The sequence below is a fragment of the Armigeres subalbatus genome, chromosome 2 (assembly GCF_024139115.2).
Source record: "Armigeres subalbatus isolate Guangzhou_Male chromosome 2, GZ_Asu_2, whole genome shotgun sequence".
In the NCBI taxonomy this organism is placed as follows: Eukaryota; Metazoa; Arthropoda; class Insecta; order Diptera; family Culicidae; genus Armigeres; species Armigeres subalbatus.
This window is the reverse complement of record NC_085140.1, coordinates 196984021-197038321: the sequence shown is the minus strand read 5'-3', so window position 1 is coordinate 197038321 and position 54301 is coordinate 196984021. Positions and strand designations below refer to the sequence as shown.

The following is a 54301-nucleotide window of genomic DNA, read 5'->3' as shown; positions in this document are numbered from 1 at the left end:
CGTGGGAGGGCTATCAGATTGGACAAATCGACGTTTGAATATTTGTTTACAAAATCACATACGTCCTTTTGAATAAGTACCCGAGATATGTTTTGTTCCATATGAATAGGAAATCCAGAAAAGATGGGACTGTTATGTGTTATTAGACGTTAACCCGTTTCGGTCTGACCTAGAAATCAAAATTGAAATAACCCGTGTTGACTCATTTTTCGTCCGATTGCCATGAAATTTTCAGGGAAGAAGCGTCATCATGTCTATTTTTTGGTACATAACTTGATTTGACCATGGTACTAATCCGACCGGATTTATTGAGGGGGGGGGGACCTGGATCAAGTGCTGTCAAAAACGGGTCATTTTTTTGAAAACCATTGATAAATGAACGAAAAAGCCCAGAATGTTGATGCAAACGTGGTCAATCATCATTGACCAGCATCAGCAGTTTGTTTTTAAACAATTGAATCACCAGGACATGGTTCCGCATGTTCCGGGAACCTGGTTCCCTGGGATAGTGGACACTTTTCAAGTGGTGTAAAACCCAGTCTTGCGACATATCAAACTTCATGGTTTTGGAAGACAATCTCAATAGATGAGTTTTTGAGAGGTTTTGGACACATTGGCCACATCCGGAAGTGTTCCCGGGAACCTGGTTCCCTCAAGGAAGTGGGCAAATCTCGCCTAGCACCAAAACCCATCTTGCGACATATCAAGCTCCATGATTTTGAAAGACAAGCTCAATAGATGAGTTTTTGAGAGGTTTTGGACACATTGGCCACGTCCGGATGTGTGCCCGGGAATTTGGTTCCCTCAAGGAAGTGGACAAATTCGATTAGCACCGAAACCCATCCTCGTTTGTCGGGTGAAGATCACTGCGTCCAGATTTTAGGACTATTGTGATATACCCTTTTGCTGTGAAATACGCAAGTTATCTCAGTAACATGTTTGTCACTGAGATACCTTGGTATCGACTGAACTCAAGACCATCCTTTATTGATGAATAGAGATCCTGAGTTACAGTAAGTGACTCCCCCATTCTGGCGAGACTAGCTTTATGAAGCCAACCACGTCCTTGGGGGATAAGATCCATATGTCAGCAGGCCCTAAAAAGGGCTTGCTGAGAACTTTGAACCTACGTTGGGTGAGTGCACTGCAATAGCAGAGGATGTGTTCTGATGTTTCTCTCTCCTCGTCACAGAAGCGGCAATTTGAGGTTTGGATTGCTCCGATCTTTTGTAGATGGTATCTGCAGGGGCAGTGTCCAGTTATTAGACCGGTGTAGATGTTGAGATCCCTTTTGTTGAGACCTAATAGTTGTTGGGTTTTCTTGGGGTTAATCGTTACGAGCCTTTTGGATTGGCTCGTATGGGGAAGTGCATTCCAGTTTGATGTGATTTGACTGACCATATATTTGTTCAGTTCCATTTTTACAGAGCAGTCTGAGATCCCGCAGCAGGGCTCAGGGCCTATGAACCTTTCATTAGATCCATTCCTGGCTAGCTCATCAGCAATCTCGTTTCCCTCTAGACCCGTATGTCCTGGGATCCAATATAGGTAGACTCGATTGCGTATGGATAAGTTTTTCAAAGCCAGAATGCATTCCCACACTAGCTTTGAGTTACAAGTGTAGTTATTAAGCGACTTAAGTGCCGCTTGGCTGTCAGAGAAAATACATATTTTTGCAAATCTATACTTTCTCCTCAGGCATAATAACACGCATTCTAATATTGCATATATTTCAGCCTGAAATACTGTGGGCCACTGTCCTAAGTGGACAGAAATTTTTGTTGTAGGGCCATAGATTCCGGATCCTGTCAGATTATTCATTTTCGAACCATCTGTGAAGAAATTTATAGAGCCTGTTGGAACGCTGGGTCCACCTCCTTCCCACTCCTGGCGGGAAGGAATGAACACATCGTAAGGTAAGTCATGATTGACTACCGTTTCCATCCAGTCACTACAAATTCCTATTGCGGGATTTATGGCAAATTCATTTAATATGCTGAGGTGACCCGTAAGGTCTCCCGACAGCAGTGTTTTTGTTCTCTTTAACCTTAGAGCACTTTTTTCCGCTTCCAGCTTTATGAATTGATCTAACCGGGGCAGGTGAAGCATTGCGTCTAGGGCCAAAGTGGGTGTACTACGAACTGCACCAGTGATGGCTATGCAAGCGGTGCGTTGGATTTTGTTGAGCTTAGCCCTTGCAGCAGCCTCATTAGTTTTAGGCCACCAGACAAGGGAAGCGTAAGTTGTCCTGGGACGGACAATGGTTTTATATTTCCACATGATCATACTTGGTTTTAGGCCCCATCTTTTACCAAGGGTTTTTGAACAAACCCAAAGTGTATTGAGACCTTTCTGCACAACTGATTGGAGATGAGAGTTCCAATTAAGCTTTGCGTCGAGTATGACACCTAGATATTTTACTTCACTTGAATAAACTAATTGTGTTTGATTCAAGAAAAGGGGTTTCAGTTGTACCTTTCTCCGTTTGGTGAAAGGGATAATGGAAGTTTTTGTAGGATTTATGCCTAGTTGATCCTTTTGACACCAGGAAAAAGTGTGATTTAGGGCAGATTGCATTCTTTCCACGATAACACTTTCGAATTTGCCTCGTACAATAATGACAACGTCATCAGCATATCCAACCACTTCGAAGCCTCTTCTCTCTAAGCTGTCCAGAAGCTCATCCACCACCAGTGACCACAACAAAGGAGAAAACACTCCGCCTTGCGGACACCCCCTTGTTGCTTTAACAGTAATGTATGAACCGCTAAGCTCAGAGGAGATTTTCCGATTAGCTAGCATAGCATGTACCCAGGTAACAATGCATTGGTCGAATTTTCTCCTCAACATTGCTGACCCTATAGACGAATAAGAAGCGTTATCGAATGCGCCCTCAATATCAGAAAAGGCTACAAGAGCAATTTCTTTTGCATTAAGTGTTTTTTCGATTTTTTGAACTACCGTATGAAGTGCCGAGATCGTAGATTTTCCACTTTGATAAGCGAATTGGTTTTTTGACAAAGGCATTGCTTTCATAAATTTGTGATTTATGTACTCGCATAGTACCTTTTCCATAATTTTGAGCATTACAGAGGATAAACTTATCGGCCTGAATGCTTTGGGGTTGGTTTTATCTCTCTTGCCTGCCTTCGGAATGAAGACAGTCCGGATTTGACGCCAATCGTTAGGTATGTGCCCCAAAATCAGACTCGCCTTAAAAATCTCAACCAAGGGTGGAACCAGTGTTTTCTCCTCTTTTTGGATCAACGCTGGGAATATTCCATCCATGCCAGGAGACTTAAATGGCTCGAAAGATCTCACAGCCCTCTCAACCCTGGCCCGAGTGAAAGCTTCCTTTGCAACCTTTATTGCGTCTTGTTTAGATCCAGAAACCCATGATTGGATCTCTTGTGGATCTGAGACAGCAATTCCAGTGCCTTGGTCGCCGATGCTCGACTCAGGGATTGAATCAGGGAAGTGGATCTTTAACAATTCGCTCAGTGTATCGCTAGGCTCTACAGTGAGCGAACCATCCGTCTTTCGGAGGCTACCCACACCATTGGAGTGGTCTTTTGAAAGAGCTTTTGGAGTCTGGCCACTACGGGTGTATTCTCTATGCTTTCACACATTAGAATCCACGATTTCCGTTTGGCTGACCTTATTTCTTTGTTGTAGTTCGTCAGGGCCTTTCTGTATAGGCTCCAATCGCCGGTTCGCTTAGCACGGTTGAACTCCCTACGCGCAGTTTTCCTAAGCTTCTCAAGAGTTTTATTCCACCATGGAACGTCTCTACTCGAACTAGTTGATTTAGTTGGACAGCTCTCTTGGTAGGCGTTAAGAATTTTGTTTTTAATGGATTTAGACGCATCTTCCAATTGTGTTATGGACTTGATGTGACTTTCTATGATTTACTCTTCGGATCGTAGGATAGCTGAGTAGGATTCCCAATCAGTTTTCTTAGGATCTTTAAAAGTTTTTTCCATCGTTAGACCCCCTTCCCATTCGAAGATGATGTGTTTATGGTCTGACATTGATATTTCTTCAGAAACATGCCAGTTTTTTATTTTATCAGAGATAGACCGACTACATAGAGTCAAGTCCAAAACTTCCTGACGAATGGAGTTTTCAAACGTGGGCTTGTCACCAACATTACAAATGTCAATGTTCTTGGAAGAGAGAAACTGTAACAGGTACTCACCTCTGGTGTTTATATTGGTACTTCCCCATACGGTGTGATGTGCATTTGCGTCGCACCCTATGACGAAGGGGATGTTGTGTCGGTGGCTGTAGGCTACGAGCGCAGCTATTTCTGGAGGAGGGATTTCGTCCACGTCACCTGGGAAGTATGCCGAGACCACCAAGATCTCTCTACTCTCTCTGGCGGAAGGTACCTCCATCCTGACCGCTACGATGTCCCTTTTTATGAATTCTGAAATTGGAAAGTATTTACAGTTGTTATGTAATAAAATAGCCGCTCTAGGAGAAAGCTGGCTGTCATCATATACCAACTTACATGAGTGTTGTGGAATACCTTGTATTCTGGATTTATTGACCCATGGCTCTTGAATGAGGGCCACGGTTAAATTCTCTTTGGTGAACCTCCGACAGAGCACACCCGTGGCGCTCTCAGCATGGTGGAGGTTCACTTGCAGAACTTTAGTCGCCATTTCCGGGGTTCCCGCTTTTTTCCGGACGACGACTGTCCGGCTTTGGATGTTGCGGATCATCAGAATGTCGTTTGATGTTACAGTTTGAGTTTTCTCTCTTCCCTGTAGTAACCTGGCCCGCCAGTTTCGCCTCTGTGGTCAAACTGTCGCTTTTGGCACCCCCTTTGCCCTGTTTAGATACCTTTGGTTTGGTACCACTAGAGCAGGGGGTCGCATGTAAGCTTCGAGCTTTTCCTTTAGAGGCGGACAGACTAGCCTTTATGGTGCTTTTGGGGTGAGATTTACTAACCTCGCCCGAACCGGAGGCTTCCTCAGATTGCTCTTGGGTCGGCCTTCCAGTCGGATTGGCGGTAGCGGCAGTCGGTTGATCTGTAATCTTCCTTAGTTGGATTTCACCAAATCGGTAGTTGAGGGTGTATTTGGACTTCTTCAACTTTTCCATCGACGCACCCTCTACTGTGAAGATCCATTCAACATGAATATCTTTCAGAATGGATCGTTTCACAATACGCCAATTAGTTGTTGTGATGTCATTTTGGCTTTCTATGAGAGCCTTCATTCGGTCGTCATCATAGCTGGAGCTTTGTGGGAAGAATGCTCGGATCATCTCTGGACGTGGAATCGCCACTTCGTCCATTGCCATCAACTCTGCACCTTCCCAGGGTTTCATGGATGGGGATATTCTCTTTAACCACTCAGCAGTCTCTTGATCCTTACAGATTAGAACCGTGTAACCGGACTTGTAGATGAGGTTGTTGAATTTGGGTTTTATTGGCTCGTTTCGCTGTTGAACTACTCTGAGCAGGAGTGCTTCTTGTAGAAGGTCTAGCTGGGCTGTAGTGAGTTGGACGGTGGGAAAGTCTTTGGGTATTATCCCGACCTTCACGCTTTTGGCCATATCACTGTAGCTGATACCAGCTGTTTTCCTCATGGGTGGGTTTTGTTGTCCAGACACGTTTTTCTGAGGCGCGCGGTTTGAGGACTGTTGGGCGCGCTCTCTCGGATCCAGATGGTGCTTCACCCTTTTTTGTTTGGGGTCCTCTGTGGCGGATTTGTCTAGGTCGTTTCTCGAGCGTTTTGAGGAAGTGGGCTCGCTCTCCTTATTCAGGATTATGGACAAGGCCTCATTCCGGTCATTTCCCTTCTCCCGGAGAGTTCTAAGCTGCTTCCTCTGCGAGCGTGTGAATGTGGGGATTTTCTTGCTCGGAGCACCCTTGGCTTCCGTAGAACCCTTGTTATCTTCGGATCCTTTGCTACTTGCTAAAGATATTTGGGGGTTGATGACGATCCTTATACCATCATCTTCGTTATCTTCCATGTCCAGCAGGTTGGAGTCGGTCGATGAGGGGGGTTGTAGATCTGGATCAGCTTTGTCGAAACATGTGCTGCTCCGGGAGATAGACGTTGAGGGACAGGATATTTCCATCTTCTCCTGCGAACTACTGAGTAGCTGGTCTTCGGTAAGGCCAAGCTGACTCAGAGTATTCTCCACTTCGCTCTCACACGACTGAGAGAGGCAGTCGTCACCTTGAGGGTTGTTTGTAAAATTTGTACTCATTTTGGTCCCACGAGTAGCTAGGGGAATAAATGTCCGCTGCACCAGTGCCCCGCCGTAGTGCAGTAAGGGCTGCTTACTGGGGTGTTCGCCCTGGTGCACCCCAGGCTCCGTTCGCGGTTGAGCATGTTTAGAACCCCCTCAACCATTCAGCCCTCGGCACGGGTCGCATGACACCTTGGCATTGGGGTTTATCCATTTTTGCTTTACACGATGGCCATGAATAACAGCCATCGCAACCTTCCTCCTTTACCAGGGCTTAGGACCTGTAGCTCAAGTTCTCAATAGTTTCACAATCTTTCGGACATGCAACTACGGAGAACCATCATTGCTAGCGGAGTTCCGAACCGAAACCCATCTTGGGACACATAAAACTCCATGATTTTGAAAGACAAACTCAATCGATGAGTTTTTGAAAGCCTTTAAATACATTGGCCACGTCCGGAAGTGTTCTCAGCAGCCTGATTCCCTCAGGGAAGCGGTCAAATTTCAATTATCACCGAAACTCATCTTGTGACATATCAAACTCTATGGTTTTGAAAGACAAACTCAATAGATGAGTTTTTGAAAAGTTTTTGATACATTATTCCAGACTGGAAGTGTTCCCGGATACCTAGTTCCCTCAGGAAAACGGACAAATTTCGATTAGCACCGAAACCTATCTTGCGACATATCAAACTCCATGATTTTGAAAAACAAGCGCAATAGATGAGTTTTTGAAAGGTTTTGGACACCTCCGAATGTATGCCCGGGAACCTGGTTCCCTCAAGGAAGTGGACAAATTCGATTAGCACCGAAACCCATCTTGCGACATGTCCAACTCCATGATTTTGATAGACAAGCACAATACATGAATTTTTGAGAAATTTTGGACACATTGGCCACGTCCGGGAGTGTTCCCGGGAACCTGGTTCTCCCAGGGAAGCGGTCAAATTTCGATTGGCTCCGAAACCCATCTTGTGACATATCAAATTCCATGATTTTGAAAAACAAACTCCATAATTTTGAAAGACAAGCAACAATAACGCTAGCCATAAACTTTATAAGGGGTAATTCATACATGACAGATATGGTGTACAGATTTCTTTAACATTAACATACCAATTCGTTTACGCATAGGTATGTCAATATCATTCACAGTTTGTTTTATTTTCAATTTATGATATTTAACTATATTTATATTTTTCAGAATACCGTTGCAAGCTTTACAAACATCACCATATGGCAAAACATATCTCAGTTTAGCATTCGAAAGCGTTTTAGGACTTTGACGGCTTGACAATATATAATATTGCCCGCCAGAAAAAAAGCAATGTCTGTTAGCCATTCAGGACATTCCTTGAATGCAGATGTTTTCCAGGGATAATATGGACTTCATGCCTCATGCCTCTCTTAATACCGCTAAATAAATAACTCACCAACAGTCCTGGTACCTGACTGCAAACGTTAACACCCTAAGATATCAAGTCCACAATGTTGAGAATCGTTTCTAGAGCATTTTACAGGATTCAACGGGTCGGTTTTGAAGCTTTTACATTTACAGTAAGTGATTGGGTTCATATCTGTCTATATTCTCATCTAGGAAAATCATCCTTCACATGTGGGTGATTCTAGAATTTAACTCGGATTTTCTCAAGCCACGTCTGTATGGATAACGGAAGTATTCTAGTGTGGGTCTATTAGGACAGTCCCCAAAAATATTGCTAAATAGATCATCTAAGCCGTCCTCAAACTTAACCCCTTAGCTACTCTTATTATTCCGTTCGCAGAGTCACAACTGAACAACGAATCCTTTATCCAGGTATACGCAAGCTGATTTCATATCCATAGAACTGGTGCTGAGAATAATTCTATTACTCTTTCCAAATATGGAATAGATGAGCTTAGGAAGACATCTAAGCTTGACTGTTTCAAAAGAATCTGGAAAAATGAGCAAATAGTGTAATTAAACGGTAGAAAAATATCGTTCAGCGATACAAAAAATCAACATTGAAAATTCCTGACGTTTCTTTGAAAACAACATTTTTCCCAAAAGAAAAGGCATTCTTTGATCCAATTATAAAAAACTTATAGCGTACAACGAAAACGTCAAAAGGGGTGACTCAAAGTTTATGGCATATAGGCTGTGTAAAAAGCTGGATTATTCTATTAGTTTTTCTTAAAGATGAAGCCATTTTAAGCTTATTTCTGGAAAAACAAAATCGTCAAAAATCGACATGGGACTCTTATGCGAATCGCGGCAGTATAGGTAATGCAGGTTTGAAGTGAAAAATTATTTGACTGGATATTTTCGCCTGAGCCGCCTTGAGGTTCATTTTTTCGGCAAATATTATGCTACCGCGGTGCCCACCGTTATTATAAAATGAAAATGTCCATCAAAACAAGTACTGGGCTCGACTCCTGTGGTAATTCTGCACCTCTGGACGCAATTTTACCCTAGGCCTCGAAAAATCTTGATTTGAAGTTTTTGGTCACGAAATTTCAAAAGAATCCATTAAAATATCTTCAAATTCAGATCAAAGTTTGTATTATATAAACTTTTCATTATTTAAGTTGGAAAATAAGTATTCGAGCATCGGAAGTAAAGATCAAACCTGGAGTACGGAAGAAATTGGTGGAAAGAAAGCGACATTATACAACAACCGTGATTATACAACAAAGTCACAAGTCGGCCATCTTGGAAATCACGTGCTTTTTCCAGAAGTTTTTCAAGAGCACGAATTGAGAGAACCACAACGCATCACACCATCAGATTTGGACCTTTTCACAATTTAATGGAGAACATGTGGTGAATTTGAAATTCACCTCGCGATTCATTGTATAATCACCTTTAAGATTTGTTTGCAGTAGTGCAGTTGTTTAGCGTTATATCGTTATATAAGGCTATCTGACGTTTATCATTTTTCTCTTGCACGCGCACAGACGGGATAGGGTTTGTTTTCATACGGAAACGCTTCCGAAGGTTGAAAGGTTGGATTTTCGCATAAGCATAAGCTAAGCATAAGCTATGTCAAGACATAGCTATATAGGGGTCCTTCACCATAAGTCTGGTCTTACGTTTTGTCTTGAACGTTCCGAACGAACGACCGGAATTTTGTTCAGAATCACGAACGAGTTCTTATCAGAATCTCAAATGAATTATGTTTAGAATCCCAATTTCAGACGAACTCCTGAGTGGATGCTTCTTAGAATTTCGACCGGATGCTGCTTAGAATCCCAAAATGTTTTTTTTTGGACCCCCTATCGTTATTTTCTACGACAACTTATAGTGAACACTGAAAAGTAAAATTCGAGCGTAATAGACATAAGATCAAAATCGAGGCGACAATGTCCCAGTGGGGGATGTTATGCCAAAGAAGACGAAAATGATTCAACATGAACTGAAAAACAAATGTTGCAAAAATACTGCGGTTCGCTTCAACAGCTCAAAATGTCTGTGTGGCCCCTGATAGTAAGCATGCTGGGGACCACTGCCCTAAGGCGTTTTGCCTCGCCGATATGTTAGATGTTTCAACAAAATGTGAAACATTTCGGTTTTTCCAAACTTCCTATCTTTTATTTTTACTGTTTTTTTGGCTATCCTACATAATTTTTGGTCTAGTTTTATTACGGCCATGCCAAAGGATGTAAATATAAAGGAATACTTAAAAGGCGTTTTGCACGGGGCGGGGCGTTTTGGGGCCTCTTCCCCTATGTTGATGCTAATTGCGCCATTTTAGCCATTTATCTCTGTCAATAAAACCGTTAAATCAACTCAAAACTAAAGAGGGAACCACAGGCTTAATTTATAAAGATTTCAAAACCGGTGGTTGAGGTTGTAAATTTGAATTCATAACAATTTGAAAGGTGTACATGATTTCGAACATATTTCAATTTTCTTCCATATAAAAATAAATTGCCTTTGCGCCACCCCTAAATAATCTCCAAATTGTCTGATATTCTGCCAGGACTCCTAAATTACCAAAAAATAAGCTTATAGACACATAGGAGTTGGAATTTTCTAATATTTTGGCATTTGAACTGCCCTACACACAAAGTCATCATCACTATTTGTGGATCCGTGTCCAAGGGTATACAAAACATCTTGTAAAAAGTATTTTTTTAGGGAATGTATTCGACAAGTGTATATTTTATATTCAAATTGTATGTACCTTTCAGATAATTAAAGAATATTATTTCTCTTAGCCACTATCAAGTGCCATCGTGTTCCAGTTTTTTTTCCTGAGGTACATCAGGCGCGCATCGAGTGGCTTGCCCTCCTAATTTAAACTGCAACTGTACACACATTCAACAAACCGCGTGCGTGCGCCCTGGAGAATATTCTCTCCGCTCTCCGTAGGTGGGTAGGTACCTAGCTACGTTCGCGCTTAGCTTAGTAGATAGACTGAGCGGCCGGACCGACTCGACGACGGTCTAAGCCGCAATGCGCGGCCGCTTGGTTGATTGTAGCGTGGACCGCGCGCGCACACGAAAGTGATGATGTCTTTCCGTTCAATTTAAAAATTAGACTGATTTAGTATCACTCGGACAACGGAATCGGTCGGAACTGGGAATAGTAGTCGTAGCCCGGCGTTCATCTTCGCAGCTTTCGGTCGTATACTTAGGAAACAAGGAATCATCAAGTACGGAGGAAAATAACACCGAGATAAGGTGCACTCTGTCGGAGGCGATAATTAGCTCTGTAATGCTGACGGATTAATGGACGTGAAGTGTAAATTGGAAAAACAAACGAAGGAAGGGCTCTGAAGGATGCTTCAATTGTGATTGTGTTCTTTTATCAAAGTGAAAATTAGGCGCACAATGCAGTGATCGAAAAATGAAGGTTGACGAATATGCCCAATTGATTACTAAGAGGCACGAAAAGGCATCCAAAAAATAGTGATAAGAAATGTATAGAAGCATCAAGTGTTATCTTAAAATAAAGGTGATATCAACGGAAGTTTTGTGCAAGAATTCGACTTCAATGTCTTAATGAGGCGCGGTGTTATCATCCATCACATGTGAATGTTGGCTTTTCTACGAAATACTGAAATCACGAGACAGGAGAACTTCGTGTTCACGTTGAAACAAATGTGAGTAATTAGGCAAGCTTCCTTATGATTTCAACAACCAATACGAAAAAAAATGTCATTAAACACAACCTCGATTGGAATATAATTGTTTTATTTCCCTTGCAATAAAAACTGTAGTAGTGTTTCCATTGAAAACAATCTCAAATAAAATCAATGTGACTAGCATCGAATGCGGTAGCTTAAAGCAGTGCTACTATCAAGAAGCTTCTACAATATTAGTACAAACGATTATAAATAAAAATGACCATAAAGACAGATTCCACTAAAAGAAATTTGTTTTTTTACATTCCTATTAGAAAATGAATTTTAAGGTTGTATTTTATATTATTTAGTCAAATTTGAATGTTCTTGTATTGTTCGAGAAGCATGTTACAAAAAGATAACTGGTATTTTACGTAAGTCAGTTACAATCAAGTTGCTTTAACAGAATGCAACTGAATTGTGTTTATTAGCCAGTTTTGAGAAAATCGAACATTCTCAAATTATAATCAAACGCGAGTTGAATCTCACCAGACACATGTCCTAGAGAATCGTTCATAATTTGACTGATGTAATTATTACATGTTCTTATTTGTTGATGACATTGAATTAACTTTCTTCGCTTAAAACAGTGGATGCTAAATCAATATGTAGAATATAAAATAGGCCTCGAATGGGTTTTGACGTTTTGGAGCGAAACCACTTTTCTTGTGTTAACAAAATCATCAGATGGTTACAATAAATTGTAATTACCGAAAGATGGTTTGACAGTTGGTATGTATTGATAAAACTAACGAGAATTTTCAAAACTTCCTTAATTGAAAGACAAATGGAAAATGTTTACAATCATAACTGTATAGACAGACAATATTAACTCAAGATTGTGAGTTGTCGAGCAACCTGTTCTTTCTAGCTGCTCCTTATCAGTTATAGACCTAACTGAAAGACCGGGAAGCTGTTGATGCTGTCTAACAAGATCAACTGCAGAACGAAATGAAACTTGATCGATCACTTCTCAGACAAATTCACTAGGGTGGGACCAATGAATTAGAGTTAATAAGATGTCAATTTCAAAATCTATCTTAAAGTGTTCAGGTGACGTTTTACTCGCTGATATTGAAATAAATAAAATTAAAGAAATAGATAGATAGATAGAATAAGAAATTCAGCAAAGCTCTAAATCAGAAATTCAGCAAAACTCTAAATCAGAAATTCAGCAAAACTCTAAATCAGAAATTCAGCAAAGCTCTAAATCAGAAAAACATAAAAGCTCTAAATCAGAAATTCAACAAAGCTCGAAATCAGGAATTCAGCAAAACTTCAAATCAGAAATTCATCAAAGCTCTAAATCATAAATTCAGTTAAGCTCCAAATCTGAAATTCAGCAAGAATCTGAATCAGAAAATCGGAAAATCAAATAATCTCTGAATCAGAAATTTAGCAAAGCTCTAAATCAGAAATTCAGCAAAGCTCTAAATCAGGAATTCAGCAAAACTTCAAATCAGAAATTCATCAAAGCTCTAAATCAGAAATTCAGCTAAACTTCAAATCAGAAATTCATCAAAGCTTTTAATCAGAAATTCATCTAAGCTCTAAATCAGAAATCCAGCAAGGATCTAAATCAGAAAATCGAAAAATCGAATAATCTCTAAATCAGAAATTATGCAAAGCTCTATGAGCATGAGCATTATGACCGCACAATTAGAAGTTGCTACTCCGTGACTTGCGAAATTGCACAGAGAACACAATAAATGGGGCTTGGGACCATTCTCAATGTACAGGTTTTGGTAGCTCAACTAAAGTCAATATCGGCGCCGGCTACATCCTTGCGGTCATATCGGAAGGGAAGGATTGTTAGTCCGACTCTCGTTGTTACTAGAGACCGAGTATACCTCTGCATCTGCACGATTGTCTTGGGATAGGATATCATTTTAGTTAAAAAGGATAATTTATCTGGATTTACTTCGGTAAGTGATGCCATCTATGGGATGGTAAATAACACTAATTCGCTGTCTCGCCACGAAAAAAATGTTTAACGATCGAACGGGTGCGCAGTACTCTGTACTTACTTCCCCGATAGCTACTGCAAACTACTTCCACAAAATCAGAAATGTAGCAAAGCTCTAAATAAGAATTTCAGCCAAGCTTAAAATCAGAAATTTAGCAAAGCTTAAAATCAGAAATTCAGCAAAGCTCTAAATCAGAAATTTAGCAAAGCTCTAAATCAGAAATTCAGCAACACTCAAAATCAGAAATTTATCAAGCTCTGAATCAGAAATTCAGCAAAGCTCAGAAATATCAGAAATTTAGCAAAGCTCGGCATCAGAAATTCAGCAAAGCTCAAAATCAGAAATTCAGCAAAACTCTAAATCAGAAATTCAGTAAAGCTCTAAATTAGAAATTCAGCAAAGCTCTTAATCATAAATTCAGCAAAGCTCTAAATCAGAACCCAAGTAGCACAAATTGTTTCACTACTGAACATTTCACTGTGTTGCAACTATTCGGAAAGAAACAATCTTTGCGTATGTGCCATCAAATATAACTCTCTTGCAATCTAAAAAGCGCAAGAGGTGGAGCCTACGGAAACATCCTTCGATTGCAGTAAAATTGCAATAATGTTGCAAAATACTATAGCGTAAAAAGAATAAAATAAAAATATAAAACTGGATTCGATTTATGGATCTTGTGATTGATAGTCCATCACTCTACCACAACACCACTCAACACTTCGAAGGGACTCAGTTGACTCACAATAAAAACCATACGATTATTAGGTTTTGTACTCGGGTTTCCTGTTACTTGATTGTATCATCACAGGAAAAAAATGTGAGTTGTCAAAACGTTGAACGATGCTAAATTAAACATTAAGACACATTCAACTTATTTGCAACTTAATTTAAACAAGCAATTAAATTTTGAAAGACGCATTGAAGTTACATGGTAAAGAATATGCAACTTAATGATTTTGTTTCGTGTTTGCAACATGAAGTGCAGTATTCTTTGCTTGTTTGTTTTCAAATGTCAAACACGTACTGCATTACCATTTTAATGAAACATTGATCACAATTCGAACGTTTTTGACATCTTGATGCAACTTTTTCGGGCTTTGATGTTTTTCCAATGCCTTGAATGAAACGGAATAGAAACAAGGTGCTTTCAAGAAGATGTTGCGTGTGCTACTTGGAAATTCAGCAAGGATCTTAATCATAAAATCGGCAAATCGAATAATATCTCAATCAGAAATTCAGCAAAGCTCTAAATCAGAAATTCAGCAAAGCTCTAAATCAGAAATTTGGCAAAGCTCTTAACCAGAAATTCAGCAATGCTCAAAAATATCAGAAATTCAGCAAAGCTTTAAATCAGAAATTCAGCAAAGCTCTAAATCAAAAAATCAGCAAAGCCCTTAATCAGAAATTCAGCAACTAAATCAGAAATGCAGCAACGCTCTAAATCAGAAATTCATCAAAGCTCTAAATCAGAAATTTATCAAAGCTCTAAAGCACAACTTCAGCAAAGCTCTAAATCATAAATTCAGCAACGCTCTAAATCAGAAATTCATCAAAACTCTAAATTAGAAATTCAGCAAAGATCTAAGTCAGAAATTCAGCAAAACTCTAAATCAAAAATTCAGCAAAGGTCTACATCAGAAATTCGGCAAAGCTCTAAATCATAAATTCAGCAAGGATCTAAATCAGAAAATAGGAAAATCGAATAATCGAGAGATCAAAAAATCAAAATATCGGAAAATTGGAAAGACAAAAAACCGAATCATCAGAAAAACAGAAAATCAGGAAACAAATAAAAAATCTGAAAATCTGGAGTTGAAAAATATAAAAGATGCAAATCAGAGAATCAAATAGGGTAAATCACTACTTGGGCCTATGGACCCGATTCCCGGCTCACTGCACAGCATACCCGGCATACTGTTTGGAAGCCGTAGGTTCATGATTGATAATTTTAGAAAAGTCTCACATTGATCTCGCACAATATTTAATATTTTTTAATCAGTTATTTTAATTCTAATTGTGTTACGGTATCCAATTACAGAAAATAAAAATGTAGATATCGAACATTCGCTCTTCGTTGCAAAAATATTATAAATAATACCAACTGGCATCATGTTGTCGTAGAACGTGCATATTTTTGTTTACGTCGCATTTTCTACCGTCCCGTTCTACATTTTCTACCGTTTAATAATGCAGTCGTAGGCCGGGAATGTGGTGAAACCCTAATCGGCCAATTGGAAAACCGGATAACCTGAAAAACAAAACGCCGGATAATTGACAAATCAGAAATCAGAAAGTATAAAAATCGGAAAATGCAGGATCCTCAAAATTTTAAAATCAGAAAATCAAAAATCAGATATTGGGAAAATTGGAAAACCGGAAAATCCAGAAATCTTTTAATTCAAAAACAAGAACATCAGAAAAATGGAACATTTTAAAATTGGAAAATAGAAATATCGGATAATCGCAAAATAATAAATTTTGAAAAATCGTAAAAAAAAATATTAAGAAATTAAAAAAATGGAAGATTAGAAATCATAAAACAAGGAACAAAAAAAATAGAAAATCTAAAAACCAGAAATTCGAAAATCGGAAAATCCGATTTGACAATAATCATTAGGTAGGAAGGTCGGAAATTCATAAAATCGGAAAATTAGGAAACTTTAAATCAGATGTTGGAAAAATGGAAAATGAGAAATTTTGAAAAGCTTAAATTTGAAAACCGGAAATTCGACAAAGTTTAAAATCAAGTAATTAAAAAAAACGGAAAATTTGAAAATTGGAAAATTTGAAAAATCGGGAAATTTGAGAAATCGGGGAAAATCGAAAAATCAAAAACTCAGATATTTGGCAATTTGGAAACGCAGAAAAATGAAAAATCAGAAAATTAAAATGAAAAAAAAAAGAAAATCGTAAAATTAAAAAATCAGTAAATCGGAACATTAGAAAATTAAGAGTGCGCGTTCAATCGTGTTTCCTTCAGCACGCAGAACGCTCGCGCGATCATTAAAATATTTCGTTCTGCTTTGTGCGGTCGGTAAGTGTGTGTGCTCTCGTGTGTTTTTGTTTCATCACTGTTGCCAACAGGGTTTGGAGCCGTGATTGGGTGCTGAACTTCTTTCAGCAGGGTAGAAATCTACTGAATTGACCATCTACAAAACTCTCATCGGTAGTTCGCTACGGGCACGAGAACTCGACAATGCACTGGGACTATTTGAAAATGAAGTGCTGCAAACCATCTAAAATAGGGTACACCTGTCCATAAATTCATAACAGTCCCATGCTTGCTTGATTTCCAATCTACATGGGACTGTAAAGAAGTAAAGGAGTGGAATGAACAATGACGCACAGTGGCTGTTGGGGTAACCATCCACCGTTAACACCGTGAAAATCGATTGATTGTGGTGGGCCGGACACGTAGACATAATGTTGGACCATAATCCGGTAAAAATTCAGTTCAATCAAAGTTAATTGCCTATTTCCGGGGATTAAACCACCCGACTTGGACGTTAATTTACAATGTTATGGAAACTCATATGTGAATATGTACGTTATGTGGAAGATATTGATTTGAAAAATGTATTGGAGGTAACCACTTTCCCTTCGATGGGACTCGAACCCATGACCCTACTGTAGGGTCATGGGTTCGAGTCCCATCGAAGGGAAAGTGGTTACCTCCAATACATTTTTCAAATCAATATCTTCCACATAACGTACATATTCACATATGAGTTTCCATAACACGGTGAAAACTGTTTTCGGTGGCGATTCGACGGGCACAAGAAGGCGAGGTGCGAGCGAGCAAAAAAGGTAGATCGAAGATTATTATTTTATTCATTTTTTTAGCTTACATCTTAACAGATAACACTGAATCAACTATATGACGTCATAATACACGGTTCGAGGCCGCATCTCTGCATCCTCGCCAAGTCGTTCTGTACCTGGTCAGCCCACCTCGCTCGCTGCGCTTCACGTCGTCTCGTACCTGCCGGATCGGAAGCGAACACCATCTTTGCACTTTGCAGGGTTGCTGTCCGGCATTCTTGCAACATATTCCCGAACATTTCGTAGACTGCGTAGGTGGCAACATGCAATGTTTCATGCATGCATGTTTCTGTACCACACAGACTTGAATAAATAATGAGATTATTAATTAGAAAAAATCCATTTTTTTAAGTTAGAAGTATAGATTATTTAAGTGATAAAAAGCAATATGATTTTCAAGTATTCACGCATTGACCTATTGCGCAGATGATTCCTTACCGTTACAAAGTGAATAGAATATCATGAACGCCGTTAAGAGTGTTCCAAAACTGTAAGTAGAGGGTATTAGAATACAAATCAACACAAACCAATAGAAGATTACATCATTGCTCAATGAAATCAATAATGTAACAGGCAGTAGAATGCAGTCTCAAATACAGTAATCTAGTGGTTATAACAATTAACACCGTAATACATATTATGGTTAGTAAATCATCCACGCTCCTTACATGACAAGCCTGATTGGCCAGTTAGAAAAATCCATTGTAAGACTGTGTTATCTGCCCTTCTCTATTATCTTCAGAAAAACAAAATACAAAAACCGACGGAAGGTGTTCTCATACATTCTCAAAACGTATCTTAAAATACCTTTGTTGTATGCTTTCATAATCATTAACGAACACAAACTAATCCTACCTTGCCTGTATTTTTAAAATTTACGACCAAGGCTTAGTACTAACTCTTGCTCAAGTTTATGGCATGCTGACTGATTCCATATCAAAACATCAATCTCATCAATTGACATGAAAATACGAAATCGTCTCTACCTACATACATAATCGTATCAAACAAACCTAGCCCCCAGTGCAGCGCACAATCAAATGATCCAACAATAGATCGTTCAATTCTCCTCTCGTACAAAGATGCACCGGTTCCACCCACACTGACCGGTAACAAAAATGCTCGATCAACGGGTTGCCGTTCTCATTGATTCTATAGTAAGAATGCTTCCCAAAAGATCATGACTCGCGGTTTACTAACTCGAGCATGTATAGCAAACTCAACCTATATAGCAACATCAGAATATTCGACTCAATTAAGCAGAATTAAACCAATTAAAGCTGTCTCACATGTAACAAGTGTGTCCAACTTGGTTGCACAGGAAGATGCTGCGCTCGAAACAATACATTCATGTTGGGGCTGGCTAACATACTCATAACTCAACACACAGCGAACACCAAAGCACTTGGCCCCATTTTTTTCCTGGACCATGCTCAGTATCCACATCCAACGTACAGTCAAATTGAAAAATTGACGTTTCCTGTAGAAAGTACAGGAGAAGTTCTGAAAAGGTGCAAGAACCGAATCGCATCATGCTCTTCCGAGAAAAGATAATATGATTCATGTGTAGCAATGAATAGCGTGAAAAACTATTTATTGACCATTGAAAGAGGTGACTGATGGCACATGACAATAGCGATTAAGTCGACCGTTAAACAGCATAAGCGAAAAAAAGACCCATGACATATTGTTTGGCACTTGGGCGTGTGAAATGTGACTACACAGAAGTAAAAATATAAAGCACTCCTATCAATTGCACTCCGCGTAGTGCACGCTGACTGTACGCCAACAAACGGATCGGATAGCATAGATTGATAACATCAACGTCTCTGATCATACAAATCAGTCTGGAAATATGATGCCACGCGGATTGCTAATTACAACGATTGTCGATTTTAATTTGTCGGAATTGTTTTCACATAGATTCGCAGTGGGAGATTGTTCAGCTTGTAATTGCTGGTAGATTCAATTAGTAATTTGTTCACGTGTGAAACTCGACTGGGTAAATAATACAAATCGGAAATGGAAATAGATTGCACCGGGGTATTGTGATAATTGTTGCTGGAACAGTAGCCACAGTCTACCTAATGAATTGATGGGACTGCCTGTGTGAAAAGGAACTCGAATTGACATAAGCGCTGCGTCACTGTTTACCTAGAAGTTAGTACTAATATCTAATCACGGACTACATGCCCTATATTCGCATCTCATATTGAAACATCGAACATTTCTTTCCAATTGAACGTGCGTTCAACCAAACGAGTATGCAACACGCTAAGAATTTTTCGCCCTGTTGTTTATTAGAGATAACGTAAATTAGATGTAATTCGCAATATTTATGGGAACTAAAACTATGTGACTATGAGACTAATTTTGACATCTCGGTCTATTCTGCAGATAGATAGACCAAAACATCATGGAAAGATTAAAAACATAGTTTCAATTCCCATTACGACTATGAAACGTTAATTTCTCAAAAAAAAAATTTGTCATGAATTTGCTACCCAAAAAAAAGTGAACAATCCCAAGTGTGTTCCATTTATCGACTTCAATCAATATTCTCATCAAGGTAGCTCACGTTCTAATCGAATCATCCATTGTCATCGGGTGGGTACCCTTTTGGGCAGCATACATGCATGATTAATTCCGTTAATGTGCAGTGAACCGCGACACGATTTTCGGTAAACACTGTTACGATGTCGTATTGATTGTCGGATACATTACATTTCATTATGCTCCAATGGACTTTAGTTTATGCGCTAAGGGAATTAACTGACATTAGCACATCGTTATGGCATTATGGGTAGAAAGCAGTGATTTTTGGGGATTTTTATATCGAACTCAAAAATGATCTGCTGTATTATGATTAGCAAACAAATCAGCTGCAAATTCAAACGAAGTTGAAACAAATTTTCCGTTGTATTTTGGACTTTTGCTCACTAAATGTTTACTTTTTTTCCTGTTCGGGTGTGCCACTGCGACCAGTTATTAGATTTAGAGGTTCGAAATGCTCACTCAATCTCAGGAGCACATGATTTTCCCTCACGAAAGTTTTCGGGGAGAAATCCCTTTTCGGGAAAGAAAAACAGCCTGCGGAGTGCTAACAAATTTTCGCTCACTTCGATTGCCGCTTTGCTCTTTTTCTTTAATATTCGAGTCTTTTCGTGGCATCATCAATGCAAATGGTAGTAGCTTATGTGGAACAAATAACTTAACGCTTTCACACAGATAGCGTGGTAGTGTGGCTAAAGTAAGCGCATCCCCACAGCTATTATTGTTACTATTCTGGGTTCAAATCCCGGCGCAATTATAAAATTTTGTGATTGTTCTGCGATAATTCTCGCGAAAAGTGAGTGAGAGGTGAAAGTAATGAAACGAAAAAGGATTTTCATCTAATAGGCAAGATTTTCGTTCATCTTCGAATGCTAATTGGAAAAGATTGGTGGGTGAAATATGATCCTCAACACAAACAACGAAACAAGATTTTCCCTTGGTCCGAAAAACGCTTGCTTTGGTCTTATTGAGACGAAAAGTCGAAACCCTGATTGTAGCATTCTTCGTATCCTTAGTGTATAAGTGCATGTCGAATTACTTTATTACTATTGAGAAGCAATGCAGTATCTGTTTCGATACAGTTTTTGTTTTGTTTTTAAGAGTATCTTGACAAGGTTATGCTATTTAGAGTATTTAGGCCCTTCACAAAGAACAATCTCATTGAAGGCGCGCCTTTTATTAATACTTTATTGAGAAAACAGAACAGTAATACTGTTATTCGGCCATGCATCGGAGCCCTAGCCACATCTTTGTCTTGGTTCTAGAATATGATCAGTAAAGCTAAAAACCCGGGATTCATCTCTATCTACAAAACCAGCTAAAGAATTTGTTCAGTAGCAAGAATTTTTGCGTGTGCCTCTCACTACCATTGTTCACCAGTTCACGAAGAGTTAGTACGTATTTGAACCCCTAACTCGATTTTTTCCAGTAATCAGTCCAGCCTAGGACGATGGGCACCGAGGTTTTTTAACTAGTTGCTTGAAAAGTTCTTCCGCTACATACAGTCTTAGCATCTGCAGTTATAATTCAGAGACTGCAATTGGTAGCGAGGACTAAATACGATGAATCCTTACTACCACAAATTTTTGCCCTAGCTCGAAAAATGGATTAAGCTAGGGCTCGGTTTGGTAGATCTTACTCCAATACACTACGTAAAAGTGATCTACCAGCGTTACGGAAATGTTTACTTATTCTAACGCAAGATAAAAGCACAATCACTCCTAGCTGAAGTAATTTTTGACTTTTTCCAATGGAAACAATTTTATTTTATATAAGCAATTCAAATCTTATCATCTTCTTGTTTGGTAGCGTTATTTCAGTACGAAAAGCAAGCAAATTTACCAAAATTAATGTACCTTTGCCGAAGTTATTGCATTTTATTATGTTGTCGATTTTACGACATTTCGTCATCGGTGAGAATGGATCATCACTCTCACCGACAGTCAAATAACAAGCTGATGAACGACCGATGAAAAATCATACTACAAAAGAGTACTTGAGTACCTCAACCAACACCAAGCGGTATCAATATTACGCGCACGATTACCCATGTCAACATCCCAATAATTAACCATCTCCATGCTTCCTTGACTTATTCAACAGCGGAATTATGATAGCAAGATGCATAACTATAACATATGAAAGCTGAAAACTTCAAACGATAAATTCCTATTCAGCTTATGAACAGTCTTCTATCTGATCGAGCCACCAAAAACTCCAAATGCGCGTTGGTCCTCCATGAGCATCGTTAAGGTCTCGTATTTGTTGACTGGTCTAATGAGCGTTTTGGTGATATTCAGTAAGTACAGCAGCGATTTCGTCACACCTATACAACCACGTGGTGCGTGGCTCACGTTGTCTTCTCTTGAAACTTCTCCTGCCATGTACCCGGGCATCACACACGTCCCACATAGAACAACGTTACATAATTTAGTTAAAAAGTAGTTCCTCCAGTAACTCATCCGGGAGTTCTTCCAAGTGTCCCTCAAAGGAATTCCTCCGGAAGTTCTACAAAGAAATTCGTCCGGAAGTTCATCAAAGGAATTCCTCCGAAAGTTCCGCAAATGAATTCCTCCGGAAGTTCCCCAAATTCCTGTGAGGAAGTTCCAGAGGAACTCCTTGAAGGAACTTCCGGAGGAATTGCTTTGAAGAACTTTCAGAGAAATTCCTTTGTAGAACTTCCGGATGAATTCCTTCGAGGTACTTCCGAAGGAATTCCTTCGAGGAAATCCGGATGGATTCCTATGCAGAACTTCCGGATGAATTCCTTCGAGGAACTTCTGGATGAATTTCTTCGAGGAACACCTGGAGGAATTTTCAGAGGAATTCCTGGAGAAAATTACGGATAAACTTACGGATCAATTTCCGGAGTAATTCATTTGATGAACTTTCGGGAAATTTTATAGATGACCATCCGGAGGAATTCTGGGAGGAACATTCCTTTGGGGAGCTTTCGGTGGAACTTCTGGAGAAATTTCTGCGAAGAACACTTGGAAGAACTCCCGGAGGAATTCTTGGAATGTTTTCCGGTCGTTGATATTGAAATGGTTTCCGGTCATTTTAACTAACCGGAAGTCGGTCAACTTGAATTTAAAAATGGCATGGCGGTATTTTCTCTCGTTTAAAATGATCTTAGCTGGTACAAATCGATTCAAGATACTTAGTATTTTGAATAGATTTGTACTAGCAAGATCATTTTAAACGTAAGAAATTACTTTCCAGAAACTTTTCGTTAACTAAATCATGAGCTTATGTGAGAATCGGCCAAAATTTGAGATATGTCACGTACAGCACTCAATGCAGTCCATTTAATATTCTATCAACACTTGAGTGATATTTGGTACCTCTCCGAGAGAGGCAAATAAAATTTTCCGTTGATTAATTCTCTTTTTTATATTTTGGGGAAATATATGCTGTCTTCATGTATCTTGGATAGATGTGTACCAGCAAACATCGTTTTAAACGCGAGCAGCTTATTTAACTAAATCATGAGATTAGGGGAGAATCGAACAAAATTGACTAAGTTATGTCACGCACAGAATTCAATACAATCCATTTCATCCACTTTCTGGCAAAATGATCAACTCAACCGAAAGACTCTTTTCGCAGAAAATGTTATTTGGCCGAAATGGTTGTTTTGCAGAAAATTTTTTTTTTTGGCCAAATGACTGTTTCTGCCAAATGACCATTCTTACCAAATTGCATTTTTGGTCAAATGATCTATTCGGTCAAACGACTTTTTCGGCCGATCGGCATTTTCAGTCAAACGACCTGTTAGGGCAAACAACTGTTAGCATTAGCATTGAGCAATTCGCACAATCTCGTAGGTGGTACAAGCCAAGACTATTGTATGAGAGTAGCAGCACTTTCATCCGTTACCACAGATATTGATTTGGGACTAATCACTATCTCTTAGATGGAAGCAATGCACTCTCCAATAGTCGAGATCTGTCCTGGCCACGTCCTTGCGAATGCTGAGGAAGGGGAAGGATGGTTAGTTTGACACCTACTTAAGAAAGATGCAGAGAACTCTACGACCTCTCATAGGTGCCACGGGAGGTTTTGGGATTGTGTGGAAAGTTATAACAGTAGGAATCGTTTTGGTAGAACGTGAAACACAGAAAGAACCAAGATAGAAATACAAAGTAGGAAACGGACGAGCCTGGACTTGAACCCACGACCTCCTTCTTATAAGGCAGAAGCGCAAGCCACTAGACCACCGAGCTCGTCTACCTGTTAGGGCAAACAACTGTTTCGGTCAAATTACCAGTTCGACCGAATGTTCCTTTCGGCTGTATGTCGCTTTCGGCCAAACTACATTTTCGGTCAAACCATTTTCGACCTGATAATAGTTTCAGATAAACGTTCAATTTATTTGTGTTTTGTGGAAAATTCTCAGTTGTTCATGCAAATTTTGCATTATTTATGGACTTTTTATCTTGCTGCTTACCATCCGTTCAGTAATTGACAATTTGCCATACGGCCAAATTTTAGGCCAAATGGCCAAACGTCATTTTCGGTCTAATGACTTCTTCGGACGAACGATCGTTTCGGCCAGACGACCTGTTAGGGCAAATGGCATTTCGGTCGTCTGTCGCTTCCGGCCAATGGAATTTCCCAAGAACTTCTTATGGAAAATATAAAGAATTTTCTGTAGAAATCCAAGAAAATTCCTTTAAAATCGGAAGTGTTTCCCGATGAAAACAAATCCTTTCTTTTCGGTGTGCGTGTAAGAGACAGATAATCAAACGTTAGCAGGCTAGTTTTGCGTTTGTTTGTTTGAAATCATATTATACCCAATTAATCTAGATTGAGAAAGTCAAAGTTGAAGCATCAATGCTCAACAGAAATTTAACAGGAACGTTTAGCGGATATTCCGAATATTTTTCTGCAGAAATTTGGAACAACTTCACGTGAAAATTCGAAGAGATCCTCGTGTAAAATCCGACGAATATTCCGCTGAAAATCAAAACAGCTTTCCTTGGAAAATCCGTGGTAAGACGCCCGACTACAAAGCAAGACCTTGCTGAGGGTGGCTAGGTTCGATTCCCGGTGCCGGTCTAGGTAATTTCCGGGTTGGAAATTGTCTCGACTTCCCTGGGCATAAAAGTATCATCGTGTTAGCCTCATGATATACGAATGCAAAAATGGTAACATGGCTTACAAACCTCGCAGTTAATAACCGTGGAAATGCTTAATGAACACTAAGCTGCGAGGCGGCTCTGCCGCAGTGTGGGGATGTAACGCCAATAAAAATAATAAGAAGAAGATACTGTAGAAAAAAAATAAAGAATTATCTGGGGAAGTTGGTCAGACTTTTCAAGCGAAATTCGAAAGATTTTTTCCGTTAATGTCATGAAAATATCCCAAATGACCAATTATGCCGAACGACACTTTCGGCTGAATATCTATTCAGGCCAAATGGTGCATTCATATTCGGTCAAACAACTTGGCGGAATGGCTTACAGGGTGTTCAATAAGTTCGAATACACCTTCAAAAAAATTTTAAAAATTGAAATTATATTATTTCTTTTCCCGGTTGCATTTCACTGAAAATATTGTTTATAAGAAACGTTTGTAACATTTCTTTTGGAATGACCTTTATTTTGTACTTCTTCACGAGCGTTTCTAAAACCCATCGCAAGCGGTACGCACGGTCTGCATGGGCATTGCGTTCCGGATTTTGAGAATTACGTCTTGAACTGCTCCAAGTTACTGACCTTGTATTCGTACAGCTTTAACATAATAAAGGACCACACAAAAAAAGTTAAGAGGGTTCAAATCCGGGAAACTGTAAGGTCGCAAAGTTTTGTCCAAAAAGTCGATGAAATTGTCCCCATATTAGGCTAAAATATCAATTTCCGTGTATAAAGGGTTATTGTCCTATTGGAACACGTAGGGCTCATCTCCATCTAAGCGCCGGGCCACAGGGGGCACCAATCGTCCCCAAAACCTCAGTTTTGTAGTACACCGCAATGATTTTGAAATTCAAAAATGGCTATTTATGATGCCCAATCCATTTTCAACGCACGTAATAAACAAACAACAAGTGACAGAATGTCAACACCACACACATCCTATAGCGTATAAATACCGCTAACACTGACACCAATACTAATACAGAATATGTACATTGGGCTTACAAACACAATGATCAAACATTTGTATTCGAACTTATTGAACACCCTGTACTGCTGGAGGACTGTTCAAAAATTCCATTTCAACGAAAAATTCGCTGGATTTCAACGAGATATCCTTCGCAATTTCTACAGATTTTTTTTTTCTTAGTTTTTTCGGTGAGTTTTTTTTTTCGAAATTTCAACAAGAAATTGCTTGGAATTTTCAAGAAAAACCAATGATTTTTCGAAAAAGTTCCAAACAATTCGAAACATTATCTGGAGTTGCAACGTGATGTTGTAGGGATCAATCAGAAAATTCTATGGAAATTCCACTAAATCTTTGGAATTTCCGCTGAAAATTCTGCGGACTTCTTTGAATCCGCGTGGAAAATTATAGATCAGCAGCGTGACAAATTTTATGAAGGCGGCGTGCCAATGCAAAAATGTCAGCGGCGGCGGCGTACCAAAAACTGTCGGCGGCGGCGGCGTGGCGCGGCGGCGCACTCCTCTACTTTCACGCTTCTTTCTATTTTCTTTCTTCCTTCTTTCTTCTTTCTTCTTTCTTTCTTCCTTCTTACTTCCCTCTTTCTGCTTTCTTCCTTGTTCCTTCCTTTTTTCTTTATTTCTTCTTTGTTTTTTCCTTCTTTCATCCTACTTTCTTCCTTCTTTCGTCCTTCTTTCTCCCCGATGCAAAAATGTCGGCGGCGGCGGCGCACACCTCTACTTTCACGCTTCTTTCTCCCTTCTTCATTCCTTCTTTCTTTCTTCTTTCTTCCTTCTTCCTTCCTTCTTCCTTTCTTCTTACTTCCCTCTTTCTTATTTCTTTCCTCCTTCTTTTTTTCTTTTTTTCTTCTTTCTTTTTTCCTTCTTTCTTCAGCGGGCTTGATAGTCATATGGCTACTGCTTCTGCCTCATACGCAGGAGGTCGTGGATTCAACCTCAGGTCCGTTCCACTATCCTACTTTGTATCTTTCTCTATATTTCTCATGTTCTAGCAATCGCTAGAACTGGAAATGGACTTCCATAACGTTTCCATTACTATTCCTATACCTTCAACTTGAGTATTCTAACAGTAATCTGCTAGAATTGGAAATGAACTATAGAGCTCGTTTCCTACATCCAATTAGAAATTCCATCAGTTGCCTTCTCCTATCTATCACGATGGCAGCTCGTTAACCAAGACGAACCTCTGCCTCTCGAACCCAACCCAAAAATTCCAACAAATTCCGCATGAACTCGTGGCAAGTGCAGAGGTATATACGGCTTGCAGTGGGCGAGTGATTGCATAATCATTTCCTTCTCTTCCCTTCCCTCTTCCCTACATTGACTTGCATTCTGACGTGGCAGGCGCCAGTATGACCTAACAAATGAGATCACCAGTACTTGTACATTGAAGATGTGTGCTAGTCCCAAGCAAACATCTATTGGTTCCCTGTGCAAGAACAGCTGATCTGGTCATAAAGGAGTAGCAACTACGAGCAGTCAATCAAGCTCAACCTCAAGCTTTCTTTTTACTTCTTTCGTACTTCTTTCTTCCTTCTTTCGTCCATCTTTCTCCCTTCTTTCTTCTTACTTTCTTCCTTCTTAATCTTTCCGTTCTTCCTTCATTCTTTTTTTCTCCCTTCTTTCTTCCTTTTTTCATCCTTCTTCCTTCCTTTTTTCTTCTTTCTTGCTTCCTTCTTTCATCCTTCTTTCTCCTTTTTTTGTCTTTCTTTCTTACTTTTTTTTCTTCCTTATTTCTTCCTTCTTTCTTCCTTCTTTCTTCCTTATTTCTTCCTTCTTTATTCCTTCTTTCATCCTTCTTTCTTCCTCCTTTCTGCCTTCTTTCTTCCTTCTTTCTTCCTTCTTTCTTTCTTCCTTTTTTCTTCCTTCTTTCTTCCTTCTTTCTTCCTTCTTTCTTCCTTCTTTCTTCCTTCTTTCTTCCTTCTTTCTTCCTTCTTACTTCACTCTTTCTTCTTTCTTTCTTCCTTCTTTCCTCTTTTTTTCTTGCTTGTTCTTTCCTTTTTTCTTTCTTTCTTCTTTCTTTTCTCCTTCTTTCTCTCTTCTTTTTTTTTTCCTTCTTTCTTTCTTCTTTCTTTTTTCCTTCTTTCTTTCTTTATTTTTCCTTCTTCTTCCTGCCTTCTTTCTACCTTCTTTCTTCCTTCTTTTTCCTTCTTTCGTCCTTCTTTCTCCCTTCTTTCTTCTTCCTTTCTTCCTTCTTTCTTCTTTTTTTGTCTTTTTTCATTTTTTTCCTTCTTTCTTATTTCTTGCTTCCTGATTTCTTTCTTCTCTCTTCCTTCTTACTTTCTTCTATCTTCCTTTTTTCCTTTCTACCTTCTTCAGGGTTTGCCGAAATCGCTCTTGATAGATAACGAACAACGAGGCAAAAACTGTTCCGAATCATAACAAGCCATGATAACAAATTTATCAAACTTGTATACCAGTGCGAGAGTACAGAATCGGATAGGCAGCCCCCACAGAAAAATTGTAATTCTTGCTTTGTTTTTGCTCCTTTTGTGTTGGTTATTGCACAGCTATGTAGAACAAGTTGAAATGCATCATCAGAGCCAGAATAGGTAACGGGTGAGCGTTACCAAAGTATGAAGGGTCTAAGCAGACGAATGGAAATAAATAGATGGTGTGGAATTTGAAAAAGAAAAATGGTGCAATTTGGCAAGTATATTCTAGTAATAAATGTGAAAGGGTGCGGCTAATGGTGTCAATAGAAACAGCAACTGTGTGCCAAGTGATAAAGCAGAGAATACCGGAGATAGAGGCAACAGTGTGCCGATTGAAATAGCAACTGTGTGCCAGTAAAAGAAAACAGCAGGCAAGTGTCAAAAGTAGAGGCAACTGTGTGCCAGTGGAATGAATTAATGCGAGAAATTACAGCAACAATAACGATTCGGGCACTCCACGAAACTTTCTGTCGCTACGGAATACTTGAGTCTATGAGAACGGACAATGGTCCACAATTCGTGAGCGAAGCCATGGCTAAATTTTGTGACGAATTTGGGATTGAATTAATAAAAACCACACCATACTGGCCTCAGGCCAACGGAGAAGTCGAAAGAGCTAACAGGTCACTGAAAAAGCGTCTTCAAATCAGTCAAGAAATGTCTAATGCTGACTGGAAGTGGAATTTGAGGATGTATCTCTTGATGTATAACTCTACGCCTCACTCGACGACTGGAGTAGCGCCATCAGCGTTGATGTTCGGAAGAGTTCTAAGGGATAAATTGCCGGAAATACCATCGCTGAGAACAGGAAACTGAAAGAAGCAAAATACGCGAATAATCGTATACGTGTACATCCAAGCATGGTAAGAGTAGGGGATATTGTTATAGCTAAGCGCATGGTAAAGGACAACAAGTTAGCCAGCAATTTCAGTCCCGAAGAATTTGAAGTCTTGCAACGCACTGGGTCCGACGCGAAGATCAAGTCAAAGGAGTCCGGCAGGATTCTACACAGGAATGTTTCTCATCTTAAGCCCGTTTGATCTGGGGATCGCACAACAAAACCGAAAACGTTTGCTGAACATCACGACACAAGGGAAAATGCAGAATTATGCTCAAATTATCCAGGAACATCGAAACAAACGTTGAGCGAAACACATCCAAATACAGTAGTGTGCAATCAGCGACCTCAACGAGTGATTCGTCAACCTAGTTATCTAAGCGATTTCAAACTTTGAATTATATGTAGTTTAAGAGATAAAAGAAAAGGAGGAAATGTAGAATCGGTAACGGGTGAGCGTTACCAAAGTATGAAGGGGTTTCAATTATTTGAATTATTTAAATATATCTAATCATAGTAGCCCGGAAATAAAGTAGCTCTCTTGGTTGGTTGCGTAACTGGAAAACAGACGTGTTTTATTTCAACTGTCCCGATATAACACTCCCCACATTTGGAGCTTTCTGAAAGAAATTTATCATGGGGTATAACATCCCGAATCAGTTCTTTATCATAACAGCTTGCGAAACAAGTTTCTCGCGCTATGCTTCATATCGTATATGTATACAGAGATGATAAGTGAGAGACTTGCTCTTTCTCTTTGGGATTCAATCCCTGACTTTCTTTCTTCATTTTATCTTCTTTCAATGTTTCTTCACTCTTTTGTCTTCCTTCTCTCTTCTTTCTTTCTTCCACCTCTTTTTCTTCTTTTCTTATATTTCTTCTCATTACTCACTTCCCACTTCTCACCTCTTACTTCTCACTGAACTCCTCACTGCTCACTTTTCACTTCTCACCTCAAACTTCTCACTTCTTACTTCTCACATCTCACTTCTCACTTCTCACTTCTCACTTTTCACTTTTCATTTTTCACTTTTCACTTTTCACTTCTCACTTCTCACTCTTACTTCTCACTTCTCACTTCTTACTTGCTCACTTCTCACTTCTTACTTGCTCACTTCTCACTTCTTACTTCTCACTTCTCATATCTCACTTCGTACTTCTCACTTCTTTTTACTTCCCATTTTTCACTTCTCACTACTCCCTTCTCACGTCTCACTTGTCATTTCTCACTGCTTTCCTCATAATTCGGCCTACCGTGGGGCATCGAAATCCGTACACTTAAGCACCTTAGTATATGAAAAAGTCATTAGAAAATAGGAATCAAATGTAAATAAAACGTTTGCCATTGACACATGAGCATGGAGGCTTCTACTTTTGAAGTGTGTCACATTTACTTATTAAAAACTATGAAAAACATGATAAAATAATGAATAAATTCAACTACTCCTGACTCGAAATCCGTCCATCTTGGACGGATTTCGAATCAAAGGTTCAAAATCCGTACAGCTATTTTTCAACTAAATATTTAAATTGAAGTAGTCTGATTGACTAAACTACCACTGTAAATAGTTCGATACGCACCTTGAGAAGCGATCCCTTCGATTTGTATTCCGCTCATCTTATGTAATGATTCGCATCTAGCAATTAAAACACAGTTACTTTTGGTGCAATTATGCTCTACCCGAAAACAAAATGGCGGCAAAAGCTCCGCGTTTGGTGGTGGAGATTTGTTTTTGATTTTTGTTGTTTTAATTTCAAAGCCTTCTTTCCATTTCTATGCTCAAAAAGCTTACTGCCAAGTATCTGAACAGGATAAAATAAATTATTTCTACATTAATTACCTTTAACCCCCTTTAATTTGTGGATATCTCATATAGTGGACGGATTTCGGTCCCGCACGGTAATAACCGTTCGGCCTAATGGCCATTCGGCCCAATAACCATTCGGCCTAATGACCCATCATCGGTATATAACAACATGGGTCCCCGAACCTTCTATCAATAGTTCGGTTTTGGAGTCAACATATACCCTTTACGCAAACTAAGTATTCGAGAAAGGCAAAATTTGATAATGACCAAAATGTCGACTAAAACTGGCTATTTCCTTCACCAAAAGAAGAAATAATTATTAAGGTCATTAAGAGAAAAAAAAAATCACCAAGCCAGAGGGAAATGTAAAATGTAAAAAAAATCCGTAGGAAATATTTTGATGGAGTATTACAGGTTACGCTGAAAGTTTCCACTTCTTATCCCTTGGGAACTAAGGGATGCCGAGTTTTTTAAGTTATCTATAGAGGGGTGTGTATGTGTATGAGTTCAATCTGAACCCCACTGCTTAATTCAAGTTCATGTTTTGTATTATACTCGCATACAACATCATACGGCTTGAACTGGTCGCTGCCCAAATTCTACTGCACTTTGCGACTTCGACTGTTAATTTGATGTCAATATTTTCAAACATATCTTTATCGTATAGGATTAAGTACTCGAGATAACGAACTTGAGACTTGGATCGTGCTCATGGAGAACCAACGAACACTTGGTGTTTGCGATTTTTTCTACAATCAATAATTAATTAGTTCTACTTCTTTTTCAATGGCCCTACATTCTAACTGGTACATGGACTATTTCAACTTGGCATTTCCACAGTTATTAATTCAAAGCTTTTCTATGGCTACCAATTGCATGAATATGTATATTTTGTGGCAAGTACAATGGATATACCATGTCCAGGGAGCCGATAATGTTTTCCACTCGAAAACATCCTATACCAGACCGAGAATCGAAATCGCCATTACCGGATTGGCAATCCAACGCATTTTCAAGCAAGTCTAACTGGAGACCCCAAGTGAATAACGGAGGTGAATCAATTTCAACTGTATGTATTACATGATTCTTAGCGCAAACTGCGAATATTTGTTTATCGAAGCGTCCAGTGGGCCAATTTCTGAAAGTTTGATTTATAAAACATTCTGACAACAACAGAACAAACGCTAATTACTCTGGAGCTACTTTATAGTTGAGCATGCCTTACGCAATATTCCCTTATTATTAATAGGAAATCATTCGGTATTTATTTATATTTTACGTTGGGAATCTCTCGCTGCTGGCTTTGACAGTTTGTCAAACGTAGATTTGTAATAAATTATTTAGATTGATACTGATATGAAATAAATGACCACTCAAAACAAAAACATCGGAAAATTGTGATTTCCGATGTTTATTCTGCAAATGTGTACACTCATAGCATCTATTTGTTGTTCATCTATCAACTGTTCATCACAGCACCGTATAGTTTGTCAACTGTAGCCGACTTCCAATCTGACAACGTAAAAGCTTCAAGTAGGCACCTTATCAACGCACTAAAGAACGATTCGCTCATGATTACATGTTTCCAACCGACATGCACTTCCCAGATAGTAAAAGCTTCTCTGCAATTAAATTCGAATACCTTTTTATTTGCTTCCAGATCCGTTCCAGCCACCCCCCGCATCCACCCACATTGGCAACGACAATGCTGATGCCTCGACCAACGCTGACTGGGAAACGTGTGCTGCTAGCGCTAGGTGCACTGGTAACGCTAACGCTCAGCTACGCCAACGGATTCGCCACGCTGCCTAGTGACATGACGAAACGGTGCACGCTGGAGCGGTACCAGAAGATGATCGGATACAACTGTGCCGACCTCAAGCTGAAGGAAATTCCGCAAAATTTGAAAAGTAATCTACTGGTGAGGTGAACACTTTTATTACGATCTATAGTTATGAGAATAACATTGCAATTGAAACTGTGAACTCAAGTCACGATTTCAAGACGAACATGAATTTTTACGAGCACTGTAACACACTCACACCTGTACATTGTACAATTAATAGTATTTACATTGACTTTTCAAGGGCTTTCGATAAATTTTCTCTTTATCCAGCTTTTTACGAGCCAGTGCCATAATACTTTGAATCACCCCTTTTGACACATGCTGTGTCCACTATAATTTTTATAGATGGATCTTAGCAATCGGGGCTTCGCTAAAAAATGTTTGTTTACAACATTAGACTGTCGTAATTTTGCTTGCACACTTAAATCGAGAATTTCAGCTCGGTAATATTTTTTACTGATTTTATTCGGTAAAAGAAAAATTTCACCGAGAACTCAGTTAATCAAAAATAATTTACTGGTTTCTGTATTTATTTTTACCGATGACTCAGTTGTTCAAAATAGAATACTGAGTTTCGGTACTATGCATAACCGATCAACACTGTTCTAACAAAATGTTCTGCACTTGTCAAAAATTAAACCGATCACTCAGTAAAATCAAATGCACTTTACTGAGCTCAGTTAAAATAAATACCGAGCTCACAGTTCCGACCACGTGACGCTTGATGTGACGCCATTTTTTGCGAATCGGAATCTTGAGACCGATTTCATTAAACGAATTTGTTTCGTGATTAGTTGCTTCGGTATAAATCAATTATAATAAATATAATCATATGATAATCAGGTAAGTTCCAATATTTCATACCAGCATCAGCGCAAGATATTTTTCTAGTTTACAAAAAATTGTTCATCAATTTGATTGATACATTTCTAGGCGAAAAAACTTAAACTATATATTTATCACCAGTCGTTGACGTCGTCGCTGCGTTACCATTTTATTGACTAGATTCTGGATTCGTATCCGACTGCAGGTATGTGTAATTCTGTTTCCCCCGAGGTTGCTCCTAAACAAATCGCATTCTTCAATTCTAGAAACAAATTTTCAGGACGGCGATGAGGCTCTACGACGTTCCCTTTGAGGTAGCATTCCGAGGTCTGAGTGGAGTAGCGCCACTGGGAGAAATCAAGAGTGAAAAAATGTATCACCAATCACTATGATGCAAAAAACATAAGTATCCTGATAACTACATATACATAAAAACAATTATAGAACCGAAATTTCAATTGCTTTTTATTATTTATGTGAAAGATGAAAATTTTTATTAAGTTTAACTCGGTAATTTGAGTTACAGAAGTCAGTTACATTTTTACCGATCCACCAGTATTTTTTTACCGAGTGCTCAGTAACTGTTACAAATCTGCTCGGTATTTTTTGACAGTTCATTATCATGAATCCTGTACCGAGCACTCGGTAATAGAATTCGATTACCGAGGTGACTACCGAGAGCTCAGCTGTTGAGAAATCGGTAATTCAGTTACCGAGCCCGGTAAATAGAATTAAGTGTGTGGAATTCGAGCATGCTCGTATCGAAACATATAATTATTTTTTACTTCTTCTAGGTATCCATGAAAATATAAGCTTGGCAGGTGTGAACGTATTTGGATTATTGGTTATTTTTAAAATATAAGGAAACAAGCGTTCCACATAAGTAGGGTATTGCAATGCCGCTGTATCACTTTCGCAAAGTTAATAACTCCGGGCGGTCATTATGTGATCTTCCGTCAGATGTGAACCTTCAGGAACCTCGTAAAAAAATAGTTTTGAGAGTAAAGGCTCCCCCAGACCTAAGCGATATCATCGCCGCGACGGCGACAACTAGTCGCCGCGATTCTATCGTTGGGTCGCTGCAGGCAATGTTCCATTTACGCTTCCATACCAACGGCGACAGAATCACTGTCGCCAAGCGATAGAATCGCGTCGCGACTGTCGCGTCGCGTGTGTTTGGGGGAACCTTAAAATTCTCGAATTTGGGACTACATAAAGTTATTCGAGTAACACTGGTATCTCTCACACAGATTTGTGAATGAGATTATTGTTCATCTAAAACGTGAGGTGGGCGACTAATGATCGTATTGATCCCTGACTTTATTTACAGATCAAATACAATACGCACATATTACGGACTGGCTTCTGGAAGAAGAGTGCAATGAGGTAAACCTTTTGTTTACATCCGCAAGCTTTAAATAGACCGAACGAACGGCTAGGAATAAAACATAAAAATAGCTGCGAATGATTTCCTCACAGAGGAATAGCAGGAGCCTCGGATTCCAATACAGAAAGGACAGCATTCTACAGTATTCATGGTGGCGTGGCTTCGTTTACCGTTGCAATTCACCAACTCTTTTATTGTTGAATCCAATGCTAGTATCGAAAATGTTTTCAACACAGGGTGAATACAACACTAATGTTTCTTTACTTAGACATTTTTCAAACATATGTCTGTATTCATCAAATAAAATCTTAAATAAAAGAATTAGCTAGTGAATATAATATTAGAAAATGTGAATGCCTGAATTTCTTTTGTTCATTGGATATTTCAATTGAATTTTGATTTGTTTATTAAAACAAACAACCTAGTAAATCTCAAGTTGGTAACGAGGGAAATCGAAGTTCAATTTATTACCAAGATGTTGTAAAAATTAAGTTCACAGCATATGTCAAATTTGATTCACCCCTTGTTAATTTATGGCTAGCGTAAAAAGCTGGATAATATGAAGGATTTAGAACCTTGAGATCAAGATGAATACACCACTAGGTGTTCCAATCTGCCAAATTCACGATTCAGCCATCTTGGATTTTAGTATGGAAGAGCCAGCCGGTTTGTTTATGTTTTGCACCGAAAATGAATTTTTCACCCCCGCCTTCTTCTCGTCCATAAACTGGGCAGATTGAAACACCTAGCTGTCTATTCATCTTGCTTGAGATGTCGTTATTCAATTCATAATTCGAATGGATTTCGATTCGACTAAGGTTCATTGAGTTGTATTTTTGAAATCTAATTTATAATTGAAAAAGAATCTATATACATAAAAATAAATTTTTGTTTGTCTAACCTTTATAGACTCGAAAACTGATCGGCGTGAAAATTTGTATGCAGTAATTTTCCCTTCATACCTCGAGAACTAATCAAGCAAATAGAACCAAATTTGGCATGTGGACATTTTTGAAGACAAGAAATGTATTTATGATGGTTTGAGACTTCTCCCCGCCCTAAAGAAGAGTGTCCCAAACAAATGAAACACAAATTTGAAAATAATCAATTTTTAGTGAGACGAAGTTTGACGGGGCAGCTAGTACAGAATAAAAAATCTCCCACAGGATTTTTTTTGCCGTATAATCTTACCACCCTTTCCCATTTATTTAATTGTCATTTTCCTTAGAAACTTTAAACTCTTTAAGCACTCTATAGAGCTTGAAGAATTTTGCTTAAATTGTTACACTTGCTTCATGATGCAAAATTTTATGACTAAGGATCTGTCTCATTTGGAGAGTTAAACTCAAATTAAACTTAAAAGTGACAGTTCAACAATTATCTTGTTCGCAGAGCAAGATTACTTTTGACAGATATTGAATCATTTTTGCCTTTCTCGTATTTTATCGAAATCTTATTGGTATTGCTGGGTAGCACCAGCCATTCTTATTACCTGGTGATTTTTTTTTAATTTTCGAGCTGTTACTATTAAGTTTAATTCTCCAGATGAGACAGACTTTAAACTTCGAGTGAAAAATGTGGAAATTAGTATATGCATTTTGACGTACCACGCGGCTCCATATTTCTTATACATACATCTAACTGTTGTTTAGAAACTTTACTTCAAGATGCACATGTTGGTAAGCTATGTTTTCAATAAACAAAATACTCCAAACATTCAACAACAAGCAATTCGTTCTCCTGGTTCAAATCAATTCTACACCATATTTTATACCTCCGCTAAAATGGAGCATCTTGGAAACTGTAAAGAGTGAATGGACACTTTTCTCGGCACACAATTGTCCAATTAAGAATCGTGAGGGTCAATTGATGCCAACTTTTGAGTTGACGCTCAGCTGATGCAATACTACAGTATCGTTAACTACTACGTCTGAAAGGCTCCGGTGCAAATATGTATCGTCTTCTGTGGATCTGTTTCTGGTTACTTCTGGTTTGAAACGAAATTTCAATTGATCACCTGCATGCCCAACGCGGTTGGTGCTGTAATAAAGCAAAGTGTTTAAATTTTCTAATGAATATTGCCAAAGCATCACACATTAAATGTAATAAATTTCAATACGCTTCTCTTATACATAAACACTACGGATACAGCGATCAGGAAAAAATGGCAAAACGGCTAATTATTCAGTGAAAAAAATAAACTGCGGTATAAAGTAGCGTTAGATTCTTGAACTTTGCCTCATAAGTAGCTGCTTAGTTGCTTATGAAATGAAAACAGTTTCTACGTCTACAATTCAATTCAAGTGACAAATATTATTATCCAAAATTATTTCGATGATCATATTTGAGCAAGCCGGATAAGGAATGGATAAGGTGGATGGCAGGGATGCTTGCAATACTCAGAAAACACAATACATCTTTTGACTATCATCAATTGGCATACATTAGCACCTCGGAAAATTTGAACGATCGATGGATATCATCGGGGGCAGAGTGTGTTGAGACTTTTTGAGGCATAACACGTGGTATCGAGATCAGAAGGAAAATCTCTAGAGTCGTATTGCGCAAAATGAACGATTCGAAACTGAAGAATAAACTGTCAAAACGAAATTGCTTTCTTACGAGTTACACAATGCAAATCATTTCGGATTAACATTCGATCGGATCAATCAACATTAACCGGGTTGAAACCAGATCATGGACAGATGGCTGAATCGGCTGAATCAGATTAGAAAAAAACGCCATTCGATTATTCGTCATTGATTACAATTATTTGGCTGGTACATACACAGAATTTCCACGTAATGATCAACTCAACCATGATTCAATCGAGAAAATCCCTCTCCTCCCAGACAAAATCCATATCCTCTAAATTTACACGAATGCAAATGAGTAAAAATACTAAAATAAATGCACCATGCTTGGCTGAAACCATCAACAAGCCGGGAGTCCATTACTATCTACGTCGATAGCAGATTGACATGATTCACTTTAACAGAAGCGTCCGGAAAAAAATATCGTTTATTCTGTTTACAGCGACTTGATTACCACAGATCAATTTCGAACTCATAAACATTGCGTAAATTTCGATTCATCGGTTCAAGTTCATAGCGCTAGCGCTATGGATATTGACTCTAACTTTTCGGTGCTGCGAAAATGTGTAAACATACAACAGAGACCCAATTCCAAACTAGTCGAGAAATTTACTCACTCCAGTCTGGGATTTGGACTCCACTACGGCACCAACACGAATGAAATAAACTAACAAACCAATTTAAATCAATTAACTTAATCACCTTTAGTGCTGCTGCCGCTCCCGTTTCGCTCTCGAAGGAATATTTAACGGCCCAGCGATGATGGGAGTAAATAAGATGGGGGTTTTTGCTTACTTTGGAGTTCATATTTCTCCGGCACGCGTTGCGGCTCCCAAGAAAATTTGTTAGTGGTGTGAAATAGTAGTTCAATCTAAATTTATGAATAAGATGTTGCGCTCACAAATTGACCATTTTCGATCAATCAACAAAAGAAAACAAAACAATACTTATTCATGGAGGTAGTTATGACACTCGATCAAATTCCAGGCATATGTTTAAACGGGTGGAATGTTGTTCATGCAGCATACTAAGTCTTATCTTCTGGTTACTGAGCATGAGCATGATGACCATGCATTTCGTAGTTGCTACTCCGCGATATACCAGAACAATCGCAATTGCAAGGGAACCAATGGATGGAAGCATGTGACTTTGCTCTCCAACCTCACTCAATATGCACAGTCCGGGAGCTCTAGTATTGTGAATAGTCGATAACGGCGCTGGCCCCGTCCCCACGGTCTATGGGGGGATGGGAAAGGATTGATTATGCAATCACTCGCCCACTGCAAGCTGAGAACACATTCGCACTCGCCAAGAGTTCATGTGGAATTTTAGTGGAAACTGGGGATTAGGTTCTATGGAAGAGTCTCGTCTTGGTTAACGGGTCGCCAATGTGTTAGTAATGAAGGAGTGGTAGGGGAACTGTTCCGTTTTCCGTCTCACTGAACATACATTCATCTCATCGCAAAACAAAGAAATACAGCACCAATCTCGTCGCTTCTTTTTGCTAACACGCGTGTTCACTGGTGAAAAAAAAACACAAAAATAAGAAACATATTAAATTTCTTTTCATTACTTTGTTTTGGATGGAATGGAAATAGGAGCTGTGGGATGAAGTGTCGAACCGTTCCCCTATTGTTCTTCCGGCTTGGTGCACGTTTTGATGATCACATGTTGTTGTTGAATTTTACAGTAAAGGCAATCTTATAAGTCGGGGAGATTTGATTATTTGTTTTTTATCTCTTCAATAAAACCTATTTCGAGCTACATCTTCATGTAATTTTTGAAATCTGACAAAAATATGCATCAACCAACCAATTTATTGTTTCATTTTTTCGGTAAATGTTTATATTTTTAAATTTATGATGAAGCCATATTTAAGGCCATTACAACTATTAGAAGCAGTGAGTAAAATTGGAAGGCAAGTTCCAGGCCCGAGTGATGACAGTTTGTTTGATATCAGACTAAGGCCGGAGTGGCCTATGCTGCACATAAAAGTTTTCTCCATTCAGCTCGGTCCATGGCTGCACGTCGCCAACCACGCAGTCTGCGGAGGGTCCGGAAATCATCCTCCACCTGATCGATCAACCTTGCTCGCTGCGCACCTCGCCTTCTTGTTCCCTTCGGATCGTTCCCGGGAACCATTTTCACCGGATTACTGTCCGACATTCTGACTACGTGCTACCGCAGTCTTCCGATTTTCGCGATGTGAACGATGGATGGTTATCCCAACAGCTGATGTAACTCGTGGTTCATTCGCCTCCTCCACGTACCGTTCGCCATCTGCACCCCACCATAGAAAACTCCCAGTGCACCTTGGTCCTCCACGAGCATCGTCCAGGTCGCGTGTCCGTAGAGAACTACCGGTACAATAAGCGTTTTGTAGATAGTTAGTTTGGTACGGCGGCGAACTCTATTCGATCGGAGCGTTTTGCGGAGTCCAAAGTAAGTACGATTTCCTGCTATGATGTGTCTCTGAATTTCTCTGCTGAGTCACTAGTGCGCCCAAGTACACGAATTCTTCAACCACCTCGATTTCGTCACCACCAATACAAACTCGTGGTGGGTGGCTTACGTTGTCCTCTCTTGAGCCTCTTCTTATCATGTACTTCGTCTTCGACGTGTTGATGACTAGTCCAATCCGTTTAGCTTCGCTTTTCAGTCTGATGTAGGCTTCCTCCATCATCTCAAAGTTACGTGCCATAATATCAATGTCGTCGGCGAAACCAAATAACTGGACGGACTTCGTGAAAATCGTACCACTCGTGTCAATCCCTGCCCTTCGTATTATTCCCTCCAGAACGATGTTGAATAGCAGACACGAAAGAACATCACCTTACCGTCACCCTCTGCGCGTTTTGAAGGGACTCGTATCCCTGAAACTCGAACTACGCGCATCACCCGATCCATCGTCGCCGTTAACATTTCTCAGGAGGTGTGCTGTTGGTCCTAGCCATCACTATCCTGTATGCATCCCCCATGGAGTATTATTGGCCATCCTACACAGCTCTTCAAAGCAGGCTCTCCTACTACATTTGATTTCGTAGTTCAGAGCTTTGCTCGCTGTTTGGAACACTCGGCGTCTTTCTACACGGATAGAAATTTCATTCATTTGATTCAAAAATATTCATGTTTGTTCACAAACTGATAATATGTTTGAATCAAACATATTTATTTTGAAAATTAAATTTAATTCCTGTTTGTTTCATGCGTGCACTAGTGGGTAGCCCCTCGCTCGCTCTTGCAAAAGTAAACAAAAACTTCAGTTCAGGTCAGGTCCGATTGGATTCCAGCAAAGAAATGGAAGCAAGTTTTTTCTCGCCTCCAAATTGCTGATGAGGATGTTTTCAGGTACAATAAGGTAAGTAAATGAAATATGAACGTTAGCAATTGTGGAATCTGGTAGTCAAATGCTATCAGAATATGAATATTGCAATAATTGATAGGAAAATATTTTTGCTGCCGAACCAAAACAATAATATCCATGTTTGATTCAATAATTTCGGTGGTTGAAGCAACTTAAAATGCATATTTGATTTAAAAATAGTTTCCGTTTGCTTCAAATGTAACATTATGTTTGTTTCAAACGTATTTATGTTTGGTGCTAGAACAAACTGAACTTTTGTTAGAATTTACCTCAAATATGTTTGTTTGAACCATACTTTTTTCTGCGTGTAGCCTGTCCGCTTCGGTTCTAGCACGTCGCAACCTTCTTTTAGCTCTAAGACAGGTTCTGCGAAGATCAACTATCGTGCTCGTCCACCAGTGCACCGGTTGTCGGTTGGCATAGTCCTCCTGGGCATTGTCACGTCACATGCTCGTGTTAGGACATCGGATAACTCATCACCACTAAGGCCTAGAGTCCGGTTTTCCCACCGTAGTGATTCTTCCAGCAGTTCTGGGTCGAACGGCAAGGTACGCCATCCTAGATCAGCCTTACTGACCCGCCTTGTGGTTCTGTTGGGGGTATAGCTGACCATAAAACGTATTTCCTGATGGTCACTAGCAGTATACCCTTCGTGAACCATCCATTCAGGCTCCACCGTCCATCCCACGCTGCAGAAGGCCGCATCGATGCATGACTCGCCATTCGGTCCTCTGAACGTTGACGCTTGGCCCTCGTTCAGCAGGACTACGTTCAGTACCGCTAGAGACTCTAGCAGGATATGACCTCCAGCGTTAGTGAACCGAGATGCCTAATCCACTGCCCACGCGTTGAAGTCACCTGCTCCAACTAATGGTTTAAGACCAGTTAGTCTCGCTACAAGATTATCTAACACCCTAGTATACCCCTAGCAGCACAATTCACGTTGATTTGGTTGCAATAACTCATATATAACCAAATTTGGTCATATATGAGTATCATCAACTTATTTACAACATGTGTGTTGCTCGGGACTGCTCTATGCTCCATCTTGGAGGACAGTAGCAGCTGTGAAAATAAACTCCGCTTACCTTTGCTATAACAAAACCCTCATCATCAGGAGATGACACTATCTCCTGCATAGTGGACCTCCCGCAAGTTACTATTCCGGACTTATCCGCAACCCAACTGCTATGTTTAGCAGGGATGCGGTACGGATCGGACAGCAAGGCAACATCAGTCTTATTCTCGTGTACCGAATGTTGTAGCAGCGCTTGCGCTGCCTCGCAGTGGTTGAGATTTAGCTGAGCTACTTGCATGACCGAGCCCGTCTCGATTACCTCTTCTGCCAACTTTCTATACGCGTAGAAGGAGGAACTGGTTTCCGTCGTTCCTTAGGGCCGGCAACCTGCTCAACATTCTCCCGACGGATCTTAGTAGCCTTCTTCTCGTGTAATACCGGCTTGGCGCTAGTTCCCTTCAGGTCGGTTGCCATACTGACCTTACTAAGCTTTGGAGTTGCTCCAGTAACAGCCATGCGTCTGCGGAGTTCTACAGTCTGGCTTTCTGCAAGCTGCTTTTCTTCCGTAAGGACTCCAATCTTCGACTCGGCTTCCTTCCTGACCTTCACCGCTTGACATGTCGGAGGTGAACATATTTGACAGCAAGGTCCCTAGGATACTGCTCTGGGGGATGTCTGCAACAATGACGTACGCAATGCAGCTCGCTCCGCTGATTGAGACCCGGAATGTCCTTGCCGACAGGTAATTGTTGATGATTTTCACCAGGTAGCTGAGAAAATGGTAGCCTTGTAGTTTGGCCATCATGCCATACATTGTCAAACGCCTTCTCGACATCGAGAAAGGCCATGGCGGATGTTTTGGAAACAAACTTGTTCCGTTTGAGGTCGTTGGCAACTCAGATCAGTTGGTGCACGGTGGATCGATCGCGTCGAAAACCAAACTGTTCCTCGAGCAAGATGTTGAGATTTTCGGAAGATTCGAGTAACCGGTGGCGATTCTGTTTTGACGTAGGACTACGTCTGTGTTTTCTATATTGGGGTACACTTTACGATTGCGAAAATCGGGGACCGTCACGAAAATATGATAGACTTTAAACTTTAATATCTAAGACGTTTCTCGATGGATTTTCAATTTTTTTGGACCATTCGATCAAGGATGAGTCAACGCTTCTTCGTATTTATTTGAAAATACTGATTTTTAACTATTTTTTATCGATAATTGATAAAAAAAAAGTTTAGAAATAGGTCAACCAACCAATCACGTACATGCATCACTAGCACAGACATCAAAAATCAATCACTTGCGAGTTTGGATCTAATCCTCAGTTTGAACAAGGTTTCACGCAGAGCAGACGCATCAAAACGATCGCTTCGGAGCGGACACAGCATCACGGAGGCGCTAATAACATTTTCAAAGAAAATCCATCACATTGGTGATGGTGTTCGATGTGTTGCTGCAGATCATTCAACCTCAACGAACCAGCATTTCAAATGAAGAAAGGGTTGACCATAAAAATAGCACTGTGGCGATCCCGCACCGCCAGTGCCGATGCTGAAAATTTATTACAAATTGTGGTGTCAGCTAGTTGGAAAGAAGCATTGTGAAAAGAAAAAATGATTCTTCTCAGGACCAACATTTTATGAAAAGAAAGAGTTAATTGCGAAAATGGACTGTTTCGGTGGCATCGGGTATGGCGTGGTTGGTTGCTGTGAGTGATCCATTCAAATTTACTGCATCATCTTCCTCCAAAGCGCTATCAAATTCCCTATTTACGATTGAGTTTTGCACTTTGAAGAGAGTTTATTTCGGATAGTCGAATCAACCTTCTTTTGTATAAAATGGTGGCTTTTGTATAAAATCAATGAAGACGCCACTTCAGTGGAAATCGGTGAACGTCACTCGGACATACAGATGCCGAAAGGTAATGTTTTGTAATATGGAGAAACTTCGTCTTCAGTCAAATTTCTGTTGTCATTCCTCGCAACAATACGCATCTTAGATAAACAACATCTCATAAACAAATTCAGAATCTTGAGAGAAAATTTCATAGGATTCTTAGAATTTGTCATCCTCCGAACGGTCCGTTGCCTGCGGAATCCCGATCGAAATGGCTCGCGCGCGCCGAAAAGCAGTTTTCTTATATCTAATGAAGTAATTCCATTATCCCCGCCCCTTCAATAATCGTTATGAGTGCTCATTATATTTACACCCATACCAAATCACAAAGGGGCGGGGCTAACGGGCTTAATTTATTAAATACAAGCTGCTGTTCGGCGCGCGCCTGCCATTTTGATCGGGATTCCGCAGAGAGCGGTTCGACATTCGATGCAGCGGAGCGAACACAGCAGCACGAAGGAGTGGGTGGCAGTGTGGCAATGCTGAAAAATTATTTCACCCTTTGGAGGCTTAGCGAAAAATCATCAAGTGGCGGTCGAACAGTTGCAACGCAAGGTGTCGACAAGCGATTGGATGCAGTTAGTTATTGGAATGGGAATTGGGAAAAGAAAATTGGTTCTTCTCAGGACCAACATTTTATGAAAAGAAAGAGTTAATTGCGAAAATGGACTGTTTTGGTGACATCGGGTTTGGCGTGGTAGCTTGGTTGCTGTTAGTGATTCCATCCATTAAAATTTACTACATCATCTCCCTCCGAAGCGCTATCAAATTCGCTATTTACATTACGCATCTTAGATAACCAACATCTCATAACCAAATTCAGAATCTGGCGAAAAAAAAATTCATAGGATTTTCAGAATCTGTCATTCTCGGAACGGTCCGTTGTCTGCGGAATCCTGATCAAAATGGCTCTCGCGCGTCGAAAAGCAGCTTTCTTATATCTAATGAAGTAATTCCATTAGCCCCGCCCCTTCGTTAATCGTTATGAGTTCACATTATATTTACACCTATATCAGATCACAAAGGGGCGGAGCTAACGGGATTAATTTATTGAATAAAAGAAAGCTGCTTTCCAGCGCGCGCAAGCCATTTTGATCGGGATTTCGCTGAGATTTTTTTTTTTTTTTAACTTTAAATTCATTTATTTTAATCTTTTTGTTTTTCACAGTGGATTTTTACATTTAAAGTGTTTAGCCTTCTGGCCCTTCATCTTAGGTTATGAGTATTTCTTTTTTGTATGTAATTTTTATATAATGAAACTTATTTTCTATTTTTACAGTTTAGCCTTTTGGAGACATCGATTTGTTTGTGAAATTTGATAACCTAACTACTATGTACACTAATATTTACAATAAAAATTGGATAACCTAGATTGGAACTAGCGCCCTAAGCGCTTGTTGGTCTGAGTGCAAGCAACGGACCCTAAACTTTTCTTTACACTCACCAAAGCGTTCATGTAAGGTTTTCATTCCGGCCAGACGGTGGACCTCGGATGTTCTTGTCCTGGGAAGGGTGTTGAGGATCATCCTCAGGAATTTGTTTTGGACCCGTTGAAGTTTGAGGTGGTGGGTTTTAGCGCAGCTCTCCCAGACCGGCATGCCGTATTCGATCACAGGGAGGATGATTTGCTTGTAGACAGCAAGCTTATTTTTCAGGGACAATGACGACCGGCGGTTGATCAAAGGGTACAGTAGTTTCAACAAGACGTTACACTTTGTCACCGTTTTGTCAACCTGTTGCCTGAAAATAAGCTTGCTGTCGAGGGTCAAGCCAAGATAGCCGGCCTCATTGGCCCATTCCACAGTCGTGCCATTGAGGATGATTTTACAGTCCCCAGGCGGAACAAGTTTAGGGGATTTGGAGTGGGGGAAAATGATGACCTGGGTCTTCGCCGCGTTGATACAGATCTTCCAGCTGGTGAGGTACTCTGTCAGGGCATCCAGGCCTCGTTGGAGTTTTGCCACTAGCGCTCTGATCACTCTACCGTTGTAGACGATGGATGTGTCATCTGCGAACAGAGACAGAATGCCGCCTTCTGGAGGTTCTGGCATGTCGGAGGTGAACAGATTGAAAAGCAGGGGCCCGAGGATACTGCCCTGGGGAACGCCTGCGACGATGTTGTGCGCATTGAACTCGCTCCGCTGATTGAGACCCGGAATGTCCTTGCCGACAGGTAATTGTTGATAATTTTCACCAGGTAGCTGGGAAGATTGTAGCGTTGTAGTTTGTACACCAGGCCATCATGCCATACATTGTCAAATGCCTTCTCGACATCGAGTAAGGCCATGGCGGATGTTTTCGAGACAAACTTGTTCCGTCTGAGGACGTTGGTAACTCGGGTCAGTTGGTGTACAGTTGACCGACCGCGTCGGAAACCAAACTGTTCCTCGAGCAAGATGTTGAGATTTTCGGCAGACTCAAGTAACCGATGATGAATAGCTTTTTCGAATAGCTTGGATAACCCTGAGAGAAGGCTGATGGGTCGATAACTTTTGGGGGAGGAAGGATCCTTCCCAGGCTTCCGGATGGGGATGACTTTCGCTGACTTCCAGGACGATGGGAAGTAGCTAAGCCGGAGACACTGATTAAAGATCAGCGAGAGGTGCTCAAAGAACGGAGCACTCATGTGTTTGAGCTCGAGATTCAGGATGCTGTCAAAGCCTGGGGCCTTCATGTTCTTCGACGATTTGATATAGGCCGTCAATTCGTCAGCTGAGATCTCCAACTCCTCCGAGAAGTCGTTGGGAATCAAATGGATGTTGTTAGCATGCTCGTTGATGGCTGCTTCGTGTGGACTGACGATGTTCTGCCCAAGATTGTGTGAGCTGACGAAGTGACGACCTATTTCAGCGACCTTCTCTGCAGGAGTTATCAAGCGATCCTTAGAGCCATTATTGTCTAGTGGGATCAAAGGTGGAATGGGCCGAGGCTTGGATTTTAGAATTTTGGTCATTTTCCAGAACGGCTTAGCATAATCTGGGAGAGTGCGGATCTTATTCGAGAAGTCGTTATTTTTGAGGTCCACCATTCTGGCCTTGATAATTTTTGTGATTCGATTGCAGCGTGCCTTAAGCTCAGGCAGTCCAGTACGCTGAAACTGCCTGCGAGTGACATTCCGTAATCGAATCAAATCTTTGGTGAGTGTATCGATGTTTAAGGAGTTGCTTACCTGCCGAGCCGTCGGTACGTGTTGCTCTCGGGCCGCCGTGATCGCCTCCTCGATAGCGCACAGCTGGCGGTCGATACTTTCCGGCGTCTCCGGACGCACCTCGTAGTCGACGGTGTTATCGACGCACTGCTGGAAACGCTGCCAGTTCACTCGGTGATAGTTCCGCCGTAACTGCTGGTGCCGATTGACCGAGGAGCCCAGTTCCGCCACCACCGGATAGTGATCCGAACTGAGCTCCTGGTATACAACCGGCTGCGAGACGTGGTCACTCAGGTTTGTTACGTAGAGGTCGAGCGTTGCGTGGGCACCGGACCGACTCAGCCGAGTGGGGAATCCGGGCTCAGGATCGTGTAGTGGCCTTCCTCCATGTCGTTGCTCCAGATGGTGCCGTTTCGATTGCCGCGACTGTTGCCCCAGGCTTGATGTTTGGCATTCAAGTCGCCGGCAATGATATACTGGCCTTGCCTCCGCGTCAGCTTGACGATGTCCCTCCGAAGGGCAGCCGATGATCCATCGCCGGCTTTGGCTTGCGTTGGACAGTACGCCGCGATGAGCGCGATTGTGCCGACCGAAGTGGTGATTTCGACACCGATGGCCTCGATGACACTGAGCTGGAAGCTTGGAAGCAGACGACAGTTGATGTTGTAGCGAAGAGCGATGGCCACACCACCTCCCCTGGTCGGCCGGTCGAGTCGCACGATGCGGAAGTCCGGGATGTTGATGTTCACCTCCGGTTTTAGGTGCGTTTCGGTGATGAACGCCACGTCAATTTCCTTCTCCTCAAGGAAATCCTTCAGCTCGATTGTTTTGCTCTTTAGCGAGCAAGCGTTCCAGTTGACCAGGCCCACCCTAGCAGCCATTTTCAATGATGAACATGCCAAGTGTGAAGACCTGGTCGAATCGGGTTTTGCAGCCGCGCAGTCGAGTGGCGAGCTGCGCAAAGATCGGCATCAGTTGCTCCGGAGTGTACAGCGGGGCAGATTCCTCCGGTGGGACGGCTTCGTTCTCCGACTGCCGACGGAATCCAGGAGGAGGGAGCGGGGGCCATTCGCTGGTGGATGGTGCCGACGATGTTGGAGCTTGGACCGATGCAGCTGCCGCTGCCAATCGCTTGTGCGGCTGTAGCGGTGGGAGTATTGGAATCACACGACGGGGAGCAGGGATGGCTGGAAAGTTCACCTCGTTGTTTACAGGAACACGGTTCTTCTTCGGCATGGTCCTGGTGGAAGCCTTCTTCCGGATTTCCAGGAACTCGGCTCGCTTTGGGCAGCCCTTTGTGGTGGCCCGATGTTTGTCGCCACAGTTGGCGCACTTGGGATCGGCCACCTCCATTTTGTCGCACTCGTCAGTCGGATGGGGTTCGCCACACTTGTTGCAGCGCGGCTTCATGCGGCAGTTCCTGGTGCCGTGCCCGAAATTGAAGCAGTTGGTGCATTGCGTGACATCGCGGTGCACTGGCCGATATCGCTCCCGCAGTCAACGACGGTGTAATTTATAACGCCAACCAGCTTCAGGTCCTTCCAGGTAGTGGAGCCGTGCTCCAGATGGATCAGGTAAAGCTGGTCGCGATATTTCCTCGCCTTGTCGTGACGAGCGATCTTGTGGACGGCTACTGGCTTCAGTCCGCAACTTTCAAGCTCTGCTTGGAGCTCTTCCTCCTTCATGTCGTGAAGTCCTCGCAGCAAAGCCTTGAGCGGCTTCGTGCCGGGATGGTCATGAGTGTAGTACTCATACTTGTGGACCTCGAGGAACTCCACGACGGATTGATGATGGTCCCGGTTGGCCGGCATCACTTTCACGCCCTCGCTGCAGAGCCGAAAAGTACATTTCAGCCCCTTAGCGATCAGCTGGCGAATTTTGGGCGTAAATCCGGCGGATCGCCCTTCACAAACACGGGCGGGCACTTCTCCTTCCGCTCCGGTTGCACCTGCGGCAGCTGCGATTGCTGCTTCTTCCTCTTTTTCGGCGGATTGCCGGCGTCATCAAGCGGCAACGGCGTGAACACGTTGCTCTGCAAAAGCTGCTTGGAGGGGTTACCCGCGCCTCCAAGAGCAGTGCGCTTAGGCACTTTTCCAGCGACCGAATCGGCCACCGAGTCTCCCATGACGGGTCCGGGAGAAAATAACGCCAACGCGACAAGCGAAAACGTAAACAGCGAACGAACGAGAAAAAACACTTCGAAAAAAAATGCGCGAGCAAAAAACACGTCCGTACGTGTTGCTGTCTCGAACTGGAATGTTAGCCGCGTGTCTGCTGATTTCGCTGAGAGCGGTTGAACAAGATTTTACGCAGAGCGGACGCAGCGGAGCGAACACAGCAGTACGAAGGCGCTCTGGTAGCATTTTCAAAGGAAAATCATCGAATTGGTGGTGGAAGTCTGCGTTGGTGATCGTCATTCAACCTCAATAACAAATCAAAATCTTGTGACGAAATTCCATTTGACTGCTACTGACGCCATCCATTTGAACAAACTCATTGCATCATCTCCCTCCGATGCGCGCTTGTGGTTGTGCTACCAGAGGGCAATTTTCTGTCGTCGCTAAACGATGGTAACCCGGAAAAAATCGATCATTTCTAATGACTAACGAGACAAAACCAAATATTCTTGCCAGAAACTTTCACTTTCCGTCGACGACGGCCAAATCGATGAAGACCTCACCTTAGTGAAAAATGTCGTTTAGCTGCCTTAGGGCCAATTTCTTCACCTTCGCTTAACATTTAAGCGGTGCTTACCCATACGTTTAAACCTGGTTTAAGGCTTAAGCGGAGGTGAAGAAATTGACCCTTAGTTTTTCAAATGGCGTATTATTAAAAACAATAAATCTTTCTAAAATCGTCATTGTCGTTTAAACAGCCGAACAGTTTGTTTGTCTGGGTAAACAATTTTCTCAACGATCAAAACCTCTTCTTGGATAAATAGTTTAAGTCCTGAAAAGGACTGTTTGTAATTTATTCTTGAAGTCCCGCTCACTTTGCCACCAGCGCTATAGAAAACGATGCATGTACGCTTCCATTGCGGGCGGAAGTCGAACGTTGCAAATTAATATATTTTTGTTTGGTTTTGTGCCACCTCCGATTCTGCTTATTTTCCTATATTCCGGACATTTTTGAGCATAATGTCCTCTAGGATTCTGATGATATCCACTGAAAGATAGACGAGTGGCTTCAGTGGCGATGCGGCTGATGAGTCGTTCCTTTTCCACGACTGGTTCATCCAACTGGGAGCTACTTTCAGTTTATTGATTCGGTTGACCTCCGAGCAGTTCACACAAAGCTAATAAATTCACACAAATTATGATGAAAAATATCCTCCATTTCGGAGAGCAACGTAGTCCTACGTCTCCTTTGCGTACAACCCGATTGGGCTGCACCTTTGAGTTTTTAAATAGCTTGGATAACCATGAGAGAAGGCTGATGGGACGATAAGTTTTCGGAGAGGAAGAATCCTTCCCAGGCTTCCGGATAGCGATGACTTTCGCTGACATGCAGGGTGATGGGAAGTGGCTGAGACGGAGACACTGGTTAAAGATCAGCAAAAGGTGCTCGAAGAACGGAGCACTCATGTGTTTGAGCTCGAGATTCCTGGGGCCTTCATGTTTTTCCATGATTTGATATAGGCCATCCATTCTTGGCAACCCGTTAACCGAAACGATCCTTTGCGATAGAATCTAACCCCAAAATTCCAATAAAATTCTTCACGAGCTTGCAGTAGGCGTTTTGTATGATGTTGTGACAATCTGGCGCGAGCTCCTTCTAAGGGGAAATGGTTGCGCAAAGTCCGTTTCAACCGCTATGCGGTTGTCGGCGGTCCACCACGTAAGAAACGGTTCTTGATTACTGGTTTGGGTAACGTATTTTATGCACGTAAACGTGGTGTAAAATCAAAGAATATATGTTTCCAACTCTTATTTTTTTTTTTATTTCTTGAGCAAGGATAAACAGAAATCTGCATCCAGACACCTGAGGAGGTTAACTCAGGTAGTGTGGGGATGGGTATGTCATGTAACTCTTACCCGACCCACTAAAACCAAAACCCTTTCGTCAGTCCGTACCCCCGGCCCGCAATTAAGCAATACATCAGGGGGGGACTATTGAGAACGCTCACGCCTCAACGACTGTGGGACAACCCAAGTAACCAATACCCGATCAGGAATCCATAACAAAATTATAACTAAATTCTATCAATGGTTGTTATTTAAAACAACGTGTGTTATAATTAGATAATTCGATAAAAATGCGTCTTCGACCAGTTTTATTTCATATCAAAATTATAACAACATTAGTTATGTATATTTACACAAAATAATTGCCTACATTTTTTGATATTGGAAAAAAGCGGAGGTAATCACCTCCCAGTATAACTTGAATCAATGTTCGATGTTAATAGCTAGTACAAAGTTAATTGCCTACATTATGGATGGAAATCCGGCGTTGTAGCGTACCACATTTTTAAACGTGATGTAGGCAATTACCATGAAAGTACATTTTTGTACCTCATAATTATATCAACGGTTGTTATAATGTTGAAATGAAGGTAACAACCTCTGATATAATTATGTTACGGCTAGAGGGAATTTTGATATAATTTTTGCCTGTCATAAGACGAGTTTATACAATCCCATTGAATTCCACCACTTAAATGGTGGGATTGTATAAACTCGTCTTATGACAGGTGAAAACATTCCACTAAAAAGCTCAAAATAATTTTCTTAATATAATTTTTGTTATTTTAACAACTAACCAGCCAATTTTATAACACATTTTGTTACATAATTTTTCTGAAATAAATAACTCCCCTTGTTATAATTTTGTTATGCATTCTTGATCGGGTAAGCACTATATTTCACCAAATTGGCCATATGGTGCATATATGTTTTTAAATAGCCATAGAGTGGCCTTATTTGGCTGTATGACGTAATATAGTGCTAATGGTTACTTGGGAAGACTGCACCGCTCGCTATTTCACTACGGTTGCTTTTTACGCAAAAGAATTTTATAAATTTCTCGGTCTACTTCAATTTCCATAACTTTTAAAATACCACCTGATTTTCTTCGATTTTTTGTGAATTTTTTCGTTGGTTCTCTAAATGTTTTATTACACTAAAAGGTAACAACAGTGTCCAGTGTTCATAAAATGAAAAGACCCCTATATTTATTTAATATAGGAAACCCTATATTTATTTAAAAAGTATGACGGCGTTAAATCGAACTGAAATATGTAGTTACGATTACGAACAAACTAATTGAAATCGCATTCATATCGTACAAATAATTTAGAAACCAACGAAACACCATGAATTTCTATGTCTATGAATTCTCATTTATTCCCTTTCTTTTAGATTATTGATCTCAGCTTCAACCGCATCCGTGACCTAAAAACATATTCATTTTCCCGATATACTGACGTCAAATATTTATATCTCTTCGAAAACATGATTCAAAACATCGAAGAAGGAACGTTCAGCGAGCTGGCTAACTTGGAGGTAGGATGCTTGTGAAAACAATTAAACCCTCTAAACATCAATTTATTTCAGGCCCTTGACCTATCCAATAACGCATTGAACACAATTCCCTTAGAACTTTTCCATTTACCACTGCTGAGAAACCTATACGTGGCGTACAACAATTTGGCAAATCTTGAGGAAGATCTGCTTACGCTGGAAAAACCCATTCGTGCACCCTTGCAGATCCTAAGTCTTGCCGAATGCTGGCTGAAGCGGCTGCCAAATTTCGGGATCCTACCGGACCTATGGCAGCTAAACATATCTTCGAACCCGATGACGGACCTAACGGTCGATCAATTCTCGCCAATGTGCAACCTTCGATCGCTGGATCTGAACGCTACACATGTACCAACATGTTCATGCCAACTGATTACTAGTGAGCTGTCTACCAGGCGAACAGTCATCTATAATAAGCATCCGAACTGTTTTACAGGTAATTCAAGGATCAGCCATACAATAAGCAAAATTTTAAGCTTCACAAATGAATCTTTTTTTTCAGAATCAATCATCTGCCAACAAGAATCGTCTACCCTTACACCGTCAACTAAAACGGACGAGTATCAACAGTGCATGGACGTCCGAAACACTCGCAAACTAGACACGGAGGCCAAATCGGCCTGGTTTAAAATATCGCTAGGGGTTGTTGCGTGTATCGTTTTGTTTTCCACAATCCTCTGCTATTTCCACCGACGGAACGCGAAAAAGATGAAAGAAAATAGCAAAAAGCATAACACGGCGAAGAATATCACCCCTGTCCACAGGATATCGATGGAGGAGGACGCACCGAAAGTCCTCGAGAATGGAAATCGTGAAAAACTTATTACGGATTGTGATTAGCGATGAACAGTAGTGGTAGTGATAGACCCTTCACATACTCTGTCCTCACGCCGGAAGTGCCGGAACCCCTTTCGATCAAACAAGACTAACGATCTTCGATTAAGGCTAATGAAACAAAAGTTGTAAATAATAGGTTAACAATTAGCTAAGCACCTAGTTAGGAATACTCATCACGACTCATGGATAGTGCAGTACAATTTTGCCATTTTAAAATTGAACAAAAATCTTGCCACCTACTTTATATTGTAGTTAGAATATTTGTCCAAAATTGGAACTTACCGCCAAAGAGATGAATTAAATTTGCCATGTTTTATAGTGTTTAAAGAAGGGAAATATATTACTGAACGTGATGACATGCCAGTCGTGGTCTACATCTGACAATGCAGTACAAACCGTAGATCAAGTGGATTATGGTTAGTACTACGGATTCTACTTTCACTTTCACGTTTACTTCACCTAACGCTCATTTCACATTTTTAGATCTAGGGCAAAATACGGCATTGACAGTATGTGACTATTGCTAACAACCCTAACAATACCTTCGTAATACAATACCACTTATGCAGATTATTAAGATTCAAACACACAATTTCAAATATAGGATTTAATTTGCATACGACGAGGAAGAAGCGTTTTATGCATAGCAGGAGCAGACATCCACTGCAGGACGTCAAAGTCGTCATCGGTGACATGGACGCTCAAGTAGGACCTGTGATCGGATCGGATAATCTGCATACCGTATCAAATGACAACGGCCCGCAAAAATATCCACAAGGCCACATGGAGATCACCTAACTAAGAAACGGAAAACCAAATCGGTAAATTCTTCTCTAGAATCACCGACACTATGAACGTCCGTTCTTAACGCAGTGCGTATATTAAATCCGACCACTACCTCGTTGCAGTATACTACATATGTGTCTGCGCTCAAAACTCTCGACGGTGTACAACGCGCGTTGAAGTCGAACTTAACATTGAGCGGGTACAAGACGATACACTA

The 54301-nt window shown here is 40.7% G+C and overlaps 1 protein-coding gene across 1 annotated transcript; it reads left to right on the top strand.

Moving 5' to 3' along the window:
• Positions 1 to 10446: 10446 nt before the first annotated feature.
• Positions 10447 to 53628, top strand: LOC134211474 (leucine-rich repeat and death domain-containing protein 1-like). The gene is made up of 5 exons (XM_062688356.1): positions 10447 to 11294; positions 32521 to 32781; positions 52300 to 52443; positions 52495 to 52897; positions 52964 to 53628. Exons 2-5 carry the CDS (start codon positions 32566 to 32568, stop codon positions 53299 to 53301), a joined length of 1101 nt encoding a protein of 366 aa, XP_062544340.1. The 5' UTR covers positions 10447 to 11294; positions 32521 to 32565; the 3' UTR covers positions 53302 to 53628.
• Positions 53629 to 54301: the final 673 nt, after the last annotated feature.

What these genes read in the sequence shown, in the direction of transcription:
- LOC134211474 (XM_062688356.1), top strand. Translation starts at nt 32,566, where the DNA reads ATGCTGATGCCTCGACCAACGCTGACTGGGAAACGTGTGCTGCTAGCG. An exon ending in ATTTGAAAAGTAATCTACTG is followed by an intron (nt 32,782 to 52,299) that starts GTGAGGTGAACA and finishes CCTTTCTTTTAG; the next exon opens with ATTATTGATCTCAGCTTCAA. An exon ending in GCGAGCTGGCTAACTTGGAG is followed by an intron (nt 52,444 to 52,494) that starts GTAGGATGCTTG and finishes AATTTATTTCAG; the next exon opens with GCCCTTGACCTATCCAATAA.